The following is a 72,089-nucleotide window of genomic DNA, read 5'->3' as shown; positions in this document are numbered from 1 at the left end:
GTCCCCTCTCCAATTGGAGACGTACAAATGATGTCCTCAGTTAGTAAATTGACACTCTAGTAAAGAGGTTATTTTTTAGTGACAAAAGACTAAAATAGGTAACTTTACTTTTACATTCAGGAGATTGTATTTGCTTCCTTTAATCTGAAATACTTTTAGAGGGGTGAAGCATTTAGGAACTTCTTAAGGAAGGGAAAAAGAACAAATTTTGGCTTTATCAAGCCACTTATTAGCTTCGAAGTTAGTTTCAATTCTTAGTATGAATACTCACCTTACTGCGAATTTCTCCCCTGTGTGTTAGAGTGGAATAAGAATGGGCAAGCAAAAACATATCGTCCACGCCCAGTCCCAGAGCCAAAAATGGTAACACCTAAAAGGAATAAAAAGATAACAACGTGTCTCAGAGATAAACTGCATCGTTTGTCCACTGCCAAAAGAGTGCTGCGTAATATTCCAGTTTACTAATTACTCCAAATTACGTTTACCTGCGTTGAAGCTGCATTAAAGGTTATGCCACATAAGGCACAGAATCCTAACCCAGCAGCGACCGACAGCGTGACGAGGAGAACTCCTGCGAGTCCCAGGGCACCATGGGAATGGATTGGGTCACACCAACGTTTCAGAGTGATGCATGCGTATATGAGCTGAGGAAAAATATAGACGATTTGAGTTAGCCCGTTTTTAAATAGTCTCACACGCCCGACACGTTTCCCCAAGTATATGCGCTCTTGCCGTCGTGTACCTTGTTTCCAACGCTGCTTGTCGGGAATGCAGCAGTTTAGTTTGAGGGACAGAGCTCTACTAGATCCTACTAGTATCTTAGTATACTGAATTTTATAACCACGAGTGTGTTGTAAAGCAAAGTAAGCTCGTGAGTCGTGAATTGCAAACAAAATTACCGTGACTATGAATAGAGGGCCTCGTTCTGTGACCGTGTTCTTTATCGAGTATGTCGAAATATTGTCGAATGGATAAAAAGAGTCCAATAGATATGTTCTCTTGGCTAGATGGCGCAGATACAGGAAATTGTGGGGACTCAGTGACATACGTTGCGATAAAAAAGATCGTAGTAACCTTCATCAGTACACATTATTTATCCGCGCGATTTGAGAGAAAAGATGATCGTAGTTCGATATCAAGAACTGCTCTGTACCACCCCGAGCTACGCAAATAAAGCAAAGGACAGACAAAAAAAGATTATTCAAACTGAGAACAGTTTGAAGATATTTACCATGAGCATGTATCCAATTGCAATTCTTGAGGCGCTCGTTTGAGAGAATTCTTTCAACAGGTCCGTGACGGAAGCTGAATCAAAAGCTAACATGCTAAACTCTTCTGTTTCTTGAACATCGTTATTGATTTCCTACAATGAAAGAAAACGTCGAATAGCGAATTAGGACTTTTACTCGTCGAAAGTTACTCGTAAGATTACTCATTAAATCTCTCCTATGACAGACAAGTATCTACCTCAAAAGAACGTTTTATAGAGGTTGTTCTTGCTTTTTTTTTCAGTAATTTTCTTTGGTTCTTTGTAGGGGGACATCTCTAAGACGAACGCGTTATTAAGTAAGCGCGTGGCGTCAACATGGGAGGATATTGGCCAATTTTTTGGCCTCTTTCTGAAGCTCATTTTTGTCTCGGTTCTTTAAAACGCAACCTTGACCGAACAGGCTTGTTCAGTAAAGGATCTCCGAAGACCAAAAATTCCAGCCTCGTTCCCAGGCCTCTCTAGCTTTTCCCAATGTCTCGAGCCAGCAACCAATGATCGGTTCATCGTGCTTACTCGGGTAGCCAATCGAAACACAGGATTTCCTTCATCTTGCCCGCTCGCAGAGCCAAACAAATTATAAGGATTAGAGCGCCGGTGCCCATTTACGCGGTGAACTTCCTTGGATAGCGGTGACTAGTGGTGACTGTAATCCCCATGAATTGCTACTGACACTTAAAAAATGTATATACCTCTGTAAACTTTCTTTGCCACGCTTCCAGAACTTCGTTTGCAGAATCCTCAGTCCAGTCTACAGTTAAATATTCAGAACTGTCAGCCCATCGCTTATGTAGGTCTTGCTTCCCTGCTAATACCAGAATTGTCTGCAACGCTTTCGCACTGAAATAAAAAAGAAAGCCCGATTCAGGCATACTCAGCAATAATTGCAATGTACTCGTACTTGGAAACGCTTTCTTATGGGATTACTCTCTCATACGCACAGCGAAATCATCAACTTACAACATATTCGAGAAAAACGATGGGGCTGTTGTCTCGTTGCAGTTTTAAAATTATTTTTTCTCTTGCGTGTGAACAAATGCTGTCTATAAAAATCTAAACTAACGTAATCTGTTAACCTGAGAAACATCTAGGAGCTCTAGGACTGGAATTTTGAGGAGAGAAAGCCTGTGTGGCAGCCGCAGAGAAGAGCATAGGCAAGCGGGGGGGGGGGGGGGGGGGGGGAGTGTCCCTCCCTTTTTCGCTACCTCTCGATCCCCCACACCTTTGGACTCCTGTGAGAGGGGGAAAACCGGAGACTGAGCTCTCGGAACAAGAAGGACGACAAACAACAAACCTAGTCAACGTGTTATTGTCTTTTTCTGTTCCACCAACCACCAGTTCTTCAGCCCATTGCATAAATTCTGTTGCAAAGCCTTTACATCCTCCAGTCAATTCTTTGGTAACATTCGGTGGCTTCAAAAATAAAAGGTCATTTTCTTGGCTACGTGCGGTTAACAAACAAAAACGATAAACTATTTATTTTATTTTATTTTATTTTATTAGCTTTGCCCTGAAGAATAAAAAAAACACTGAAGATATGCAAACACTAGTAATAAGAACGTAACAATACACTAATAGTAACTTAAATATTTGGGCAGGGACGCCGCAACAGCTAAAGCCAATTACAGCGGACCCAAAAAAAAAAGATATAAAAGTAGCAATTTAAATCACATGCAGCAGCTAATTTCTTGGTCTAAAAACCTGGCTGTGTTACATTTCAAGCAAATACTCCACGTAATACTCCAAGCAAAACTCCACGTAAGGTTAAACATGCGCATTTGTTGAACAGCGTTATGGTATATTTAGTTAAGGGCGAGTATTCCTTTTCCTAAGTGTAACTACAAACACTCTTTAAAGCTTCCTATCTCTCTTTTTTCAACGCTCCCCCTTCTTCAAGTTAACGGAGATTTCAGCTCTTTAAGGTGTATATCACGAACAGTCCCCTAGTCCTAACCCACCCTCACCTAAACGCAAGCAACTCTCCCAGACAAGAAGCATATGGAACTTGCAAATAAATGTGCCTACGAAACACGATTGTAAGATTCTGAATTTGTTTCAGTTGTTAACTGCAAACGTAACGACGAGTACACTACAGACTGTTGTTCTTCAGTTAAACGAAAGCTTGAAAGAAAAAGTCGCGCCACCGTCAATCTCGTTGCCAGGGATTTTCCTTTACAAATGTTCAAAAAAGACCCGAGAAACGAGTTTTTGTCGCCGTTTATTACTCTTAAAAAATCCTTCTACACCCCTAAAAGGTTTAGAATTAAAGAAGTCCCCAATGATGTTATAGAGGGTTCATTGTATACGCCACTTGAGAAACGGCTGAGAAGGAGACTGGAGCCGAAATGTGCCCCACAATTGTTCCTGGGATCTTTACTGGGCATGCGCAGGTCAATGCGCAGGTCAGTTATTGTTCATTATTTTCCCGGTCCCCAGTAACAATCCCAGAAGTCTTTGCGAAAGTTGACTCGGCCCAGGTTACTCCTCGTTGCTAAAGTGGCGAATTTCGGATTAAATACACAAACCAGAATTTGCCGATGCACTCTAGTCTAGGCAGGCGTTTAATTTTTTACCTTTCCTGATTTTGTCGGGGAGTTAGGAGCGGTGCTTGGGCAGCCTTTCTCCGTGGGGTCCAGGCACGGCCTGTCTTGATATCCGTTCACTATACCAGCCTGTTAAAAATGCAAAGGAATATAGTAAGCAGACCTGCAGCGATCTCAGAGTGTATTTCAAAGTAGAAGTGTATTTCAGCGTGACCTGAAGTAGGATGGAGGAGTACTAAAATCGCAGAAAACATTAGTGGATAATGCCAACACTACCAACGTTGAATGTATTGTGGACCCGAAGGTTTTATTCCATGGTTTATTAATTTACAGCTATTTTCGCATAACAGCATTTTGATAAATGAGCATGCGCTGAAACGTGAACATGTCCCTTTAATGATGTCTGTGTTTTGTTCAAACACTCTAATTTTTGCTCTGGAATGCTGGAAATGCATTCTAAGAGGCCCAGATTTCAAACTCCGGCTTTTTCCAGAAACTCGTGCCTTTGCCGCGAGTTTTTTCCTTCTCCACCTACTCCAAAGTTTTTGCTACCTTCACAACAACTTCTTGAAAACCCTGTTAGCCAGCTATCAACGAAGACCTCAATGAAGGCTCTCTACAAAGTGGACACCTGTTTTAGACAGACACCCAGAGTTGGTCCCTTCCCTTTGTTATTGACTATCTAAAAGGTGGACATTTTTCCAAGACAGACACCTAGAGTTGGTCCCTGCCCTTCTTCAATGATCAATCGAGGCAGAAACCACAGAGCGAATAAAACAGACAATTAATACCGCATACACTCTCTCGATCTGGAACGCACGGAGACATTCAAATGAGTTCTTAAGAGCTCCTAAGTGCTTCGTGAGTAAATAAATTACAATGTTTACAAATCCCTCGGTACGCGAACTACACTTATGTGACCACCATCTCCTTTTGAATCCACGAACTGGGTGATCACCTTACAAGGTGATTAGGTAAGATATTGGAACCAGTTAGTAACAAACCACAAAACCTTAGATTTTGTTTTTCCGCTGGGTACTTCCTAGAATAATGACATGAACAGTGACTAAATATAGTAAAAATACTACTACCACTTTCGTTTTTCAGTGACGGAATTTTTTAATCACTCAACCCATTTTGCTTAGTTTCGTTGTTTGTATCACATACCTTCAGGAACATCTCTGCAATTTCGTCTATGCCTTGAATGTCCCCCAATAACGGCAAAAGACCAAGAAGCTGTTTGGGATGGCTTACAGTCCATTCTAACAGACCAGCGACACTCCTAAAATGTTTAATCAAACATTTTGAGAGAGTTGGCCTGTAAATACAGCTGTCTCCCTTCGCCCCTCGCAGACCCTTGCGATGAGGAGCACATGGACAGGAGAGATGGCTGAATTCGCAGTCTATGAGTGAGTGAGTGCAAGAGGGAATGTGTATTTCGATAACGTACGAGATTTTGAAGGCTAACAAACCAGTGGCGGATCCAGACCCTGTGATAACGGGAGGGCGGCCTCAAAAAACAGTTTTTGGGCCCTTCGGGCCTCATTTTGATCTAAAAATGAGGGGGGCCCCGGGACCCCCGGGCCCCTCCCCTGAATCGTCCACTGCAAACAGGGGGCTTGACTAAAGAATAGAAAGACTCGGACACGATTGGTAACCTTTAAATGCACTTTTCAGTTTTCCAATGTGGAAAGTGTGTATTATGTTTGTGAAGTTTCCAGGATTTTAAATTCTTTTGAGGACGATTTGTGAAATGTAACAGAGGATGCAAGATTAACCCTTAAAAAACACCTAAAACGAGAAAAAATCGAAGATACTTAAAAGTCCACACAATTGCTTTTTGAAACGTCAAACATCGTCCAAAGGGCTACCTTGAGCTACCATGAGCAAGATGAAAGTACATCGTAACAATAAAAAAATGTGTAAAACGTTAAAAACGAAGACAAATCCCGACAGGTTTCGTACTTAATTTCATCCGGTAAAGACCCTCTGAGCTTTAGTAGTTTGGCTCCATCCCAAAAACAATCGAGTGGAGAAATTATTAAACATGGTACGATGGATGAAACAACCTGCAGAAAAAAAGGAGAAGTTTGATTAATTTATCTGGGAATTTGATAAAAGTCTGTCGCCCACCTGTTACGTTTACCGTAGAACCTCGATAACTCGAATTCCCCGCTAACTCCAACTGTTTTTCGTTAATTTCCCATCAGAGTTTAAGTTACCAGGGTTCTACTGTAGCTTTATCATATACTGAGACCGTTTTCGAATCCAAAAACCCTTACCTTTAAACCGAGGCCAAGTGCAAAACTTTCTAATGATAAGTCAATGGCTTTGCCCTTAGCCTCGCTTTGAAGCAGCGAATCCTCGGTGGTCTAGTGGTTTGGGCATGAGACTACAGATTTAGCACTCCGGAATCGAATCCTGCTCGTGACTAGAAAATTTTTTTTTCCTTTAAAATTGAAGAGACTTGCACTTTGACGACATTTGTTGAGCAGAAACTAAGTCTCTGAGTCAAGAAACTTAGAAATTTCATGTAAGTGTAAGTGAAAAGGGAGAGGGCGGTTTGAGGTATGGAAACATGTGCTTACCACTCATGACAAGTCACTACCAAGAAGTTAAACTAGCTATGTGAAACGGGTACCATTTGTCAATAGAAGGAATGGTATATAAAAGGGTAAGGGGTTGAACCTCAGGACAGAACCTCTCCGTATAAACTTTGTCAAGGGGTCGTTACATTTGCTTAATTCCACTTACCCCATCTACTAACGAATTATTGAAAGACGGAACTTCCGGGACGTAACACAAGTCTGAATGAGTCCAGGTTCTGGGATAGAAAGAAAGGTGATTAACAATTATTGATTGAAGTTGAGTACCACGGAAAGAACTGTTATTCATTCAAAATAATTCTCCGTTTCTGATCGGCTCAAATCCCCCGGCTAATTCTTCTTGACCGGACTTTGTAGACGTTTGCGAATATCCGGTAAAATGACGTCAATAGTAGAGGATATCGCCAGAAGAAAGGGACGGCATCCGAGAAGGTCTGGGGACGAGATTGCGTCAGCTCAGTTGTTTAGGTAAAGCTGGAGAAAATGGCGAATAATTTCTGCATCGGATAAATGAAGACCGGTTCAACTGAACATCGACCAAGGTAAGCATGTATCAATGTATGAATAGTAATTTATATTTTGCATGAATAATAAAACAATTACTGTATTCGGCCGAAAACACCCTCCTCAATGTGCATAGTTCTTCAGATTATACTCAGCCTCATCCATTAATTGCTAATTATGCAGATGGAGATGGATGTTTAATATGCGCTGAAAAAATTGCCTGTTTTCTCGACAGTTACAGAATATAATGGGATTTCAGGAGCCAATTACCTTTCTGCAAGCTCTCCCAGGGCTTCCGGGGGTGCGGGGGTGGATGAAGAAATAGGGAAAACTCCTTTTTAGTCCTGTAGAGCTTGCCCTCCTGAGGCAGTTATCATCCGTCGAGTTATATTTTTGTCGATCTCGCTAACTATGTTTTGCAGGCGGTAACTCGGCTACTTCGTATTCGCGAAACGTGTGAAAACTTCCAGTTTCTCCAGCTCTGCAATGCGAGAACAGCGGAGCCACCGAGCCGCTTCTTTGCCTGACGTCTGTGCGCCCCTTTAAAGTCGATAACATGACGATTGAGGTCAATCGTACATCAACAGTAGATTTTAAAAAAAGATATCTCCCAAATTTGGTCAGCGTTATCTGGTTATGAAGAATAAGCCAATTAAAAACTAAGAAATATTCTGAATGAATAATAATAAATATAATTTAAATAATATATTTATAGTACATTTCATCTCTATAATTTTCACAGGAATAAATGACGTAATTATAATTAATTATGGAATTCTTCAGGTACAAATGGGGTTATTAAAACACGTCATGTACGGCTGGTTATCTTACTTGTTGTACAGTGTAACCTTGACTTCAATAGCTTTCTGTACTTTTTCCAAGTGTTGCTGTAATAATCCTACAGACAAGATGTTCCCAAGTCCAGAATTAGATTTATGAATTAAGAGTTCGTTGGTGGTACCACTTCCTTCACCGACTACGTCTTTCGTGTATTGCAATTCCTTTTCCAGTCGTCCGTCAACTAAACGAAAGAAAACAAAAGAAAACAAAACAAGCATGAGTAACGCTCTTAACACTCCAAAACCATTTACGTAGGTCCTAGTCAAATAAAACAAATTTTTTTCGTGATTTTGTTTTCGTCCGTGGTTTTATTACTCGGGAACCGTGGGAATGGTTCTGTTGTTGTTGTCTCGTTGTTTGGAGAATTGGGACTATGATGCAAGCAAAATTGGGAGTGGTCCGCGGCCTTTCTGTGAGAACAGTTTAGTCTGCCGTGAGCAGAGAAGCCGATACGAAACTGAGAAACGCGTTACGCCTTTCGAAAGGCCCGTTTCTAGAAAGTCGCGATTACTTTTCGGGTCCGGAAAGCTGTTTTATGTTTGACGTGTTTGCATTCAAGATCAAAGCTTCAATAATTTTGGAAACGATACAATGAAACTTCAGTTGACTGGTTTCTCTGCTAGGAACTGTGCTAAATTTAAATTACCTTCGGGCCTGAAAAGCTACCGGGCCTCTGGAGAAACGTCAGAAACGGGCGTGCAAAACTTTTTGTAGTCAGGAGTGTCAAAATTGTGTATTACTAGTTTTGCCCCATCAATTAAAAATTTCGCGTGACGTGCTCCCTTTATCTAAATTATATTTATTAGCTTTTGAAATTAGCAAAAATGTACCGAAACTGTGCATGGCTATAATCCGGCCTCACAGCCAACAAGCCCCCAACGCCCCACACCCCCTCCCCCCCCCCCCCCCCCCCCCAACCCCTGACGCCTTCAGCATCATCGCCGACGCTTGGGCTATTCTGCGTGCAGGCTGCAAACGTTTCGCTCCCTTATATTACTTGAGTGTTTTGCAAGTTTTAAGAACAATAACTTTGTAAAGGCAGATTGAGATAAAAGCCAAATTACTTTGGACTGGAAAACACTTACTTCTTCCGACCTATATAATGATCTATAATATTGGGTCTCTAATCGTAAGTTAACAACATGTATACAAACTCAAACGTAATTAAATGCTCCTTCCTCTTTCTTTACACCGACAATTTTGATGTTTTTAAAAAACACTCTCACATTAGAGCCAATTTTTCTACCCATGTTGCGTAATCAATGTTTTTTGCAAGACGAATCAATCTAATGAAAAAAAAATGAAGCGTAAGTGACGTGATTGTATTACATGATTCGGAACAATTACGTCACGGGATTTGCTTATCCATTCCTCCTCTGCTGAAGGTGCCACTTTCCATGTAATTAGAAACAAAAAGGAATTTCTGAAATGAAAGACAATATTTTCTCTATTGGAGTTTTATACCAGCTGCCTCATGCTACATATAGTCTGATGTCAGATCACGCCACACCGAATGTTTCATTTGTATGCATGATTATCACTTCCGGTGCGCACAAAACATCCACTGGCTGATATTTACATCAATACTTTTGAAATGGATCGTTTCTTTTCATCTTGCCGTGAAATTGTTTGGTGAATAAATGAGAAAAGTGTGAATAAATAAATTTTTATATATTTAAAAAAGTTCAGTTTTCCCTATTAAAGATTGACCGATCCGTCTGTTTGAACCTCAGTAGTAGCGTAGTAGTCAGCCTGTGTAGTAGTATCGTGACCTTCGCCGGTTTGGACAAATGGAAATGTATTTGATCTGTTACAGATTGAATCTAAAGCAACTCTTTCGCCATTTCAGTAGTTATTAAACAAGAAAGTTTCCTCCATCACTCAGATTTCCTAAATCAACAGTTAAACCACTTAAACTTGAAAATCGGCAAACCAAATTTTCCTAGTGGCAGGTTGAGCTCATGAGGGTAAGCTATGCACATGTGCATCTGTACTGTCAGATCAACAATATCATCACGTACTCATCCACTAGATCTCTTTACGTAAAGGAAAAGGAGTATTATATTTTTATTCTACCTCAAAGGTTTGCAGCCAAAGCTACAAATATTCAAACCAAAGTTTTATAAATCTCATCTTTCGACTCCCGGCGAACAACCTACTCCGACCGTGCCTGAAACTGCTGTAAGGCGGCAACATAGACATAGTTCGTCAAATCACTCACCTTCTACCCACAATTTCTCCACATCTGTCTCGATTTTTGCTTTTATGAGACCAACAGAAAATCCTATAAGAATAAAAAAGCCGACGGCGAGAACTGCCCAAGAGTGGCGCTGTGAGAAACATCCCAGTTTAAAAAATAACGCTTGTAGTTTCGTACGAAGCTTCAGCGCGATCTGACTACCCATTCCATACGTTTAAAGCCAGCGATGAGATGGCACATTGAGAAATAACTGTGTTAACTCCTATAACAAGATATACAAACTTAACCCTTACGTATGAACTTTCGTGCACGTAAACATTCTCACGTTGAAACACCCAAGCCCGCTTGAAACACTACATAGATCCGAGGCTGACCGGAAATGTTATTTTCATGTAAATGAAGCACGTACCTGTTTTGATGTTAAAAATAATAGTTCGGTCTGTTTACGATAGTCACTAACAAACAAACAAAGAGCGCGGTTAACTTATCTTTTGTTCGGCGAATATAGATTTACAAAGGGTAATGAATTTGCACTTTTTTTTCCGAAAGTTAGCAGTTAGTTTAGCACCTTCTTTTTTGATAAAAAAATGTATGAAAAGCGGCTGCTCCTTGATAAAAATATTTTACACAGCGTCAACAAAGCAAGCTAACGTTTCCGTAAGCGGACGACGAAAAGCGTTTCCCTCCCCTCCCCTCCTCCCATCCCTGATTTCTTTGCTCCTTGTTCATGTTACCATCCGCGTCCCGCGCGTTTCTCCGCTTGATTAGCAATGACTTCCTCGCGGGATAAGGGCGTGCTGTCTAGGACCACGAGAAGGGTATAAAAGTCCCAATTATCCCCTGGAACACGGTCTATTACCCCTTTAAGCCCTAAGAGTGATCAGCATCAAATTTCTCTTTGTAATATCAATGCTTTGTAAAGCAGAGTGGTCATGAGAATTGACAAGATGTATTTGCTTGATATTTCATCAACTTCTCCCTATTACGTCTATAGGAAATGAATACGGGTAACAAATGAGAATTCAAATGTTGATCTTATATCAAGTCAAATATATATAGTCAAGTGCAGATAAGAGAGAAAATGTCTTTCGAAAGACGCAAATTTCTCTTTTTTCTTTTCTTGAACACGTCCAGAGACTAAGGCCCGTTTCAAACGTCGCTATTGCCGTGCCGAAGTCAGTTGATCGAAATAAATTCGACCTTAGCACGGCAAGACTGTTCACAGTCCTCTATTTTTCCGTAAGATCGCCGAGATCGAGCGCTATGTGTTACTATAATCCCGACGCCCGCCCCCTCGGTACATTTGAAAATCAAGATACCCGTGACGGTAAGACGCGGTATATCTAAACGACCTCACGAAAAAATAGGGAACCGTGAACAGTCTATAGCACGGCAGGAGCTGGGTGTCCGGGCCGGGGTCAGGGTGTCGGTGTCTGTCTGTTTTTTTAAAGAATGCTGTTTTAGGGTTAGGGTTAGGGTTGACACTAACCCTACCCCTAACCCTAAATAACCCTAACCTAACCCTAACCCTAAAACTGCATTCTTTTAAAAAAAAAAAGATAGACCGCAATCGCGGCTCCGACCCCGCGTTTTACTGACACCCGCAGGAGCTCGACGTCTGAAACCAAGTCGTGCTCGTGTCGTGCTGCAGTCGAGCTATAGCAGTAGGACGACGTTTGAAGCAGGCCTAAGAAAGCCATTGGCTATTATGGAAAATGGAGAGATATACCCCCATCCCGATAAGCTTGCCCCAACTCTCCTAAGTTGCCTAGTGATAGGAATAGGAAACTTACAACTCAAAGCAAACGAGGAATGAAATCAAGCCTCAACAACTGGCCAAAGTTATTGACATAACTTTATTCATTAAATATCCGATATTTTGTTTATCAGTGATAATAATTTAATATCTGTTCGTTGGTCTGCCTCTTATTCAACAACTTTGCAGACCATACGACTAAACGACGAACGGGTGATATTTTTGTACCTGGTTAATCGGGAGTATTATCAATCAACTTATTGTCTGCGGTTTGATATGGGTTATTAAATAAATAAGTTACGGACCACAGCCTTTTTATACCTCAGTCGCACCTCCATAAACTTCTACCCAAGCAGAAGTCGTCTGAAGTGTCATACGTCTCCCCCTAACCCGTGGGGGGCGCCCCCCCTCCGTGCTAGGGGATGGAGACGTATGACATTCCAGACTGAAAAACGAAAGGGACAATTTGCCTTTCAAAAGATTCTATTTACCGTGATTTACTGACTATTTTTGTCCGTTGGGAGTTTGATAACTAGCCGCTAAATACAGTGAGTGGCTGTTCAATGGAAGTTCGACTGTATACGGTACAAAAGTTGGCCACCCAACTATATGAAGAAGTCTCCTTTTTGAAACAAAAGTTCTAATAGAAACAAAATTCTGCTTTTCAATTTCCGAAATTCTAAAGGAAAGCTATTGGCGTTTAAAATTATTTAAAAAAGGCTTAACTCATGTAACGAAAAAAGGAGGGTTAGAACCGGATTCCAATTACCTTTAATCTTGCGAGGTATTTATATATCTGAATTTTTTAATGAACTATTAATTATTTCTTACGCTTCCTCAATAAAAAGACAGTAATCCAACAGCTAAACGCCTTAAAGTCGGTTTAGGAAACTGCCACGACTCGTTTTTTTTCAACTCAGTTTACGGCGTTTAGACATTGGATAAAACACGCTCCTACTCGTGTTTGATATACAACATAACCCGCATATAAATCGCATATCTGCAAATGCCTAGAATCACAAAATGTTGACGAAAAAATGGGGCAGTTTCAACTGAGTGTCACTAAACAAAAACCGATTTAAAATTCAACAATCACAGAAGTCAACCTCATTGAACCATTTGATCAGAATCAAGGAAGGTATGAACCCTTACAAAGAGGAGACGAGTTGCTCGCAGAAGTGGTTAATATTCGCCTCTGCCCGCTGACGCCACAGATTTGCAATGTTGCCAACTCAGAGATTTTAGGCGGGAGAAATTCTCATGGTTATTTGTTACGAGACCTCGAAGCAACAACGATGATAACGCGCGTTGCAGCATGACTGTCATCGACACTCTAGCTAAAACCGCCCTCAGTGCAATTATAAAATGAAACACCTTAAGAAACGACTTAAGAAAATAACCAGTTGACAATAAGCTGACTAACACTCCCTTAACTCGCTTGTGGACCTTTCGGTGGCTCCACAAACGTGAACAACCACTACCAAACAATTGGACAACGACAACGGACAGGGTGCTAAATTCCTATTGAAAGGCAGCGAATGCAGAAAGGCGACAAATTACACTTCCTTCAACAAAATGACGACCCAAAGTGATAGAAATACCTACTTTTACTGTCATTTTACACTAGGATATGCATCTAAACCTTCTCAAAATATTCTGTACAGTAAAAAGGAACAAACGTTTGGGATGAGATACATAATTGTAAGGATGGAAGTGAATAAGAGTTCATCAAAGTTGAATTCGTCAAATCAGTGCATGAAATTTGTGATTAAAATTGCCATCCGTAATAGTACTTTTCATTTCTTGATCAGCGCTTGCTGTCTTTCTTTTATGTCCCTTGGGCAAAAAGTTGTAGACTTCGTTACCTCTGGTATAAAGAATGCAGTGTTACTTTTTTCTTCGTGATTCTCTAAGATAACAGCAAAAATGTCGCTTTCACTGTTAAGAGTCGACAACTCGTTACGTAGTTGCAACGTTTGAACGAGTCCCCTCCACTACGCAGCCGTCTTCGTCTCGTCACGCAACGCGACACGAAAATGGCTGCGTAGAATACTTCTGAGTTTGTTAAATACATCCTCAAGTGTGACCATTCGAATGATTTTTTTTGTTTGCTTATTTTGTGTTTTGGTAAAACTAATGGGGGTGAAACCGTAACCACAATAAATCATTCATTCAAGAAATCGTCCAACGCTTGGGGCGGGGGTGGGGGAGGGGAATCTGTAATTTGAAAACAACCAAGGAAATGGCTGACCCCGCCTACAGCTTGTGCAATTTGGAGAGAACTTTGCAAAACCTCCATATTAAAATGGAGAAATGCACTTGCGTTCTAATCTTTTTTGTTGTTGTTGTTGTTGTTGTTTTTGTTTTTAACAAAAATACAGGTCGCCATTTATGTTGAGGAAGTATGTATTATCGCTGCCTACCTCGCTACTTTCTCTCTATAAATATAAACGAAACCCATAAACGATATGATAGATTATTCTTGATTACCTGGGATACTGACGTGGACCAAGCCAGCTTGTAGATACAGATAATTACACCTTTGAACTTTGTACACCAATATAAATAATGTGAATATTCGTCGTTTAAAATCTAAATTGTAACTGGGCTCTTATTGAGTGTTCCTGTGATCTAAACCCTTTTTCCGGTAATATACACTTTGCAATGTTCTAGTAAAATCCAGTTTTACTGTTCCTTGCTGTTCTGCACTAAACTGAAACGGAGAAAATTGAATTTTATGTAATCGACTCTAGCTAAACGTTTCTCCGATTGGGTACACTTATCTTAAGAGTTTCCACTATACACGAGAAGTATTACACTCTCGACTGGAATCGCGCGTGTACTATCCCCCACGCACGTAATGTGTTCCACGCGTGTTCATCCACGAAGGGAATGCCTGTGCGAAGTTTACTCAAAAAGCCATAGTCCATGAAGCTTTGGCGACTGACAGTAAACGACCTTAATTTTTACCGATCAACTACCTCTTCAAGTCGGCGCCATAATCTTCTAAACTGGTGATGTGCATCTCCTCTTCATCAATTTCTTCCTCGCTGTGAAATGGCCGACCAGCTTGAGCCCCCGCGCGAAAGTTCGGATGCGAGGATCTCTCCGATGTATGTTCGGTATGGACTTCGACTGTAACCGTGGCCCGAGTGGTCACCCGCGTAACTGTCGAACTAGACGAGTCAGAATCCACAGGGGGGGTACACCTGTTTGGATTAGACCGCTTGTTTCCTCTACTGTTACTTCCATGGTGACCCTTTTTACGACGAGGACGTCTACCCCCGGATCCAGAAGATTTCTCTTCCTGCCTTGCGATGCTTTCCACAATGCAAATTTCCGAGTCCGTTGGAGGTGTTCTTTGCCTGCAGCTTGAACCTGGTAGAAATTCTCTATTAGATCCCGCCGAGGAAGCCGTTCTTGGTGGCGCTAATTCTTCAACCTTTGGTTAAAAAAAGGGAAAAGAAATAAACAGTTACATCTTTTCATCAAGCTTTATGGCGAAGCCAAAAAAAAAACACACACACACACATGAAACGCCATACAGTTAAAGAATCATGTTCTGGACAGCTTTTAACAAAATTGTCACTTAGGTTTAACTACAGACCAACAGAGGTTAATCCTATCCAGCAACAAAAAGGAAAAACACTTGTGCCACAAAAAATACCCTCAAATCCGGCCAAATTCAAGAACGGTCCTAAAATCTGGATGCCATGATTCCAAACCTCTGAATTTTGAATTCAACTGTCCTTAACTTGTGCCATTTCTCGACAATTATTATTCTGAACAAGCATTGCTAACAGTTTCAATTGAAGACACTGCTTGACGGTTGTTAGCTGAAGAGGCAGCATAACGAATACTTTGTTGTAGTTAAGAAAACTACATCACAGGGGTATGTCACTTGTTGAAAATTCTGCTTTGCTTCTTTATCGATCGAAATAGCACAAGCTGACATACGGCATGCGGCACACGCCGGAAAGAAAAATTCGCCCACAGTCAAGTGCCCCACACGTGAAACCTGCTGAAAAAAAAAAAAATAAAATAAAACTTACCTCGGGACCTGGGCCAGCGAGGGACAACAAAACAGGCAGAAACACCAAGCCATTTATTGTTCCAATAACAATCAGTGCAGCCAGGAGATGAAAAAAGTACCTATCGGAAGAAATGAAGTGGTATTTTTTGAGAAAGCTCGAGTTTCTACGAAAATTTAAACCGAGTAAGATTCGGAAGTCTTCGTATTTTTATGAAACATAGGCAGAAACAAAGTGAAGGATTGTGGGATAGAAAGCCTGGCTACAAAGTTTGCGCCAAACTTAAAAAACAATCGTAGAGATGAAAGAGTTCATATGTTTCGGCGTTTATAACATCTAACTTTCCGTTGTTCTCAACTTTACCTGACGATAAAATCAAAGTCTGATCCTGCAAGCATAATGACACCCAGTAGCGTTGAGACAGCGCCATCTACGACTGGCGAAAACACGTGTTCGACCGCTCGCTGCATACGCTGATTCCTATCTCCTCTGCTGGTTAAAAATTGCTGCAAGCAAAGCAAAGCAAAGCAAATACAGGTAAGCTTTCGTGACAAAAAAGCGAGAAAAGATGACTGGGATAAATTTTAGAACTCCCGGCCACTTATTTGCAACGCGTTGCGTGACAACAGTGCTTTATTGTGTTATGCCTCGATCTTTCAGTTTTAAGCGTTCTCAGAAGTGGCCGAGTAATCTGAAATTTTCTCCCACTATGAAAATCCGTGTATTTCGTCTGTAACGAAACCTAGCAACGAAGACGACAATTTATAATTTAAAAACGCCATTTTGGTTTTAAATACGAGGCCTGCTCTAGGCCGAGTGGTTCTATGGGCGATAACTGCAAATCGTGGGTTCATTACCATGACTATACATTCATATGCCCTTCTTCAAATTTATTAACCCACGAATTAGAGCCATCTGAGGTTTGAAAAACCCGCCTCTTGTTCTTCAAAAACAAGTTATCACGATACTGCTCGAATCTGATTTTGTTTTCAAACTTTCACTTGGATACTAATAAACAAAATGTACATTCTGATTTCTTCATGGTTTAATTTTATTCTTCGTTTAAATTTTATTTCCTTCATTTCAAACTCATTATCATAATTTACCACACTTAAAGACAGGGGGAAATAATATCAAAATCAAAGATAGCATTAAACCTAAACCCATATGATAGAAAACCTATTGCAGTGTACCATAACCAAAATGATACATACCATGCACATGTGAACAGTAAACTCCACCCCAACACCAACGGAAAGAATGAGTGTAACTGCTGGTACGGCACTGAGCTTGATGCCAGCCAAACCCATGAAGCCATACACCTCTACTGTAATCATGGCTAAAACTATGACCTATAAACAAAACAAGACAGGTCAAAAAACTTATGGGGATGCCAGAAGGCACCGCGGGTATGTGATCAGAGTGTCTACCTGCAAGCCAATGGTTCGTGTCTCACTTTAACCACTGGCTAAATATGTTCCTTGGTACACTAGAGTTTCAACCTCACACCCACAATTGTAAATGCTGGATTGCCTCCTGTTAGTTGGGGTCAATCATGCAATACTTGTTTCCATAATTTCTTTGAATTAAGTGTCTGTAAACTACCGTATTGGACTTTGAGAGAGGCGTTTATTTGAGGTGGGCGCTTATTTGAAGCTGGGCACTTGTCAAATTTTCACCATTCTCAGCAAGTTTAGTATGTTTATTTTGTGACAAAACAATAAATGGTAATAACAAAAAGCGAAAATGTAAAAAAGCAAGGTTTCTGTAAAATACTCGAACAAAAACTCAGTCTTCAGGAGGGTCTCTTATTGTCTCTTATTGAGTTTGTGTGGGAGGGAGTGGAGTGGGGGTGGGCACTTATTAACTTTTTCTGCCTTTAGGATGGGCACTTATTGGAGGTGGGCGCTTATTCGAATAAATGCGGTGTATGTACATGTAGCTAGAGTGGCTAAGAGCATTTGCACTGTAAAAAAAACGGCATTTACATTTTGTTTGATTACTGTACATGACATGACAACACAATTTCGTCTCTAGCCCCTCTCAAACTTGCCAACTGGGGAGTGTAGATGTACAACATGTACCCATATAGCCTATGACTGAACCCGCTTCCCTCAACCCCTGGTGTAATTTCAAACCTTAACCCTTTGAGCCCCAAGATCAACATACAAATTCTCCAGACTGATCTCCATGCATTTCTTTTAAGAGTAGTTAAGAGAATTTGGTTTAACATCAAAGAATTCTCCCTTTGGCAATCAATTAGTAATTCTCATAACCTTTACTCTTGATGATCTGCTGATGTTGTTAGGAGAAAATTAATGTTGGTCACTCATAGGACCTAAGAGTTAAACCCTGCAAGACCACTACTCTCAGTCTGTAAATGTACTGATCTTTTCAAATACCTGTGTGATCTACATTGTCACATCAGAAAAATGATCATAAACTTACAATGAACATTGCTGCCCAAAAATTGCACAAAATAACGGCCATCACAACAAAGCTTGTAGCCAGAACAATGGAAACAGCAACCATAAGTCGGTGTCCCAGCCAAATATACTGTTCCCAGAAAGTAAATGGGACTCCACTGGGATAATTAGGCAAGCCCTTGTCAGAGAACTCATCTGAAATGGCACGGACACTCTGCAAAAAGGAAAAGGAGTTTTATTGATTTAAGGGGCCATTTCCTGCTAATTGCTACCTTATTAAAGTGCAAAAACGTGTATTTGCATCAACTGAATTCTAAAGGTAATATTTAACTCTACTATTTAAAACTATGTTTAGGCTTTGAAACTAGTCTGAAATGTCACACATCTTCACCCCCTAACCCATGGGGGACTCCCTCGCACCCTTCGGGTTAGGGGTGGAGGCATATGACATTTCAGACTATAATGAAACATAATGGTCTACTCTTATTATTTAAGACTACATGAAACTGCCTCCAGTTCTATGTTACTATGAATGGCATGGATAGACTGATATGCTTCACTAGATCATAAGCGACAAAGTTAAGCGGAGCCAGAAGAAAAGAGAAACATTCTGATTCTTCCGTCGCTGGTTCCGCCATACTTATAACTCTGCTTATGACTTTAAAAAAACTGATTTTCACTTCAAGCCATAAGTGCTCTTATGACTTTGTTCTAAGACAAATTGAAGGAAACCAGTGGTTGAAACCTGTGAAATCCAGGGTGCCCAGCATGTGAGTTTTAGGGAAAAGCTAAGGTCTCTAAGTCACCCAAGAGCAAAAGTAAACTGGGAGAGGACCACCGGGCACTGCATGAGCACATCCTGGGCAACTGATGGATGATAACATCACAGCAAAGAACTCACTCCCCTTAAGTGAACCCTGTGCAGTGCATGTAGTATTAACCTTACCTTTATAATGTCAATGAAATCGTTTGTGTTCCTGATGTTAATCAGATTAAATGGAATGAATGAAAAGTTGATTGGTGGCGCTGGTGGCTCAACTGTCAAGAAAATCACAACGAAATAACATCATTTAGAACCTTATCACAGAGCCAACATGTGGAGCTTCCAGAACTGTTAACCCTTTGAGCCCCAATATCCACATACAAATTCTCCAAACTGATCTCCATACATTTCCTTTAAGAATTAGTTGAGAGAATTTGATAAAAGATCGAAGCATTTTCTCTTTGGTGATCATTTTATTAAGTCTCATAACCATTTCTCTTGACAATCTATGGATATCCTTAGGAGAAAATTGATGTTGATCGCTATTGGGACTTAAAGGGTGAAATAATTTTCAACAGGAGACTTTTTAAAACTATCTTAACTTGTGTCTTTTCCACCACATGAGTACAAGAAAATTTTAAAAGTCTTAATAGTCCAGTTTCGAATTAAAAATTACCACTGAATACAAACATTAACGACATATTCATACAGGGTTAGCCTTGACGTAAAGTAAAATATTAAAAAATTCTGGCAAGTAAGTGTTTGAAATTTGAATATACACAATAGACAGTAATAAACAGGTCTTTTTCTCGTTGGAATTTGCAAATATGTTACTTCAGATGGAGGCTAAGGCTGTAAAAAATGCGTCTTCACTTCTTTAATTCAGCGGTCATAGCATACTTGAAAATGGAATATTCATCTTTGCTCCTAAAATATTCTTGTTGTTAACACAATTTGCATCACAATTTGCCTCAGTTTTAACACACCAATCAGAGTCATGATCTTATACATAACTGATACGTTTCTTGCAAAAAAGGGCCAACGTAAGTTTTCTGAAACGATTTGAATAAGAATAGAGCTAATACATTTATTTGGAACACTGGCTTGTTGGTATTAAGTTTTGCTGATTTTTCTTTCATTTTGGAGGAAAGCTTTTTCAAGAAAGCTATGTAATTTACCTCGCATAGCTCTGTATGCTTGGTCGCTTCTTCTGTTGCTCCAGTGTCCTCCAGTTGTTGGTACAGGCCTGATATTTGCCTATGACAAGAGTTGAGAAATATCAGTTCATTTGAATCTATGTGCTTTTAGGTGCTTTCCTAAAACTATGTTGGAAACACGACTGAAAATGAAATTCAGTGTACAAAAAAGTGATCTGTATCAAATTTCTCCATGTAACAATATTGGTTAATTAATACATTAGAGAAATTAAGGGGAAAATGGTTTCTGGTTACACAAACCAAACAAAGAAGACCACCATCAACAATCATCTTTATTTCAAAGAGAAATTTAGGAGATGTGGAAACCAACAAAGTTATCTTCACCCAGTACATCAAGTCTCAGACTCTAAAATGACTGTACTGAAACAATTTTTGCAGTGGGTATGAAAGCTAATATCAGGATAAATGTAAACACTAGTTACCTGTGAGAAGGTATACCCCAAGTAGTCCATACTGCACCACACCATCAGGTACTTGTAAAAAGTTTCTCGGCGAATAATTCCATCCTCATTGACTAACCTTACACTACGGACCTGTTGGGGAAGGTTAAGACCCATTAACTTCACAACAAGTCCATTTTGACATTAAAAATAACTTAAATAATAAGCGTGCTCTGAGTCGCTAAGAAGCGTATACATAGAGGATATTACACGGTGGGGCGAAGATATGAATTTTATTTGCGAGTGGCAAAACAATATTTTATGAATGAGCGCAGCGAGTGAGTAAAATATTGTTTTTGCCACAAGTAAAACACTCGTGTCTAAATAATAAAAGTCCCTAACTTCTTCTCAACTTCATTGTGGGTACGAATATTAAACTGTCCTAAATTCTCCCAACACCTTCTAGTGTTAATATCAGGTGCATGCAAACTAGGAAAACGTTAATTTTCTATTGGTTAACTCTAAAATTTTTCTTATTTTTATCCCCTTCTGCGTTGATGCTGTAAATTAACCTAAATGATATAGTCTCAGCGCATTTTAACTTTTGAGTCTGTGGACAAAATCCTGTGAAGTGACCATTCAAATGAAAGCTCTTTAGCAGTACTTTTACAGGTTACTATTTGTTTTGTATGTTATTGTAACTTTGGAGTATGTGGAAAAAATTGTTTGGTCTGAACCATTCAAATGAAACCTCTTTGCTAGTCCTTTCACGTGGTACTATTTTTTTTATCAGCATTTTACAAAATGAAATTAATAACGGAATGAAAGTACTCACAATTGAGCGGTTGACTGACTCTTTTTCACCGGTCTGGGCCAACAATTTGAATGCAATTACACCATCATCCGAAGCATTTGCCTGCCAGCCAGAATAATTTATTCTCCCTTCACTCCAGTCTCTGTCAAATGCTTTTTGAAGGCCTGAGAAAAGCAAGGAGATGCTGAGTCAGAACTTCCATTGTCTTGCTATTCAAAAGTACGAGTAAATTTACTACTTTTAAACCATTTACCCCTGAGCCACCCAAAACCACCTGTCTGCTTCCACATCCCTAGTACTGCTTGTGACACAACAGTCAAGAACAGCTTTGTCATATAAATTGTGCACAGGGGATTAGATATTTCAACCCATGATAAATAGAGGATATTAGATGGCCGCGCAGAGATACGAAATTTCTCGTTTTGAGTGTTGAAAAATATTTCACTCATTCGCTGCGCTCACTCGTAAAATATTTTTTCAACACGAGAAGAGAAATTTCGTATCTCCAAGTGGCCATGTAATGTTCTATTTATTATATAAACACCAATGAAATACCAAACCATTTCACTTTGGTAGTTTTTTGGTGTGAAAAGCATGATTTATTATGTAGCTATAGCAACGGTGATATTTTCTCATGTGAAGATAACATGTTATTTTCACATGTGAAGATATCAAGTTTTCACGCAAAAGCTCACCTGGTATTTCATTGGTGTTAATATAATAATTATGGTTATTACACTATGAGATCTGGGCACTTCAGTTCAATCTGACATCACCTTGTAACCTCAGAAGGGTGATTAAAAATATCATCTAACGACGTACCTTCAAGCCATTCCCTAAAGTAGATCAACCAGAAGTGTGGCAAGTCACCTGCTGGTGTCTTGATTATGTTTGGAATCTGCAAGGGGAATTTTATAGGTCATTTCTTAATTACAATTACAAGTATTTAGGTCACTATAATTTAATAGACACGATGGGTCATTTTACTATTATGACCAGAATCCTTTTCGTTTTTCTCTTCATATTTATATTTTCTTAATCCCAGTGTGGTTTAAATAACAAAAGCCCTAATTTGCACAAAAACGCAAAACAATGAAGGATTCTGGTCTTAGTAGTAAAATGACGTCACTGTGCAAATGACCCATTGATGGCAACCACAGGAGCCCGCAATCCTAATCTCTATTTCACATGTACAGCTTGTACAAAGAAAACTGACTTACAAGAAAACTGACTTATCTATAAGTTGTGCATGCGATGCACAATTTTGCAATATTCACAAAACTGTATATTATTTTATCTTTTGGTAACTTACCTTTCTAAAAGCATCATGAAATTGGTACAAGAGTTCCTGACCATTAGCATAATCAAAATCTTCTTTGGTTACAGCAGCCAAGTGGTAAAATGAGAAAAACTTGAATTGGGCTTCAACGAATCTGTGTTCTGGGCTTTCTCGTGGCACAACATCGGTAAGATCAAGGCCCTTTTCAACTCTCATGCTTCCATACACACCAGCAGCAAAGAGACAGGCAAACACAAACAAAACAAAGATCTAAAAGGAAATGTAAAGACAGATTGTATAATTCTGTGAAATTCTGTGTTCTTGCAATGTAATGTAATGTAGCGGATTAGAGGACAACAAGACACGCCCTCTTTACATGTTAACAGTAGAAATCAGCATACAAGGGCACCACTCGCAGATGCTATAAGTCCATTTATAAACTGTAACCCTCCAATAGCCCATGATATGTGATTTAATGATACTTAAACGAGGCGAACGTTTCCAATTGGCCATGTTCTTTTCAGCTGAAATACGTAAGTACATTATGTATGTGGACTGGTACGAGTAATATGGCACAGTTGTGGCCTGGTACGAGCAACATAGCGGCTTGACTTGTGTTTACATGTATGTTTCTTGTTTAGCGGTAGTTATCAGAAGAAAATGGAGTTTTGATATGATCAGTGCAGTCATGGGCAATACCTTTCTTTTCCTACTTCCTGGATCAGATAGCTATTTATCTTCAAAAAGTATCTCGTGAAAAAAAAAAAAAAAAAAAGACTTCACTCTTACACGCACTGTTGCCTTCTGGTATGGGGAGCAGAAGTAGTGCAATTTTTGAGCATAAAAACGTCCTTACAATACATTTTTTATTTGTGTTTAAAATTTTATTTGAAGAAAAGGGAGGGGGAATTTTTGGCCACCACAATTTGCCCTCAGGCGACCAAAAATTTATCCTTGATCGCCAGTTCATGCCCATATTAAAAAGTTAATTTCGGACACTGTAAATAGCTAGAGTTGTTTTTCAAGAAGTTTTCATGGGAAGCTTTTAACAATCAACCCAACAAAAGTGTTAACAGACACAATAGCCGTACAATTGTCTGTATATTTTCAGCACATTACAGAAGTACAATTTCCTCTTGAATTATATTAATTTTATACTGAGAATGAATTGATACCTTAACTGGCATTTTCTGCAGCCAGGGGCCATAATGGTCCCTTGCAAAGGCAGTAAGTGAGAGAAATTCCAGCTTCTGCCACCAACCGCTGAATGCTCCTTGAGTATCACACCAACTGACAGATGTAGAAGCTCTTTCCATGGATTCAACTCCTGATGAAGATCTCGAGTGTGAACTTGATGTTCTCGAAGGTTCTGGCACAGAAGAACACTCCGCCGTGGCCACAGAGGTTTCTCCATTTGACACAGCATTTGCTGACACCTGGAACTGAACATTTCTCGGTGCACTGGCCCATGCCTTAGTCTCCTCCCTGCTCCTAAAAAGCACAGCATTGTCATTGATGACACTGTCCTTTGAATAATTTTTGGCAAAATACCGGGCATTTTCATTGACAACACTATCCTTTGATGTGCTTCTTGCAGCATTTCTCTTGCTTCTTTGTTCTGATGAAGCGGCAGGATCCATGCAACTGCATCTATCAATCACACTCTTATCTGGATGAACTTTGAATGCTCTGTTATAGCCTTGGAAAGGCGGTCTTGAAGCAGACTCTTTGCTACTTTTTTGTTCTGCAGCCACTGATCCAGCCACCTGCACTTGCACAACATTTGCTGATGCCCCAGCTTTACCTCTGCCTACGCCAACACCATTACCACCGCAAACATTACTGGTGGCTGACAGTTCAATGTCCTCTGATTCGGACACCTGTTTACCTTTCCTACCATGCCATCTCCTGTGCTGCCGCTGTGAGACTGGTTGGCCACCCACCTCTGCAAGAGCAGAGGCTTGGACAGTCACAACATTAGGTAAATGTATTGTCTGCGACGCTGTTGCTTGGATGCTCCCAGGAAGAATAACAGTGCTGCTGACTCCCTGTACAATAGCTGAGGAGTCCGACAAGGAGTTTGATGAGTTATGATAGCGATGAAGCACAAGACTGCTATCAACTGATGTGCTTGGTGTTATAGATATCCTCTGGGGGTCCGTCCTACAAGGATGACAGTAAAGAGAAGGAAAATTAATGATGTTATGACCCCAATAAAAAAAGATGATAGCCTCAAAGAAATAAACACTATCACAATTTTATGAGGGGATAATTCAACTAATCAATTATCCACTTCATAACCTCTGCATCATTATCATGCAGAAGTCTTGAAGTAACACAATTGCAACCCCAACAACCCCTCACACTACTGTTGTAAGATGTACTTACTCTGAATAAGATGGACACCTTTAAGACTGGTACTTAGTGTCCCTCTTAGAGAGATGACTGTCTAATAGAAAGTCAAATAAAGGGAGTAAAGAAAGGTAGGGACCAACCCTAGGTGTCTGTTTAACAGAGGTGTCCATCTCATGGAGGTGTCTTAGGGAGATGTCTGTCTGAGAGAGAGTGAAACTAAGAGAGTAAAGAAAGACAGGGACCAACTCTATGTGTCGGTTTCATGGAAGTGTCTGTCTTATAGAGGTGTCTTAGAGAGATGTCCATCTTATAGAGAGTGAAAAAAAGGGAGTCAAGAAAGGCAGGGACCACTTCTAGTTGTCCATTTTACAGAGGTGTCCATCTTATAGAGATGTTTGTTAAGCCAAAGTCAACTGTGTATACCTCTGACAAAAGCAAAATAGATCGTATCTGCCACTTTTCCTTCTTTTAATATCAGCAGCAATCATTGCAGGGAAGATAACAATCACAGCAAAGAAATTGAACACAACAACAATGGCAGCCTGTAGAAAAATAACACAACATGGTTAACAGAACCATTTGCAAAATAGTGCCGTGCGTCAATTAGGTTCCCCCTTTAAATGGGTGCTTCCCGCCCTCCCTCCCCCCTTCAAACTCACCAACAGAGATGAGCATGGGGTGTGGGGGAAGTGTGTGTAAGGCTGGTGGAGTCCAAGACTGCAGCTGAGTGTAATGCATAACCTTGACAACCTTGAGAGTGGCATCCATCAAAGTACTGTATTAAGACATATTAAGACATATTGTTCCCACTTGCACCCTCTTAAATATTTATCAGTCACTTATTACACCTTATCTAACTTATGGTCTTATCTCTTGGGGCAACGCGTGTAAAACTTTCCTTGACCAAATTCTTGTCCTTCAAAAACGCACACTGCGTTTAATATATTTTGCTGAAACAAACGACCACGCAATACCTTTTTTTGTCAATGCAAAAATTCTACCTTTACAGTCTCTATATTATGAATCCGTTTGTAGTCTTATGTATGATGTTAATAAAAACACTACTCCGGTTAATATTTCAAAACTCTTCTCTCGAATTTCTAGTGTTCATACTTACAACACACGTGCCTCAACCTCTGAACATTTTTATACTAATGAATCTCGACTCAATGTCAAACGAAATGCTTTTTCGCGTGTTGGTGTCAAAATTTGGAATGGGATACCTCAAATTCTTAAACAAAGACCGAAAAAAGCTTTTAAAAGATCACTAAAAGAAATGCTACTTGATTTCCTTGAAACTGAAGACTCCTATATTGATGTGGATACGATCATCGTGAAAATGAAAAAGTAATTCTCTTGTCCTTTATTTTCATTTTATTTTATTTTTAAAATTTCACTTTAATTATTGTCCTTGCATTTAAGTAGAACGTATCTATTTAATGTAAAATGTATATACTTATATAACGCCTAATTTCTTTGTATTTGTCTAGTTTGTTGTAAATTATGTAGCCTGGCCTGCCTCGAATAGCCTCGCTAACTGCAGGCCAGTCCCAATGTATCTTTTGCTATATTTTCAAATTTAAATAAAGTTGAAGTCTAAGTTGAAGTTACTGTAACATTACTAGCCAGTGGAACGTAACATAATTACCTAATAATTACCAAAGGGGGGAACGGTCCGGAGAAAATAAGCATCAGCCACAACAGGCAACCACACACAAACATAATGGCTTGACCTAAAGAGAAAGGCTGTAACACCCCCACTATGTGTTTAGGATGCCCCCACATATCTAATCTGATAGCCTGCTCGCCAGCCATGTATTGAGTTTAACTAAGCCTAAATTTCAATTCAGCTACATTACTCGCAAAGCAATAAAACTAGCAACTCCACACCAATCAGTATCACATTTGGCATCCTGACGCCGGTACTCACCTGCAATGAAAAGGACCTCAATGCTGGAATGGGAATCAGGGCCGCCATGAAAAAGGCAAACATATTGTTGAATGATGTTAAGAACACACTGACACCTGTGCTAGCGAGACAATATTCCACTGGCTCCTGGGATAAAAAGAAATAATGTGGTCATGACCTGACATCAATAATTCTACTGACTATATCCAGTAAAGTTTTTGTAGGGAAAACTAGCAGGCCACTCACCGCTGTTAGCCTTTTAGAGTGTAGCTTAGGAAAAGCTAGCAGGCTTTTTTATTAGCCAAGCTGACTTTTTTAGTCAATTGCTCCATCAAAATTACCCCTTTTTCAGTTTTCCAGCGTTATCTGGGCTGGTGGTAAGCCGTTTTCAGCCAGTGATACTAGCGAGCAGCCCGCTCTAAGAGACATCCCTGGCCTTTACTGAGACTAACTAACAAATTGGGCAAACTTGGGTCTGAAGCAGTACCTTTTTTGATCAGGTGCTCTGTGAGGTAGCTATCATGGGTTTAAAGGGCTGCTATATTGTGTCCACTTAACGCTTACTAATCCTTGTGAGGCTTGTGTAAAAGCAGCCACAATTTAAGTTTGGATTGATTGACCCTCTCCAGCTGATGCAGGTTGTTGAAGGAATGGATTGCACGTATCAATAGATAAAACACGATCCAGTGCATAACAACTGGGGAAACCAGTACTACTGCATTATCCACTGGACAGAGATTTATTAATTTCGAACAACTGGGGCCTAGTCAGTGCATCATAGTCCACATAACTATTCCACTGGTTTCATCAGTGGTACTTTGTTGAGTGGTTTTATTTATAGGGTTGACATTGGTACATTGTTCACTCCCTTTAAAAGCACCTGTTACCAATCTCATTCTATTAATGATGACTTCAAAAGGACCTGGATCTATTTTTAGGAAATAGACCTATTCGGCTAGCTCAATGTTTTACCCAATTCAAACCCTTTAGGAATAAAACGTTTTGTTTCAGAAATTTCCATATCATTTAAATATGAATGCCATAATACAATACACAAAGAATCTTCACCCCGGGAGATTTGAATTGGCTACAACAGTGAGATAGCCGAATGGGTCTATTAACAAAAGTTTAATAAATAATAACTTACATTGGTTTTATCCTTTGAGGTGGAATAAGTGTGCGCAAGCAGGAACATGTCATCAACACCTAAGCCCAGGGCAAGAAATGGCAGGATCTGCACAGAAAAAAAGTTTTCAAAGGTATTTCATAATTTTGGTCAGTAAATGGACACATGTCACTACTACATTGTAATCCTCACAAGATTATGCAAAATACCATGCCAAGATCACCACAGCTTGCTTGACTATTAGTTAATAGGTTAATTTGTATTATTTGGTAGTAGGCAAAGTGGTCAGTAATAAGAGTGATGGAGCTATTTCTGTTATGATCAACATGCTCCTCATCATCATCATTGTCATTATCATCATCATCGTCATCATCACTGCCATCATCATCACCATTGTTATCATTATCATCATTACCATCATCACCATCATCATTGTCATCTTCATCACCATTGTCATCATCATTATTGTCATTATCATCATCAACATCATCATCATTGTCATCATCTTCATCATCATCATCGTCATCGTCATCGTCATCAACGTCATCAACGTCATCGTCCTCATCACCATCATCATCATCGTCATCATCACCACCATCATAATCATGCTATCATCTTAGCCTTTGTTTTGCCATAACAGATGTAGTTGTGCACATTTTTGATAGCTATGTTGTGAACATTTTTTATATAATTTATGTTAATTTATTGATGTCTGCGTAATATTGTAGTCACGTGATCTTTATTGCACCATCAAGTAACCCGAGACGCGGGAATATTTTTTGTCAGTAAGCATTTTTCGATTTCGACTATTAAACATGATCAGTTGTGTTTACTAAATGGCGCCCAACGTGGGGCAGATTTTCGATCGCAATGCCTCCCAAAAAGGGTAAACCGAAGTCAAAAACACACGAGATATCAAGTACATCGAGTATGCAAGCGAATACATCGAATTTGGAACGACTGCGAGTTATACGTGAAGGACACCGACGATATGTATCGAAACTGGATCAAGAATTCACCGAAATGTTGCAAAGCGAAGACAAGGATTACGAACGGCTCAATGTTATGAGACAACTCTTGGATGGAAAACAAGAGTCGCTTAGCGAAATGGACCAAGAGATATTATCTTTATGCGAAGTTACAACGATTGATAAAGAAATCGAAGAGTCAGAAGAATTTACTGCCTCAATTATACGTCTAAAATGCAAAATCGAGAATGCGAGCAAGGTGAACATGCCAACCCAGCAACACGTGGGATCTCCTCAAACGACATCACAGCCAGTGAATCAAAATGCAGTCCGTGCAAGATTACCGAAGTTGTACCTGCCGAAGTTTAGAGGAGATGTGACCAAGTGGAATACCTTCTGGGATTCATTTCAATTGGCGGTTCATCGTAACGAAGGGATTTCCAACATCGATAAGTTCAACTACCTCAATTCTGTCCTTGAAGGGGCTGCCGCTCGAGCTATTCAGGGTCTTACCTTAACCGAAGCGAACTACAACGCAGCAGTCAAATTATTACAAGAACGTTTCGGGCGTCCCCAACAAATTATCAGCGCACATATGGATCAGCTCCTCAAGGTTTCGCCGTGTTCTAATGATCGCCCAGCCAGTCTTCGATACGTCTACGATCAAATTTGTGTTCATTCCCGCGGTTTGGCATCGCTCGGCGTAACTTCAGATCAATACGGAAGTCTTTTAATTCCTGTTATTATGTCAAAGTTGCCATCTGAGATTCGATTGCAGATAGCCAGGAACTCTAAGGATTCTGTATGGAAAATGGAGGAGTTGCTAAACGTGATAAAGGTTGAAGTCGAAGCGCGGGAAGCAAGCGAGATGACCATGGCGAAAACAAGCGAAGGCGGGAAAGTTCAACCACCCGGCCGTGATTCAAAGTTTCGAAATCAAACGCCAACCGCGAATTCACTCGTCTCTCAGCAAAGTGGGAACTTCAAAATCAAATGTGCCTATTGTCAAAACGAGCATTACTCTGCATCATGTGGTGTGGTAGAAGATACCGCTCAACGAAGAAGTATTTTGGAAAGGGATAAACGATGCTTCAATTGTTTGCGTTTTGATCACTGTGCGAAAGACTGCACGAATCCAAAAAAATGCCGACACTGCCAGCAGCGGCATCATCAGTCGATTTGTTCAATGCTTGACCAAGGGAAACCGAAACCAAAAGAAGTTTCAGCCGAAGAGACAACGACAACAACAACAGTGAGCAACAAGGCAAAGGGAACTGTGCTCTTACAAACAGCGAAAGCCATGGCTGTCAATGTTGTCAGTTCTAAAGCCGCACCAGTTAGAATACTTTTGGATACCGGAAGTCAACGCACCTACATCACAACCAGATTGAAATCGAGGCTTAATCTGACCCCTGTCAAGTCAGAAACATTGCATCTTAACACCTTTGGAGACGAAAGATATACGAAGCAACAATGTGATGTTGTGAACTTGCGGTTGCAAGGATCTCAAGGAGAAATCAAGATATCTGCACTATGTTTCCCGAAGATTTGCTCGGCGGTGTCAGCTAAAGTTAACATCGACAATCACGTACATCTGCAAGGTCTCGAGCTTGCTGACATGAGCATTGCTGAAACAGGTCAACAGGACATAGATGTGCTAATTGGATCTGATTATTATTTCGATATTGTGTCTGGGGATGTCATTCGTGGCTGCAGTGGTCCCGTAGCAGTTAGCAGCATGTTCGGATGGGTCTTGTCTGGTCCCACAGGTGCTGAAGAATCAAGAGAGAAGTTTGCAACTACAAATCTCATCATAGAGAGGCCGGAATTGATGACCTTGAGCCCATTTGACATCAGTCATAGTGAGAATGATGAGTTATGTAATGCCTTGCAAAAATTCTGGGACATTGAGTCATTAGGAGTACGAGAGAAGCCACCCGTGTCACAGTCAGATAGTGGAGAGTTCCTGGAGAGTATTCATTTCAATGAGAATGAAGGAAGATACGAAGTTGGTCTGCCTTGGAAGGAAGGCCTTGTTCCTGCTTCAAACGAGTACGAATTGTGTGTTACAAGATTGAGACAGCTTCACTCGCGACTGAAGAAAAACAAGGAACTATTGAGAGATTATGACAATGTGATCAAGGATCAAGTCAAATCCGGGATAATCGAAGCCGTACCAGAACACAACTACAACCAAGCTCCAATGCATTTCTTACCTCATCATGGCGTAATTCGGTCGAACCGGGAAACTACAAAATTGAGAGTTGTATTTGATGGTTCAGCCAAATCTGACAAGTCAACTGCTTCAATTAACGAGTGTTTAGAGAAAGGACCGAACTTAGTGCCACACCTATTTGATATTGTGGTTAAGTTTCGAGGGTATCCAATTGCTGTAGTAGCTGACATCGAAAAGGCCTTCCATCAGATACAGATCAACCCAGAAGACAGAAGTATGCTGAGGTTTCTATGGTTCGATGACATTGAGAAAGATCGTCCGCAAATCAAGCAATACCAGTTTCGAAGGCTTGTGTTTGGCTTAACTCCAAGTCCAGCTATCCTGGCAAGTACCATAAAACTCCATCTGTCCAAGTACAAAGAAAAGGAACCAGAAGTAACATCTTTGTTAAGTTCCAGCTTCTATGTTGATGATCTGGCAGGAGGAGTGTTTCGCGAGAATGAAACTGTGAACTTGTACGACAAAGCACAGGAAATCATGAAAGATGGAGGATTCTCACTGCGTAAGTGGAATTCTAACTGTCAGTCCTTCCGCGAAAAAATCAAGCAGGATGAAGAAAGAAGAGGACCGTCAGTTTGGGAATCCCCTCCCAAAGAAAGTGAAAGTACACAAAATCTCAAGAAAGAAGAGTCATCGAGTGCCAAAGATGATAAACTGGAAACAGAGCAATTGGTGAAGATTCTCGGGATTTACTGGGATGTCATTCGAGATGAATTTCGCTATGACCTCTCTGAGTTGATTGAGTACGCAGAAGCCCTTCCAGCTACCAAACGATGTGTTTTGAAACTGTCAGCCAAAATCTTTGATCCGATTGGACTGTTAACTCCATTTACAATAAGCATGAAAGTCCTTTTTCAAGATTTATGTGTTGAGAGGGTCAATTGGGATGAAAACTTGAAAGGAGAAGCTTTAGCGAAGTGGAAAACGTTCATTAATGACCTGAATGCTCTGAAGAACATTCGAGTTCCCCGATGTTATGCCAATTACTCACCAGCGCAGTCAGCAGTATGCTCCTATCAGATCCATGGCTTTTCAGATGCCTCGAAAAGAGCCTATGCAGCTGTTGTGTACCTGAGAACCGCATTCAGCAATGGTGAAATCCAAGTCAACATCATGACATCCAAGACGAGAGTAGCGCCAAGTAAACGTCAGTCAATTCCCAGGTTGGAACTGCTAGGAGCTGCATTGCTAGCCCAACTAGTTCACTCAACGCAGCAAACGTTACAATCCGTTCTTCCAATCGAAGGAACATTTTTGTGGACCGATTCATTCACCACGCTGTGTTGGATAAAAAATGCCAAAGCATGGAAACCTTACATACAACACCGGGTCAGCAGGATACAAGAACTAACTAACGAAGCCAACTGGAATTTCTGTCCCGGGGAGTTGAACCCCGCTGATCTACCATCACGAGGATGTGGAGGAGAGCAATTAGCACAAAACCAGACATGGTGGAATGGGCCCAAGTTTCTGAAGTTAGTGAGAGAACATTGGCCTGAGTCGCCCCAAACAAGTGCTTTGTCTGATGACGAAGAAGCCCTTCAAGAAGTTCTAAAAAGCCCTGTGAGTGTCACGCACTCTCTGGTCACGACAGAGTCAGAAGACCATTCAATCAATCTCAGTCAAGTCATTGACATTGAACGATACTGCAGTGTAACACGATTATTCCGCGTGACAGCCTACCTATTACGGTTCATAGGTAATGCGAAGAACAGTGTATCAAACCGTGAAACTCACAAGTTACCAGAACATTCGTCAAAAAGGGAACTTAATGCTCAAGAGTTAAATCAAGCTGAAATGCTGTGGATCAAGACCGTACAGAAAGCCTCATTTGCCAAAGAACTCGAATTTCTTCAAAGCAAAAGGGGAACATTTCCACCCGTCTATGTCACGCAATTCAACTTGTTCCTTGACAACCAACAAATCATCAGATGCAAGGGGAGAGTAAACAATGCACCGCTCTCTGAAGAAAGCAAGAATCCAATCTTACTTCCGTCTAAACACCCACTAACTAGTCTCATCATCCAGGATGTGCACTCCAAGATTAAACACAGTGGTATCAAGGACACCTTAACCACTATTCGAGGACGATTCTGGGTACCAAGAGGTCGAGAAGTTGTGAAGAAAATTGTAAGAAAATGTACCATCTGTAGAAGAGTAGAAGGAGCTCCATACAGACCACCACCGACTCCAGATTTACCATTGGAACGAGTGTCTCTAGACCCGCCGTTTTCCCACACAGGATTAGACTTCATAGGTCCTTTGTACATACGTGATGGAAGGTCTTCAAAAGAAACGGGCTCCGACAAGGTGTACATTTGTTTATTCACTTGCGCGTCCACGAGAGCGATTCATTTGGAACTGACGCCTTCTCTGAGCGTTGATTCATTTCTGTTGGCCTTTCGTAGGTTCGTTAGTCGCTGGGGATTACCAGTCACCCTTCTGTCTGACAATGCCAAAACCTTCAGATCCGCATCCAAAGATATAAGGAAGATCATACAATCAGACGAAGTTACGCGATACTTAACTGACAATCGCATCACATGGAACTTTATCGTTGAGCGAGCTCCTTGGTGGGGGGGTTTTTGGGAACGGATGGTTAAAGTTGTGAAGCAACCATTGAAGAAAACAGTGGGACGCTCTACGTTAAACTATGATGAGCTACAAACCACAATGGTGGAGATCGAAGCAATCGTAAATGCACGACCGTTAACATATGTCTATGATGATGAAGAGTCAGTTTCCACTCCACTTACGCCATCTCATCTAATTACTGGTAGACGAATTACTAGTGCACCAAGTAACCAGCATTTCGAAGTTGTTAGTGTTAATCAGACCTTGACAAAGAGAGCTAAGCATCACCAACGATTACTGCGTCAGTTCACCAAGAGATGGCAGCACGAGTATCTTTTGAGTCTACGAGAGCGCTCTAATGAGAGATGTAAGAAGCAAAACAAGGAGAGCCCAATCTCAGTAGGTGACATTGTGATCGTGAAGTCTGATCTGACGAAAAGAACATTTTGGAAACTGGCAAAGGTTCAAGAACTGTTACCGGGTAGAGATGGTCAGATTCGATCAGCAAAGGTCAAGGTTGCTGGCAAAGGGGATCGAAAGCCACAAGTGTTACGTAGAGTGATACAGGACTTGATTCCTGTTGAAGTTTCTGAGTGAACATTGAACTGAACTGTACATGAGATGAATTCGAAATTATGTCTTTTCAAACAGTGAACTTTGTAGACGACGAAGCTCTTTTGACATTTATTGAATAGTGGACATTCAAGATTTATGCTGTTGAGTCAAGGCGTTTTATCACGAAGTCGTGATGCAACCCTGGGGAGTGTTGTGAACATTTTTTATATAATTTATGTTAATTTATTGATGTCTGCGTAATATTGTAGTCACGTGATCTTTATTGCACCATCAAGTAACCCGAGACGCGGGAATATTTTTTGTCAGTAAGCATTTTTCGATTTCGACTATTAAACATGATCAGTTGTGTTTACTAAAAGCTATTATTGAACCCATTGAAAAGCAACTGATTTGGTAGTGAGCTCAGACACATTCAAAGTTGAATATAAATAAGTGAAACCACCACTGGGTTTACAGAGTAGGTGGGGTTAATTCAAAGCAAATTCATTTATTTCAAGACTCACCTGGGTAGAGGCAGCATTGAATTTGATTCCAATGAATGAACAAAATCCCAGGCCCGAAGCTACAGCAACAGTGACAAGAAGAACGCCACCAAACCCTAATGCCCCGTGGGAATCCACACCATCACTCCAGCATTTAAGGGTCAGGAATGCATAAATAAGCTGCAACAAAAAAATACAGCTCTGAGGAGTACTCTTCTCCCTTGTTTTCTCTTTGATTCTTTCAAACTAGTTGAGGGAGTTTGACCTTGATCAATAAACTTATTGCCAATTTTTAAAATAATTCATTGACAAAGTTTGCTGCAAAAACTACACATAACCAAGACGATGGGAAGGTACACATGAGATCTTTGCTCGACACAAATTTCCAGTTCTTGCGTCATTTAATATTCTTGTTCCTTTCAAGCAAACACAGTTGTACATTGTTGATACTTCAGAAAAAAAGAATGTTTGTGCTACCCACATGAAACTATAAACTAAAACAGAATCGACACAAAAAACTTCCACGCGAAGCTGAAAAATTTTGTGGCTGACTGAACTGTACAAACTGAAGTCACATACTTCCAAGACAAAGACAATATATTATCATAATTATAAACAGCAGGAAATGACATGACACCAAGAATGCTCTTATCTGCTTACACTTTTATGCCTTACCATGAGTACATAACCAATGGCCACTTTAGTTTTACTTGTCTGGGAGAAGTCTTTCAACAGATCATTGAATGATGTTGAAGAGAAAGCAAGCACTGTGGAGTCCTCCTTGCTTTGATCAACATTGTTAATGGTCTGCAATTAAGTGTTTGAAAATAACAAAAAATAAATCAATGACAAACAAAATTTGAATTTTAGCATACATAAAGTCAAACCTCTAGACAAACACAAAAAGTCATAACATTTGCCTGCCGCTGTACAGAGCCATTATGGGTGTATAACATAAAATAAGGAAATCTTCAATGTTTGCTACATGTCTAGAGAGATTTAAGCAAAGATTGTTCAGTGCACTGAGATTAACTTTAGCTCCAGATTGACCCATCTAATTGTGTGATAAATTGTGCTAATGGATATCACTGACTGTAACTGTAAGTTGATTTCAGAGAGACAAATTTGGTTTTGGATATAATTTGGTCGAGTTTTCCATCCAAACAACCATTATTCCTCTGTTCAAGGGTAAATGAATGCAAGGAAAGGGTGATGGGGGACTTATAAAAGAAGTAAAATAATCGCTATTCATCTTACGTACCTTTGTAAATTCCCGCTTCCAAGATTCTAGAACTTGTGATGCTGCTTCTTCTGACCATTCAAAATGCGCGACTTTAGCTTGTGCTTGCCAATGAGCAAAAAGCTGTTGTTTCCCCATTAACATTATAATACTTTGATATGCCGCAGCACTAGAAAGGCAGCAAAAATTTGATGTTAGAAATGTGTGGAGGTAGGCTTGGATAAATTCTGCCGCAGAATTTCTAGCAAAATAAGCAATTTTTGAGGTGAGCATTCTGCCGGCAGAATAAGGCATTTTCAAGCAGAATTTGAGCAGAATAAGGGAAAATCAGTGGCACTAATGATATGCATAACAGTTGTAACAAAATTTAAAACTAAATAAAAACAAATGATTATTTAATAGCAACAACGCACTCACATTAAAAGTAAGATGAATTACAATTTCACTGCGCATAATGAATATCCAATTCATTTTTAGGGGTTAAGACCAGGCTTTCTCATATATTTGCGAAAATAAATACAGCCTGAAGGGCCAAAAACTCTTCTGGATACCGAGCAGAATTCAAGCAGAATAAGGGTGTCCAAGCAGAATTTTGAGCAGAATAAGCGATTTTTACGGACACTGCCACCAGGCAGAATAAGCCATTTTACAAGTACAATTTACCCAAGCCTATGTGGAGGTCAGTCTGGAGAAATTGGATGAGCTTACTGGGGCTTAAAAGGATAAAATTAACCCATGCCAATAACAATCTGAAACCAATGAAGTGATGACAAATGACTTGGAAGCCATGCCCTATGGTTCTTCTCCCCTCCCCCCGCCTCATTTCCCAAAAAAACTTCTCAGTGAATGGCTTAAAAATGAGATGACAAGGAGCGATAGAGCAATACATAACTCTACTTTTCCACCCCTCAAAGTTAAACATACCTTCTTATAATACCAGTTTTGTTCTTAACAATGCCTCCAACAATGAGCTCTTCTGGCCATTCCAAAAACTTTGTGGCAAATCCTTGACAGCCACCAGTTAGCTCAACACCTATATCTGGTTTCTGACACAAATACAAAAAGAAATAACAATAATGATGCTACAAATAATTACATGCCACCCCTATTTACCCCAAGATAATCACTGCTAACCGAGGGAAGGTAAAAATTCACTAAGAAATCCCAAATTTTTAAAATCCTGAGAAATAAAAATAGCACATGCAAAAATTCTACCAAAGAGGTTTCATTATTTTTCAGAAATGTTAGTGTCATAGGATTTCACCCACAAATTCAAAAGTTAAGATCACAAATCATTTCACCATAAATCTGTCGAAGAGTTTTAAGACTTATCTCTAAAAGCCTCACAAAATAATTGTCATCAAACTTCTTAAACGTAATAAACAACTTGGATAGGTAAAACAACAAAATAAATACCACAGACATAGTGTCTTGATCTGTAAACCAATTCTCCTTAGTAGTACATAAGAAATAACAGAGGAGAGTTCAGAGAACATACATGTTGATGTTAAAGGATTCAGTGGCCACACTTTAATAAAGGAGCCCGTCCCCTCTTACAGAAAGGGTATAAATTGCCTTGCCCATAAAATTTTGGTGGCAGCATTAAGAGATGTTAAGATGCAGATTATGGCTAAATATGTTGAAGCAGTACCTTCTTGGTTTTATAGTTTGGTGCTGTCTTGGGACATTCTGGATCATATGGATCGAAACAAGGTTTCTTCACGTAGCCACTTGTGATGCCAGCCTACATAGAGGAGGTAAGAGTATTCAGAATGTTAGTCACAAACCTCTCTGATGGTGGATTTAGAAGGTGCAACTTTGTTGTACACAGTGTGCCTATGCTACACAACACAAGTTATGGCACCTTAATCACGACTTTAACAATCAAAAGCCAGTTGTAAGTTTTATTCACTAGATACAACTTGTGTTGTAGGTTTAGTGTGATTACATTGCATCTGACAAAAACGACCATTGAAGTTTCCTTTTATGCATATACCTCTATAGTACACACATCTTTCTAAAGCACTTACAGTTCTCTGGGTCCAAAAAGGATTTTATAAGCCTTCATCAATAAAAAATGTACTAAACCATAGTCCTGAGGAGGTTGGAACAAATACACTGCAGTGTACATGTAGGTATGCAGTCAACTCTCACAGTGATATATGGAACAGACCCCCTAACTGGTCCCATTCTTGCCAGCAAATAACTCCCTTTAACTAAATTTCTGCTTGGGTGTTACATGTGGATGGTTGGACTGTATCCTTTTTATGTACAGTGAATTTACAGATATATTAAATAAACTGTATATATTAACACACTACTTAGGGACCTATGGGGTCAGTTTTCTTCCTGTCATCTTTTAGGCGTCGACTGGAAGTAAGTAAGTAATTTACAGATTTTGTAAAAAAAAATATGTAGTGTACAGTGGAACCCCACTACAACGAACTGACACAGTACCAAAAAAAATTGTTCGTTATAGCGGGGTCTTCGTCATAGCAAAGACCCTGTTTTAACAAATCATCTGGTTAACAACAAAAATATTCATTATAGTGGGGTAATCAAATATATAACAATTACCAAAAATTCAATAGTGAACGTAAAAAACGTTATTGCTATTCATCCGATACTGTAAACCGTAAGTGTTAAGCACTGACAATCAAGACATCAAATTCAAAAACACTTTCAATTAAAGCAAGCTGAGATTTCTACTCGAATCCATCGGTTTTACTGACTGTTGCGAGCAACCGCACAAAATATCCGTTACAGTGGGGGTCATTGTGTGTTGGGACCATCAAAATCCATTCGTAATGGGAGGGACTTCGTTATAGCAATTATACTAATTCTTCCGAGCTTTCCGATGTTTTTCGTTATAACAGCATCTTTGTTATAGCGGGGCTCATTAAGCAGGGTTTCACTTTACCAGGCAAAATGAGTTACTCTTTCTCACACCCACCTCTTTAAGCAGTCCTGATATTTCTGCTAAATTAAAATGTAGTTGGTATTCTGGAAAGGACTGCATTAGTTTTACAAGCTCTTCTGGGTTAATAGTGGTCCATTTCAGAGATCCAAGGGCCCTGTAGAACAAGCGTTTGGATCTTGCTTCACAAAAACCTTACTCCTTTGGCTTACTATCACATATTATGCAATGTGCTCAACACTCAGGGCTGTCAAAAAGTTTTCAAAAAGCAGGCTGATAATGAATACTAGGAGGCTCTGGAACTCGAGCCAAAGGCGCACGTTCTTGAGGGCCAAGGCATCTAGGCACATTTAAAAAATTAGAGCCTCAGAAATGGCGTTTCCAGTCGTTTTCTAGAGGTGTTTCCTACTGCGGATGCGATGTTGTTTCGTCAAAATGCACGCAAGACTGGGAACAATGTCGTCCAAATTTCTCTATGGTTCAAACATTTCACAGGTCTAAACCTGTTAGAATATGCGTTCAAAACGTCGTTCAAAACTGGGAAACAGATTCCTTGCAATTTTATTTGATGGTGCTTATTTTTTTGTTGCAGTTATGGTAGAAGGAGATGAAAGTAGCCCGCTGCCAGGGATGGCTAACTAGCCGGCTAACCGGTCCTTATTGACAGCCCTGAACACTACTTTTCAGTTTTGTATGTTTATTGTAAAGAATGTTCAATTGGATTCACTTTGCAGCATAACTGTTCAGTTATAGATCACAGATACAGGGATGTGGGCATGTGCCACTGCAAGGGGTGGAGTTTCAAGCTATTTTGTTTCTGATAGTGTGTAGAAATGCAGTGCCGGATCCAGACCTCGAGATAAAGGTGGGGGGGGGGGGGGGGTCCCCTCGATTCGCCACTGGAAGTGTTAGGGTTTTCAAGTAGAATAGGATATTATATTCAATGGAATTTGAGCAATGGTATGAAGATAAGAGTTTCTATTTTTTCCATACCTACAACTGGCGGCAAAATTGTTGACACCCTGTCCTTTAATGGGGTACATGTAACTTTAGAGAACAAAACAATCCACATCTGTCTCCTCCCCCCATCCATTCCAAGTTTGGGGTGTTTGTTGTTGTCTTCAGGTAGCTCGAACAGCGGCACATGATTGCATGGAGGGGATGGAGGAGGGAAAGCTTTATTTTCTCATTTTTAAAAAGTGTCTCAACTAATTTTGTTGCCGATTGTAGCTTAGGATAAGGGTTGGAAGGGTATCCTCAGGATCCGGGATTTGGCCAAAATACAGTGCAGGAAAGGATTTGACTGATACTTGGGAAGCTGGATTTACCAAAGCCTTGGCACGGGATTTGGTATTGGGAAAGAAAACGGTACTTGGGGTAGAGATTACAGAAGTTCAGGATGCGCGATTGTCCTGAAAAAGGAGCAAGAATGCGGGATCAGGGACACCCCTGCCAGACCCTGTAGGATACGGTAGCAAAATTGCTTGTATTCCATAAAAAAGGTACAAGGTGAAGCTGCAAACGAGCTAAAGGCCCAAACGGCTGGAGCTTATCCCAGTTTCATTAGAATGAAGCGCCCAGGAGAATTGCTACTCCTCCCTGGACAGGATGCTAGTCCATCGCAGGGTTACCCCCTAGCAGCTAGTATGTCGCCAGTACCCATTTATACACCTGGGTGACGAGAGACAAAGAGGAGTAAAGTTTCTTGTCTAAGGAAACAACGCCACAGGCGAGGCTTGAACCCTGGACCTCCAGATCCATTAGAGATGTTAACCTCTCAGCCACACATGCCTCCACTATTCCATAATAATCTATGTAAAAGTATAACTTACTCTAGATTCACTGGTTCCTTTGGCCCAAGTGGTTTGGCACCCTCCCAGAAGCAATCCAGTGGTGTTATGATAACACATGGCAAAAGTTGGGGAAGGAGCTGTTGAACAAAGACGATGAAGAAAAGGACTTCATGCAAAGAGTGTTCACCGTATCAAACTGTTAGTAGCCTAAAATAGCTAAGCCTGAATCAACTTACTACAAGTAAAGAAGTGCATGGGAAAAGGCCCCAGATAACTCTTGATATTACTTCGAATTTATCCTTTAATTCATAAGCAAAGCAGTTTTAAGGGGCTTTGTTCTTTATTCATCTGAAATAGAGAGTAACATAAAAAGACTGGAGAATAATGAAAAATGCATAGGGTGTCCATTTCAGGGGGCGTCTTTCAACTGGGACAGTTGACAATACTATAAAAGTAGAGGAAGCCAAGCAAGACATTTATTCAAGAGAACAAGCAATTGTCATCAATCAATTAACAGCTCCCTAAAATGGACACCGAGAGTTTGTCTACACTATTCTTCAGTCTTTTTATTTTACGTTTGTGTGATTTTCTGTTTGGTAATGTGAATGTATTTTTACAGAGACAAAATTGAAGATTTACAGTTGAGATGATTTTGTTGTTTTTTTCAAGAATGAGAGTGTGCATGACCGGACAACATGACTGGCAAGTGAAGGTTTCAGCCGATCAAGTCCCCATTCTGGCCAGACATTGTCTGTTGACTGGCGGTTATTTTGAGCCCTGAATAACCCACACTAACCTTTGTTGAATACTGGCGTGTCCAGACATTTTATTTTATTTTGTTACTACTGACCCGGTCCACATGATGATAATAATAATAAATTTATTTTAGTGTCAATGTATTTAGCTTAACAGTTAGCTAATTGGAGACACTTTCCTAAGTACTGGCACACTAATCTATTACAAGATTTGTAAATTAATGATCTTACCTAAAACCTAAAACTATATACAAAGGTACATGACTCAGAATTTACACAGGTCACAGCAGTTACTATCATTATCTATACGGCTTGAAAGGTCCACACCATGTATATGTTTATTGAATGCTTTGAAGCTTGTAAGTTTCTTAGCTCACCATTGACCTTTAATCAAATAAAAGGTCCTTGGTAGCGCAGCAAATGCCTCCCATAGACCACTGTATCAGTTTTTTTGGTGTTGGTGTGTACTTTTGATCCTGAATAACTCAGATACACACCTTGGTGCCATATCGTATTTTATTATTCATTCAAAATATTTCGCTGATTATGATTGGCTAAAAGCACACGCATAATTCACCAAAACCAGTTACTGATGACCAAATTTGGAAGAATTTTGTGTTTAACAAGGAAATGACGTCAAAAATGCAGTGTTCTTGCAGGTTAAGGCACCGTTAACCAAGATGACCTGGGAAAGAGGTTGAGTTGTTTTGGTTGTGAAAACAAAAAATGGCGGACATTTCACTCGTTTCAAGAGTAAGAACTAGGCGAAATTATAGCTAAAAATATGGCAAGAACAGCAAGAACACAACTCGAAGGGCGACATCTGCTATTTGGAGAATATTTGCGGAGCTTAACAACCTTAAACGTGCACTATCAAAGGTGAACTTAACATCGATGGAGGTAAGCATGTTTTAGCTTTGTTTTTAAACTAGGAATTATTTTGAATGAATAATAAAACAATTATTGAATTCGGCTTTCGTATCATATGAAGAATTATGGAGATCTCGGAGGGTGTTATCCACCGAGCTCGGCCTATGGCCTCGACGGATAACACCCTCCTCGATCTCCATAATTCTTCATAAGATACTCAGCCTCATTTATTAATTATTAATTAATAACAATGATGCATGATAACTTACATAATTCCATAAACGGTTGTTCATAGGAGGAAGGCTCAAAGTGTAGCATATATCCTTCAATGTCCAAGTTCTGTAAATTAATTTCATCAGTATAATCAACACAAGGCAGGGCAGAGAAAAATCCGGGTCTGATTGCCCAGGGCCAGTAAATTTTGATTTTGGGCAATTAAAAATAGAAGTTTGGTGGCCCAGTGAGTAAGTGAAATTAGCTTCAGCAGTCCTGTGAGTCTGTCAGAAAGTGCCAACTGGGAACTATTCTAGACAGAAACTATTTTAAATTCACTTCAAGATGAGTGACACAATACGTTGAAAGCATGAATTAATTCAAAATCCAAATGTTAGCATTACTTCTGTAGGAAATGTATAGGGACAACAAATGAGAATTTAAATTTTCATAGAACGATTTACAGGGTTAAAACACTGTGATGTACTTACTGGTCAAATAATTCCACAGTAACATTTGTGGCTCTTGTCACAGCATCCAAGTGTTGCCTCATTGCTTTCACAGAAAGAATATTGGTCCCCTCCTCATTTGGGGTCTGTATAAGGAGCTCATTTGTTCCACCATATCCCTCTCCAAGAGATTTCTTTGTGTACTTTAACTCCTCCTCGAGTCTGCCACCCACTACGATAACAAACAGGAATGGTTAAAGGAGCTGTGTCACGAAATTCATTCAAATCAGTAAATTACAAAATGCCCGTTAAATTGAGAGAAACAAAAATAACCGCTTAAAACTTTAAAGGCAGGTTAAAAAAAAATAACAGAAACAACAGATGCCAAGGATGGGTGAAACTGAGGAAGATTGAAATGGATTGAAATTAGGGTTTTTGAAAACTGTTCAGCCCAACAGTTTTTCAAATTTGATCCCTGCTGCTTGCAACGTAAAAAATAATGCTCAGGAGACATATTTGTTTGTCTCGGATCTCTGATTTTATCATTTACCTGTAATTTCGTTGCTTACTTTAAGTTTCATAGCGATTGAGGGCGAGTAATTGGCAAAACTAAACAAAATGAAATGGACTGCCGTGACATAGCCCCTTTAACCTCATTATTTACAAAGGTGCAGAAATGTAGCAGGCTGTATGGCAAAATGGTCACTACATCAGACTAGACTTGAGGTTGGGGGTTGTTTAGGCTGAGAAAACAGCCAACATTTTTTGATGTCTGAAGAACAACTGCAGGAATTCCATACTGACACTTTTTTCCTTTACATTTTATTTTACGAATCTACCTAATTATTATTCACAACACACCTCAAATTGCTTTTGCTAGTTGCGAGGCCCTCTTATGGAGGTTACATATGTCCCTAGTCTCAATTTCAAAACCTGCCATTTCGCCTATTAACGCATTAAGTCTCAATAGTGACCAACAGCAATTTTCTCCTAACAATGTCCATACATTGTCAAGAGATAAGATTGTGAGAATATAAAAAATGATCACAAAAGAGAAAATGCCTTGATGTTTTATTAAATTCTCTCAACTAATTCTTAAAGGAAATGTATGGAGATCAGTTTAGAGAATTTGTATGTGGATACTGGGGCTTAAAGGGTTGAGGAGGATGCCATGTCGTTGATGGTATTTTACTATTGTATTTGCACTCTTCTCTGTCGCTTTCAAAATTTCAACCCATTTTTGTCGTTTGTTGCCATTTCTGCTGCCCTATGTCGCTGTTTCAAGGTCATGTTGCTTGTCAGAATTTTACTCTTACATGCAGGGCCTCATTTGCAGGTTGTGTATTATTATTTTATTTCTGTAACAAAGAGTTTGAAATACATAAAGTTGTTGTTTGATGACATGTCACTACCCAGATCTGAGCTATTTTCTCAGGCTATGGCTAGCGCAGAGGTTGTTGCATTGTGCCATGTTGTCACCACTTCATGTAACTGGGCATGTGTGTTTCCAGGTAGTTCTAAGCTGCTGATTTTGCCATCTCTTGTTTACTTCCAGTCAGTTGGGTTTTTTTTAATCATGTTATGTTTTAGGGGTTTCAGTAAAACCTGAGGTACAGTAGGCAGTAGTGACTTCAGTAGAGTAATTGACTACATCAACAGGGTTTGATAGAGCCGCTCCTCAAATTCAGAGAAATTGGTCACTGACTTTTCTGAAAAAATGAGCTGATGCTTTTTGCCAAGTGTCAGTACCTACTCAAAGAACTACATTTTTCAAAAAATTTTGCTTGGTGAAATAGTGGAGTGCCCAAAACCTTGCAAGGGAAGCTAAGTGCATCCACTTCCAAAACAAAGCATTTACATGTACACATGTAAACAACACAGCCAAAAACTGGATGCAAGGGAAATGTAACTGTCCCATAATGAAACAGGAACATGACAGCAATTTTGTTAATCTATATTTTTTTTACTTTGAGACAGGAAATTCCACGCTTCTTAAAACCTGACTTAACATCATTAACGGGATTCTAGCAGAAAATTCAACACCAAGCTTACGATAAAGGGACACATGATTCAAATCATTCCAGTTGTTTAGGAATTCTATATCTGCTGTTTATTCACTTGCAATATAAAGCTAAAGTGTTGCTCCTCAGCTAAAGAAGTGGCGTCTATTAACATCTGAGCTTCACTTAAGGAGATTAATTGACAAGCATTTTTCAGCACTAAAGGCTAAATTAGAATCATGACCTGTTGGATGCAAAAGATGGAAATTGTAATCACATGCATCTGCTTTAAAGTTGGCTCCAATCCAATGCACGAATAATAAAATTGAAATAATTTCAAAAACAGAGAGCTAAATCCAAGCAACTTTCACACCCCATATGGACTAGATGGAAGCCATAAACATGTTTGCTTATCTGTAAGCATTTTGAGAAGATGAAAAGTAAAAATGGGTACTAGATGCCAAAAATGCTGCATTAGTGTCAAATTAGCAACCACCTTAACCTTGCACAGCTTAAATATGACCATACATAAAAATATATACAAAAAACAGGAAATCAACACACAACTAACTTATGAGATTATTTAAATGAGGTCATGTAAATCTAATTAATACAATGTAGGGGCTTATATTTCTAGTTGTTTTACTGAAAAAGAAAAGGAAATAACTTTTGGTGACCTTAATTTTCTCCATGGAGCATTTTTTTCCAATCAAATCTTTCTTAGCCCATGGAAAAAGTTCATTTTGAAACCTGTCATACACAAAGTAAAATTAAGAACTTATCTTTTATTACACACAGCCTAATTCAGGGAATGACATTATCTTTTACTTCCAGGTGGCCCACTCCATTTCTTTTTCTTTTTTTCAATAGAAAAAGGTTTACTGTGTTATTTTATTTAAGAGCTCAACTCCCCAGAATTAGAAATATTGTATTTTATTGTGATAATAAAGCCTACCTGGCATCATACATTACACACATTTAATCGCTTACAACATAAACTAAAGGGACACTACAAAGGACCATACTTAACTTGACATTCAAAATGATTGCCAGTGACAGTTTTTTTTTTTTTCATGAAAGACAGTTGTATCTTAGAAAAATGTGCTCTTTGTCTACAACAAATAAAGAAGTTTACAGTCACACCAGGTCAAGCGTACCCCCCAAGATTCCATTAATGAATCAATTATTGGAAAAACAAATCTGTTAGTTGTTGCCACAACAAATATCAAGTTTAAATCTGCATTCCTACATGCAGAATGAGCAGTGAATTTTTGGTGAACACTTTTCAGCAAGCAGTCAGTTTAAAAAAATCTTTGAACGGTCAAAATTGCTTTAAAGACATCAAATTCAAGAAAAACTGAGCTCTCAAAAATTCATTCCGCGTGTAAATTCACTGCTCATTACGCATTAGTGGATTCTAGGGGCAGGCGGAGGTAGGCTTGACTTTGTCAAAGATTTGTTTTCAACTAATTTTTCCTCCAAAAATGTTTTGAGGTTACATGGAGCGCTGGCCTACCTGCTGGCCAAAAGGTATCTCAGTAAGTCGGCTGACCTGCTATTTTATATTAACATAAAAATTTTAAGAGGAAATAAGGTAAGAGCCAAGTGGGCCTGCCTGGCTAACCATGCTGGCTTGCCTTATATAAATGGGTCCTGAGGATGCATTCCTTTGGGGCAATGAGGATCAGGGTTTATGATCAACGATCACCTGGACCTTAAGGCATCAAAGATACCGATGAGTCCTTCACTGGTCCCTTTGATTCATCATAACCATTAATATTGGATCATAAATCTTGATCCATATCCACCCAAAGGAATGCACCCTATATCCCTTTAAGTGCCAATATCAACATACAAATTCTCCAAACTGATCTCCATACATTTCCTTTAAGAATCAGTTAAGAGAATTTAATAACAGATTAGGGTATTTTCTCATAACTGTATCTCTTGACAATTACTGGATATTGTTAGGAGAAAATTGATATTGGTCCCTGTGGGGACTTAAAGGAATATATCACAAATACTAGTCTCAACACCAAAGGTGTTCATCTTGGTTTCTGCAAAAATTAACTGTGGTAGCTTTTGGTGTCAATGTAAACTGGGGGGGAGGGGCAGGTACTTCCTTATAAGAGGCTAATGTGGATGTGCCGCTGGATGGGGTCGCATTTTCACAACTGGATTGACTGTAACGGGGTCTCTTTTTCAACAGAGTTACTAGAATGGTGTTCCACATTTTTCAGATTTTTGGGGGTAAGATAGTGCTTCATATTTAATTTATGGTTAGCAGAAGTAGCAGAATGTTTGTACTGCAGATGAAAAGTAAAGTGATGTTCACTCAATCTAAAAAAATGGGTCAATTCATAAAAATAGAAAGTGACTAAGTTGGGATCGCGAAAAATTACATATTTGTCTTAAAGCGACTAAGATGGGGTCTATAATTGGCCACAGAATAGACTATAATGGGGTAGGGGCTCTGAGAGGCCAGCGGCACATACCCAGCAAAAATTAACCCAAGCAACCACCCCACCCTCCCAACAATGTGATAACTTGTTTACAAGCGCCTGGAAAAGAGCTGTCCAGGAAAAAAGGACCAACTCTTGCTTTTTCATTTTAGGTAGCTGTCCATCTTACAGGAACAGTTGATAAAAAATGCTTAAAACTGTCATCAGCCACTTCACTACAAGGCAGTTTTAACTCCTTAAAAATCACCACATATCTAGCTTATTGATCACGTCAGCTAGAGCTCTCTGTCTAGGACCATAGAACAAAAAATTTGCGTCTTAAGTGCTCAGCATACCTTCAATCCAAAGATTTTCCGCATTTGTTTCCAGTGTTGCTCTCGTCAAACCAAACGCGCAAATGATCAGAGGAATAAACCCAACCAAAATCACTGGGGCGCAGTGGCTCTGAGTGAACCGGCCAAATTTTCTGAACACGGTTTGAAGTTTAGAACGGACTACCAAAGCCTTTCTGTTGCCCCTGGCATGTCCCTGAAAACAACGCGATATATTAATAAACTTTCTGCGTAAAAGCAAAAATATTTTCTCGGCCTTCCTGCTTCTACGTGATTATTTTTTATTTTTTAAGATTAAAGAGATAAGCTAGCGCGTACGTTTAAGTTAAACTAACTCCAAGAGTAAATATCGTTTACGAAACTTGTAAACATCAATAAGTTAACATTTTAGTTGGAGCTTCTAATATTTTTGTGCTACTTTTCGGCAGTATTTATCTTGCAAGAGAGAAAAGCACGTGCTTATAAAGACCACCCAACTCTGGCAGGCTTGCCAGAGAGACTTAACAAGCATAACAACCACAAATTTAGTAAGGGCGAGGCGAATCTAGCTCACAGAATGGTGAAATCTTTTGCGTGGTGCTAGCTTACAAAATCCAATTTAAACCTCTTTAAGGAACAAACAAGAACCGACAAACTGATAGGTATTTGAGAGTATTGTAATAACCGAAACTCGCAACAGATTTTCAACCAGCTATTTGTCGCCCGATCGGTTTATTCAGAGCAAATCAATCCGGAATACGATCTTTTGTTGTTCGACGTCAAAAAAGTCAACAAAAAAGCCAAGCCGACACAGAAGTGAAATTATTTCGGCGCCTATCTAATATTACAAAACAGATCTTCAAAGCCTTCGTCTAAAATCGTTATATGGAAGATGAAGGAAGTAGAAGAAGGAAATCGCTATGAGCCTCAGTTTTGTCTGGCCCTCGAAGACACTTGGTGGCCTTTCTATTATCGGAAAGAGAAAAACCCGACTGCAAACCACAATAGAAGCGCATTACGTCCAAAATAAACCTCTCTGAGGTGTTAAGTTAAAATCTTCTGATGGTAAATTGTTTTCGACCGTACCAGCGTCCGCAACGACATTTCTGTTAAGTCGCATTAAAACACCAAGGTCAAAATGCCGTAGGACAAGCTTGCGACCTCCCTCATAGCGCTTCGTTTATCGGGACGGAAAACACTACCCCTACCCAGCGATTTTTTGCGAAATTTGGCGACGCAGATTTTGAAAGTTGAGCAATTTTCAACTTTAGAGGGTATCTGCGGATACTGAAGGCTTTCGGCAGCCATAGAAGTATAGGAAAATCTCCTAGATTTTCAGCTTGACGCGAAATCTATACGAAGTAATGTAAACAATACTGTTGATCAACAGAATATTTTAACAATAAAATTAGGATTCGGACACAAGATAGAGAAGAACTGCCCCGCATAATAACACTGGATTACTAATGTTCGCTCACCTGGTCGATTTCTCGAAGTGCATCTTTGGCCCAAGTTGAATTTGGCGACGAAAAAGCATTCATAATGAAGATAGCCCGACGACCACGCGGGCTTCTAACTTTGGTTTATCTTAGCTTAGCGATTGTTTCTCAAAGCACGCTCGCTCGAGTCTTCGAGGCACGCCAAAGAGCATTGAAATTCCACCTTAAACGTTACCACGATTGCAATGAAACCAACAACAGCCCGAAATATGCAGTTCTCAAGCCATAATCCACGTTAATAGTCATTCACTTTGCTCGCAGTGAACATTCCCTCAGTTAGTGAAAGCCGATCTCCGTTGTCAATTCCAGCATGAAAACTAATCCCGCGCAGCTACCCTTGTTCAACGTCACCCTAGCACGTCTCTGATTGGCTGGGAGCGTCTATCGTTCCGAGAGTGGCCTTCCATTAGGCACCTATGGACCACACACGCGGCCAAAAGAACAATATTACAGCTATCTTTTATCTTTTGGACGTCAAAGACTAACATCCGCGAGACTAAAAGCTTTATGACAGAAAACTAATCCAAAGGTGACTCTCCGAAGTAAACGCCGCAAAAATTGAGAAATCCCGTAACTTGTACAAGTGGAAAGATTAGTTGAAAAGATCGTTTTTACTGACCAGGGCATGCGTTGCAATTGTTCTCATACCACGAAATTTTTTTGCACGCGGTGCGGTCTTTATTTTGGTTAGCACGTTTTTGCTAGGCTAAAGTTTGCTGGAGATTTCCTCGACTATTTTGAGATCAGCCATGAATAAACAACGACAAGAAATGAGTAAAAATCCCAAATGTAATAAATATCCGTCGGTTTTTCGGCCCATGTCGCAAGTCACGTGATATCTGCAATTATAATTTTTGCACTCAGAGCATGGCTATTTCCGCCCGCCATCAATTAATGTCAGTTATTTTTTGTTGAGTCAGTTGACAGTCAGATAATCGTTTCGGGATGGTGTTGTATTGTGCCTAAACACCCTTTATGCTGCTAGCCGCATGAGAGCTTGCAATTTTTGCATTCAGGGTTTTAGCAGGCCATTAAAGCCAATTTCCGCCCTGAAAAACGCCTCCATTGTTGGCCACGGAGCGCCAGCTTTCCTCGGAACAAGTTTTGTTTTTTACAGCTGTGGTGATTACACCGCGTTATCAATAAAGTCTTTGATTAGGTCAACGCGAAAACTAGTCATTTTAGAACTCGGCCACTCCAATAACATTCACAGACTCGGTGGCGTCGTGCTTGCTTCCATTTGCACACCGTTGAAATTTTGCAGAAGTTGCTTGTTTTTTGTGTTAATATTTTGATTGGAGTGCGGCCTGTGGATTGTAAATAAAAAATCACCGAGAAGACCTACAGAATTGTTCCTTTAAACTCGATATTTGTGATTTGTACGTGAGGTGAGATACGTATAAAGTAGACCGACACACCAGAACAAACAATACCCTTTTGCTGGGGTGCACTTCATTTAACAACCTGAGAGTCTCCTATTGTACCTCAAGGATCGGATTATTTAAGTACATAACAAAAGCACGCGCCGAATGGCAAAATTAACGGCTGACACGTGTCGATTCTGTGCAAGTTAAGATTCCTTTCTTCTAAGGTGTACTCCTACAGTGAGTAAATCATGGAGCAAAGAGAAATAATATATGAAGAAATGATTTTTTTTCTTATTTCATGGTCTCAAAAGAGAACTTTAGCCCCGGCGAAAAGTTCCAGTTTCAAACCAAAAGGACAAAATGCAATTAATAGAAGAAATTTTTTAGCTTTGTTTTGGATTTCCTTTCTCTCTTCGCTTTGAGGATCAGTTCGCTCTGCTTTCTTCAATTACGTCTTTTTTTCACTGAATGATTCAAATCTCCTTTCCACTTTTTAGGGGGCCGCTAAACTCATTGGTTTACAGTTTGGTTTTGCTGTTTTAATCTTTTTTTAGTCTTTTCAGTAACAGAAAGGATTTTTCATATTACTTAGGCCTGGTTCAGACGCCGTACTTTTCATGTGCCGAACCTAACTGAATAAGTTCGCCTTTGGAGCGACACTGGCGCGACATCTGATTCAGACGGCGTACCGTGTGTCGAACCTAAGTTAAGTTCCACAGACTGTCGAACTTAACGCTTTTGCCGCACCAAACTAAAACTGCCGCACCAAATTGATTCAGACGCCGCTCTTTAATCTTTTGCCGTACTTACTTCATAAGTTAGGTTCGGCACATGAGTAGAGCGGCGTCTGAACCGGGCCTTAGAAACCAAAGTTCACGTTCTTCTTCAGCCTTTTTCAACACGATCTCTCAAAATCCTGACACTGTATGGCTTATTTTAACCCGTCAGTCTACCTTCCTACAAAGATCAATGTCAAGGAGGGGATGGAGTGTTACAGTTTGTGACATAGAAAGTAATGAAGAGAGTGATGCTGGGAACGAAAATGCAAATTTTGGGGTGTGGCACGGCATTGCCATGAATACCGCAGAGATAAGGTTATGTAAATGTGCGTGTTGCTGATCAGTGACCTTTTTTTTTCCTTTTTACTCCATACGTCACGTCTATCACACAAGCAGTCGCAGGACCAAACCAGTTTTACCATTTGAACAAACACGATTGCACTTTTAAGAATTAAAGGAAATGATACTTCATATGTTTAATTTTCGATCACAGTACAGACTTTCCAGCGCGGAGGTGAACACACCGGACCGCACTAGAAGCTTGCGACTTTGGCGGGCTTGCTCTGTTGGAAAAGGGTCTCGTTTTTTTCGCTCATCGTGACTCCTGGCAGGAGATCTCACCACATACAGGAACGCAGACTTTTTTTTCCTTCGGCATAGAATGCAATCTCATCTCGGCACGCGCAGCCTAGATATTGTTGAAAGGTTCAGGAAGAATTAATCCTCTCGTGACAGAATGAAATGATAATAAACTGGTTTTAATTCTGTTTGGTTTGACGGCGGCTTTCTTGATGGGTGACTTAAATTTTCAAGCTCAGTCGTAAATTTTTCCTGGTTACGTGCATGCTTTCATGTTCACGCATTTTACGCAAGCATAAACTTTCTAAACTGTATTTCACTGAAGACAAAATTTTGTTTTTTGACTATGATTTTGGCCGGGGATTTTGGGCATATGACCATCCGTACAGACACTTGACAACCCTATATTGCAATGACATAAGCTCCTATAGTTTCTGTTAGGTCTCCTCGCCACTTCTTTTTTTTCTTCTTTTCCTATATTTTTTGTAATTATTGTGTGGCAAATAAAATAAAATAAAATAAAAAAGATTCTTTTAAGCAGGCTCTTTCGACCTGGGAGTACCCATCTGAGGACGATATTTTGCGGGACCTTGTCTGAGCTAGACAACACCAGAAAAGTGCTTTCAAACTGCCATTGGTCTTTTACAAGTTGTTCAATGTTTCATAACAGTTAAACTTCCGTGTGCGCGCGACCACGTATCGAAACACCAAAATTCGGTTTCACTACAGTTGAAGCTCTGGTATGCGACTACTTCCAGTGATCGTGATTGACCACTAGCCTGTATACAGCCGCCCCCCCCCCCCCCCCCCCTCAGAAAAAATCGGGGAGAGAGCAGACGTTTCTATCCCCGATTTTGACCAATATATATGCTTTCTTTCTGAAAAGCTAAATCTTGTCTTTGCAAAAATCACATGCCAAAAACAATAGTCCAGTTTTGTTATTTAACATTACCCTTACCGTAAATGATCGATTAAGCGCCGCTACTCGAATAAACGCCGCTATCAAATAAGCGCCCTACCTTTACCGAAAATAATTTAATAAGCGCCGCTCTTGATTACGCGTCGCGGCGCAATAAACGCCCCACCTTTGTTACTGCGCTTGATATAAAGGGATATCAAAACCATCTCTTTTGAGAGATAAGATCTCGACCCACTCGTGAGTTCTAAAGTTGGAAACTCCTGAAACCGGGTTCATATAACAGTTCCAGGTGTACATATTTTATATTAAATTGTGCATAGCTAGTACGCCAATCATTCAATTCTCTCTATAATTCCCTCAGTGTTTTACCTGTAGTTGAAATAAGCGCCGAACCTATGACGGGGAAAATGAATTAAATAACCGCCGCGACGCTTAATCGATCATTAAGGTAGCCACTAAATATGCTTCATGTCGTCTGTTGCGACGGTTAAAAACGGATCAAAATGAAAACGATGACCGAAAATATCGCAGGGGCGTGTATTATAACAAGGACTTTACTGAATAACTCAAATACAGTCGAACCTCGCGGTACGGAGACCTCTCTAATACGGACAGTTTCCAATGTGATCCCGATAAAATTCTCATATATTTTTTCTTTAAAAAAAACCTCTATAATACGGACTCAGTCTCTCTAATACGGACAACGGACACCAAATCTCGGCCCCAGAGAGTAAATTCATATAAACTTAACCTCTTTATCACGGACACTGCAGTGATCACATGATCCCGAATCCCAATCAGGTGAATCTGCACAGGGTGAATTCCGTCTGGCTGATTAGCTATTCAAGTTGCTTTCAAAAGCTCAGCCACTGTATATCAAATAACGAGACGCGATAGGTGTACAGAGGAACATAACCGACTTTTTAAGGCTTGAGTAACTACAGATAGCATAAAGATCTCTTCTATTGCATTTTGTACTCTATTTATTGTTTAATGCACTTGGAAAATAGTGAAAGACGCTTCTAGAATTGTGCTTTACTTTACAACTTTTACCTGCAGCATTGCGCTGTAGCTCGTTTCGTTTTAAAACAGTGATTTGTCTACGACTGGACTTATTTTGTAGCTGAGATGTATCATGTTGTTGTATGCTACTGAAAGACAGTGTCTTAGTACTGTGAATTAAAATGCAGTTTAAATACGAGTGTGAACCTGGTTTTAGCTACTGAACATTCAAAACTGTAAGTAGAGTTATAAAGTGACGTAATCATAGTGACCTCTTTTATACGGACACCTCGAGCTCTCTAATACGAACACTTCGCTCTGTCCTTTCGGTGTCCGTATTAGAGAGGTTCGACTGTAGTTTTCATTCTGTCTGTAACATGCGCAAAGAGTTGAACTTACATCACAACCTGCAATTCTATCGTTTTCAAACGCTTTAGTGTGGGCAGTCAAAAACGCATCAAAACGGTAGTGTGGACGCGAATCGATCGATGCGCTCTCGATGACACCGAAAACGCATACTTTTGAAAAAGCGTTAGTGTTGAGACAGGCCCTAAATCACCTACCATGGAAGTAGTATGCTTTGCAGTTTGACTCATCAAGGAAATATAGTATCCTGCGAACAATCTCTAATTCACGGGTGTCTCAGTGTTCCACGTAAATTTGAACAAAAGGAACGTCGTGTCAAATGAAGTCACTATGGTGACGCCATATTTGCCGTATCGGAATAAAACATTGTCTTTTATGCCAAAACTGTTTCGCCGTATACCATGAAGTTCTCGTCAGTTCGCAATCACATTTCGGCTGACTTGTATATCCGTTTAATTACCATAAATGAGAAGCCTAACTTAACTTATAAACATGCCAGATTAATATTCAAAACCTGGTCAAAAGGTGCTTTAAAAACAAATATCGCATCAATTTTCGAGAAAAAAGAGGGCACCTGATCGCATTTACCAAATCAAAACGAGACACTTAATTTAATAACGCATCTTAAAGATAGAAAAGCGCACTTGAAAACGCAAAAATCCCATTTTCTAAATCAGAAAACTTGATTTACAAAATCAACTAGCAAATAACATTACTGAAATAGGCGTTTGAAAAGATTAAAATTAGTAACCAAAAAATAACGAAATAACAAGATCAAGTTGTTCTAATTCCTTAGGAACACCTTACATTATGTTTATAGCACGTGGATTACGACGTTTACATACAGGGCTTAGTTATTGGCAGTTCTCGTTCGCTCAGCTAAGCTTAATGGGAGACCCTAAAAAGGTATTTCTATTTGTCAATTCTAGAAGTTATTCGTGTTTGTTTAAGCTGTATATTTCGGCGGCGACAAAATCTGTGGCAAAAGCCGTATTCCATGGAATTTCCGCTTAACGCAAAATCTATTGTTCTAGCGAGCTTAATACTGGGGTTAGCGGTTGGACCTGCACGTTCCAAGTTCAACTTCTTTATCGGACTTTTTCCGCTTATTTCGCACCCAAATCGACATTTTTCCCCCACCACAAAAGAATTTGCTCCCGATAATTCCGAATGAGTTGTGACGTTCACCAATTAAAAGAAGACACTAGCACTGCATTTTACGCTAGGCTCAACTATCATATTTTTAGGAGTCGGCCAAGACTTTCTGCACGAATATACTGTATATCCACACTGAGGTCAAGCGTATGTTTGCTTTTATCTAGTAGGATTTTATTTAGTATGATGCGGAAACAAAGGCAAAGATGTATTGATTTATACCACTTTTTCTTTATTTTTCTGAAAAAAGGAGCTTTAATGCATTAAAAATGCTTTGCGTCGAGCTACGTTTTATTGATAAATGGCGACAAGGGTGCATTCAGTACTCAAACATATACAATTTTTTAGCGAACTTTTTAAAGGGTACACAAAATCAGGGGCGGCGTATTGGTGGAGAATGTTCCAAAGCTTAAACCGGCGGTGAAACGTACAAACTTAGCTTTGAAGTACTATGCTCAGCTTTCGCAAATTTTCAAGTAAACAGTCTTTAGTATTTGCGTGTATTTTTCCTTTTTCTAAAGTTGAGACAGTAATCCTAACCTTTGTCGACCTAAATAGAAAAGATTGCTTTAACTCGATCAAAAATGCATAGTTTGAATTCATGCCATGTCGGGGAATCAGCTCTGTTTCACCAAACCATTTTCTATAGGTCGACAACAAAATATTTTAGGATGATGTCCCGGCCTAAAGGCAAGCAAATTAAATAGATAACAACAACAAGGAAACATAGAACAGAAAATCGATAGAGAAGTTAAGTTTGCGTGATAAATACACGAGAAATGAAAACGTGGAGACAATCGAGCAATCTACCATAATGAAACTTTTCTTTAGACTCTATGTGGAATGGCGTCTTAAGGTGACGCAACATATTTTGCTTCAAGTATTTTCTACTTAAGACATTTTTGGTGCTTCCAAATAAAACTATATCTACTTTTAGTCAAAAATGCTTCCGCCATAGAGGATCATGGAAAGACCCCACAGTTATCACGAATTCCAAACTACTTTATTTGGTATTTTATCGTATGTCGCTATAGCATTGAATCAACACGTCTAGAACCAAAATACTCGACATATCTTCCGCTATAGTTCTGCACATTTTCATTTCTATTATACGGTGTCGACTGAGTACTGGTAACTCTAAACCGCGGAATCTGTACAGTAATGAAACACGAAAGTACCCCACCCCCTCCCCCTACCCTCCGCTGCATTTGTCTCAGATATAAGCTCAAGGTCATTTTTAATACAGCAGACGGCACAGCTGACAAAGGATTCGTGCGCAACAAAGTGTTTTTAAAACTTCTCGTTCTTGCGTCCTTAATTCCTTCTTTCGAAATCATTTTAAGGAAAAGGATAGTCATTTCAAATACCGGAAACAAAACACCTTTAAATACAACAAAAACCTTAGCCTCGCGCCTTGTTTTTCCCTGTATTTACACTGTTATATTTGTAATAGTACACTGCGTCTCGTGTTTTTTGTATAAGTTCATACATTTTTAGATTACCCTAATTTCTCCTTATGCATTTGACTCATTATAATTGTTGGATGTATAAAGGCTTAGAAAGCAAAAGATCATTGCACAATTTTTGCCGAAATTCCCAAAATTTTGATCATATCCAGGCCACCATTTCCGTCAAGTTTTCTTCAGTTTCACACGTATATTTCTATACTGGAAGAAATTATCACATTGATAAAATCGAGAGGATATCAAATTCTCATGTGTCCAGTATATCTTAGTTAAGATAGAACTATAACTTTTCTTTTAACGATTGTATTAAACCACATGCAATTCAATTCGAACTTGATAGCTGTATTAAAGAATTCTTTGTACGTTTGAAATTTTCTTGTCAGCAGCTTGAATGATTTATAGTCTCATGAATTTAGATTACTTCCGCCCGGAACCTTTTTTCGCACTAGGCAATTATATAATTCTTGTTTATGAGAACGAAATTATAAGAAGGACGCTCTTAAAACAGTACTGTCGTGCCCCGGTCTGGTACTCCCCCCGGGGTACTCCCTTATATGGCCTACACGGGGATGTGCCCCCACGGGGTACTCCCCGATAAAAGTGACGGGGGTGCTCGTCGGAACATTTTGAGAACATCCCTAAAAGGTCCCAGAAACTTGTTTTATGGGCGTGTCCCAAATTCATTTTCACCCTACCCCTAAGAGGTACCAATTCAACAACAACAAATTATATAAATGGCACTGCAAATTTTAACAGTAACAATTTAACAATAACAATTTAACAATTCTGGCAGCAGTCATTTTAGATTTTAGCGCCCTAAGTGGTACCAATCCACAAATTTAATCTTTTAAAAGATACAACGAGCACCCCCGTCACTTTTATAGGGGTTCCCACCCCGGGGATGTGCCGGTGGACAGGGTGTGGCTCTTCACCTCTCTGTTCTAAACAGGGTATATAATTTCGGGTTAGTCTGTCCAAAACACTGTATATAATTTCCTGTGAGTCTGTCAACAGGGTATTGCCTGCACGATTGATTTGATTTGCCAGATGAAATTTGTTTTTACTCTAAGTATACAAAAGCAATGACTATATCGTGAATTTACTGTACTGAAATTGCCACTAAATGGCTGTAAAACAAGACGGCCTGTATTTTGTCCTTTTTCCTAAACAGGGTATCAAACTTGAGAGTGTTGTCCTAAACAAGGTATTTTAGGAATTTTTTTGTCCTGAACAGGGTCAGCGTTTCAAGACCTCAGCGGCTCACCTACAACTAAGTATTGGTCAAGTACCCCCCCCCCCCCCCCGGGGGTTCATACGGTCCAGGTTATCATACTACATGGTGGTGAATAGAACTCTTAAAAGCATAGCCACAAACAAGTAGATATAGGCGCAGACAAAGTTTATCCCTTAGTATGAAAGAAGATCATCGCAGTTATACACGTAACTTTTGCAGTTGCGAAAAGAAAGCTTGGAAAATGTTTCTCAGGCTTTCTTTTCGCAACTGCAAAAATTAAGCCTTAAGAGTGATCAGCATCAAATTTCTCCTTTTAATATCAATTTTTTGCAAACAGAGTGGTCATGAGAATTACGGACATGATCACACAAGATGAATTTGCTTGATATTTTATCAACTTCTCCCCACTACTTCTGTAGGAAAGGAATAGTGGCAACAAATGAGTATTCAAATTTTGATCTTGGGGTTTAAAAGTTTGGGATCATACCGATCATCAAACTTGTGATGTTTCAAGCCTTAAAAGTTTTGGTGTCTTCCCAGCAGGCGGTAAACAAATAGTCATTTTTTTTATCTTATCGGATCTGATCAGACATGCAAGCATAGAGAACTATTGCCAAAAAAAAATTCAAAAAAGTTACTTTTAGTATTTGGTGAGCCTGAATAAGACGTTTCACTTGTACGTTTTGTTTTTCCGGTTGAGTCCATGTGATGTCTTCGAGGCAAATTGCTTTTATGTGATACCAAGAGCCAATTATGGCTCTTGGTGATACTCTGTTTGGCGGCACATACCCTTTTAGACCAAATAAGGAAGTGCAATCCTTCTTTCGGGCAATTTAACCTTTTTACAATGCCAGCTGGTGTAGGAACCTAAATTTAGAAGTTAACAAATAGAGAGGAAGGAAAAATTTGGTATTAAAGACTAACATTTCAAGAAGGTCACCTGATGGGGAGGCTAAAAATTAGAAGTTAGCAGATCATGAATGAAAGACAGCTTAAGACGACTGTCTGTAAAATATCTGTTCGGAGAGCCAGATGTTGCCTAGAATTTTCTATTACAAAAGGACGGCTAAAAATTTTAAGATGACCGTTCCATTCAGGTAGTAAAATTTCGAAGCGTATCTAATAAATTTCCTACGACTTTCTAAAGTTTTATTATTCACATTTCACTCCTCAGGTTAGGTTATTTTTCGTAGAAAAAAAGGAAACCTAAAATTTTCTATTCAAAAATGTAACGGAGAGGGATCAGTAAATTTCTCACTTTCGTACGTTTAATTACATCTAAAAATTGTCGCGAAAATAATTTTAAAGCCCTTGTAATTATGAAAAGACTCAAGTTGCCCCAGGATGACCGAACAGATAAAATGTAAAAGTACTCTGGCCAGCCTAGAGAGTGAAAGAAACCGTCGTTGAATGCTCCTGATAAGAGGAAAGACGTTTGGAAGGCAACTTTTTGATACAAACAGCTGCCGCAAGTCAGATAGCAGAGATGATTTGCGAAGAAGTTTCTGTATCGAAAGATGGCTTAACTGTTCACAGTCCCCTATGGAGCGCTTACTGGTGCGGGCGGCCATCTTGGTTTCATATATATATGCCTAGGTGATTAGTGTCTCTATAAGAGACATCAACGCCAACACGCTATTCCTCTTCCCCATACAAACTTTATGAAAGATAGTTTCATTTACTCTGAAGCAATAGTTATCTTACCGAAATAAACTTATTTCGAGTTTTCAACCAGGTTTCTACTGCTAGCGCTCTTCTTGAAGCTGAGGATAAGTGGGCGTGCAACGTAAATCAGGGAAATGTAAGCGCAGTGGTATTTTTAGATCTTAAGAAAGCCTTTGATACTGTCAATCACAATAGTCTCTTCTCAAAGTTGAAATTCTACTGTATTGACGGTATTTCACATAGCTGGTTTAGATCTTACTTAGATTGACGAAACAACGATGTCTTATTAATGGTTCAATCTCCGATTGTCGACCAACAACTTGCGGCGTTCCCCAAGGTACTACACTGGGTCCGCTCCTATTCTTGACATCTATAATTAATCTACCTAATTGTTTACTGAATTCTTATTCACGAATGTACGCTGATGACACGCATCTAACCTTTGCTGCTAATACAGTTTCCAGTATTGACAAAAAAGACCTCTCTAGGTTTAAAACAATAGGCTTCCTGCAAACAAGCCCATTCGCAATGCATCTAAAACTGAGTCTATTTTTATTGGATCAAGACAAAGACTAAGCAAGTTTGATTGGCCTTTCTTCCATATCTCACAATGTTTTAGTAGACAATTTAGGTCATTCAACAATTTTATTGGCTCATTAAATTTTTGGTTCCAATTGAGGATAAAGTTATTTAAAAACGCTGGTCACGCCGCAAAATTAGTCAAATTACACACAAATGCTTAGAAATCTTACTTTTGTTGTACAATTTGCATATTTTAGCATCACTCCAAAAAACGTTTTTGTTTTTTCGAGCAACTTTTGAGCAACTTTCATTACAAAACGCAACTTTTGATTATTTTTTTGAGCAATTTTTTGAGAAATTACAGGAAACTTTTAAAAAATCTCAAGCAACATGTGGAAAGCCCTAACAGTGTAACAGGAAGAACAGGGGAAACACGGGAAACAAAGGAACATGGAACAAGAGGAACAGGGTGAACAAGGGAACAGGAGGAACAGGGGAACAAGGGAAACAAGGGGGAACAGTGGAACAGGGGTGACAGGGGAAATGAGGGGAACAGGGGAACAAGGGAAACAGGGGGAAAGGGGGACAGGGGGACAGGGGGAACAAGGGAAACATGGGAAACATGGGAACAAGGGAACGGGGGAACGGGGGAACAGGGGGAACAAGGGGGAACAGGGGAACAGGGGGAAAGGGGGATAGGGAACAAGGGGGAACAGGGGAACATGAGGAACAAGGGGGAACAGGAGAACAAGGGGAACAAGGGGAACATGGGGAACAGGAAAGAGGGGGAACAAGGGGAACAGGGAGAACAAGGGGTAACAGGGGAACAGAGGGAACAGGGGGAACAAGGGAAACAGGGGGGAAAGGGAAACAAGGGGAACAGGAGGGACAGGGGAATAGGGGAACGTGGGGAACAGGGGGGACAGGGGAACACCAAAGAACGCCAAAGAAAGACCAAAGTTTGGCTTATGCGTTGCGCGAAAAACAAAAAAAAGGCTGCTTAATGACATCGCATTAGCAGAAAAATTATGCCTGAGGTTTTGGAAAGTTTTTTTTAGCCATTCCTATGTTAAATGGCCGAAAAGCGGTTCAAAAATGAAGATTTGCTCAAAATGCGGTTCTTTTCCCTTATAAATGGCTGACGGCGAGGGGTTAAGGGTTCCGAGCAAAACTCCCGACATTTGTAACAGCCAAGGTTTCATTTAGAGTTGCAAGAGAAGGAATATTGAAACAGGTAACACCATGCCCAAGATGAACTCCCAAAATTTCCGACGAGCATCCCCAACTTTTTCATATGGAGGTTTTCCCCTGGGGTACAAACGTAAGTACAGTGCAAATATATAGACGAATCTTCAAATCGTATACACGGGCTTCGAGAAGGTTTCCCTTGTTGTAACATTTTCAACAGTCGAACCTCCACTTTTTGGGCCTGAACTGTTTAACGATTTTCCATTGTTTTAACCCCTTGTGAGCGACCACTTGCCGCATTCTCTATCTATGTTCGCTGTCTGCACTATGCTACTTGGAATATACGAAGAACTTTAGTCGTTGCTTGGAAATACTCATGGCTTAACTTAGAAATTGTATGCAATAAATTATCTTGCATGAAGTAGATGTGCCCGGGACTTCTTCTAGGAAGAGCTCCCTGTGCCGTTCGATTCTTGTAAGCGACCTCCTCCCGTAAGCGACCACTAAGTCTTTACATTTTGGGTGGTCGCTTACGGGAGGTTCGACTGTATAAAAAAAAGGTGAATCGCAGCAAAGGCAAGGGAAATTTGCAGACAATTTGGGGGAGCACCACGCAATTAAATTAAGAGATAATTTTAAGCCTCAATGATAAAGTTTCTGACAAAAACTATCAATGGTAATCTCCATTCCCGGCAAATGCAACTTTCATGCTATCTGCGTTTTCGCACGGGTTTATTTTTACGCTCCCTTCAAATCGAAAAAGAGACCTCCATAGACTGTGGGTGCATTTTTTTGGGAAAATCCAAATCCGTATTTCCGAATCCAAAAACGGATTTTCCGTTTTTTGGGGCAAATTCATAAACGGATCATGAATCTATAAAATACACACTCAGGGTGGATTCTTCGGATCAAATCCAAATCCAGAATTTTGAGATTCACAATCTAAGCGCTTTTTGGGGAAAGGATTTGAAAAGAGTACTTTTGACAAGCGGTTTTTCCAAAAAAAAAAAAATGGTACGTAACAGATGTCTTACATGTATGACATTCTAAATGAACCTATGTTGGTGTAGCCTGCGAAGCGCAGACGCATTTCCGGTCGTCGCTTCTCTCCCTCCGGAGGGAGAGAAGCGACGACCGGAAATGCGTCTGCGCTTCGCAGGCTAATGTTGGTGGCACGCCTTGTTAATTTTGAGTTACATATCATTCCATGTTGGTCATCTATTCAAATTATTGGTAGACTGTTTTTAAACCCTTACTTGTCATGTTTTTTGTACGTATGTAATGCCAGCTTACGCCGGTTTATTTTCCAAGTAATTAAAAAAAACAATTCCTCTTCTTCGGTTTTAAATTCTTATAATTTTACTATGCTAAGGAGTGTGTTCTATTGGAGAAACGTTTGAGTTTCAAACCCAAACCGAACGAAAAACATTTCGCATACATTCATTCATAGCTTATGTTGCTTTTTCTTCTCGTCTTCGCCATGAGGAGTGTTGTTTTTTTCCCACGAATCTTCCGTTTTATCTGGCAGTGAAGAATCCGTATGATCTGAGATCACAAATCCGTTTTTGGATTCTCCCAAAAAAACGCACCCTGTGTTGGGGTTATATTTACATGACGCAATGACCTGATGACGTCATGTTACGTCATGGCGCCACATGCATGGCCGTCATCTTTAATCGAATTGCAATCAGAGAAAGTTGTGCCAAAATGCATCGACTGGAAAATCAAGACGAAACGAGCGCTTTTAAAACTGCAAGAACAGGAATAGTATGTAAAAAAGCAAACAATTACGATAATCTCCATGGGAGTTATTTTTGAAATTTTCAACATTGTACTTCTATCGTGTTTTATGCAGCTTAGCAGGCGGCGTGGTAGTATAAGCAATCACATATATTATAAGATTATCTGTTTACCGGATCGAAACACGTAACCATCTGTTGGAACATTCATTTCAAAAACAAAATGGCATGAAAACTGACATAAACGAAGATACGTCGCTCCAAACAACTTTCGTCCCAAGTGATAAACTTTAATAAATACGTCCAAATACAGCACGTTTTTACCCCCTCTGAATAGGCTTAAAATTTAGAAGCATGTTGCCTGTCAGTTTAAGAAATTAAAGAGCGATTAATTTCACGCCGGTAGTCCAATCGTCACGTATCCGGTATGCGATTTTGTTTTGGAAATCGTAGTGCGACCCACATGAAACGTACTTGATTCAAACGAAGAACACACTGTAGAGTTTCACTTAATTATGTCCCCTTTCAGTTTTGATAACCTAAAACTTGTAACACGAAAAAAAATGTTTGAACGATTTCATTTGAAAGTTCTGGTTGTTTTCTTTTGTTTCTTTCTTTCTTTTTTTTTTTCATATCTTTGTGGGGCTACCAAAAATAGCTAAAAATCGGCACAGGCCAAACTACTGGACAAGGTCATGTGCAGCGAGTCGTACGACCTTCAGTTTGGCCATCCCCATAAAACGTTTCGTTCGCACCGTCTTCCCTTTCGCAAAGGTAGGTCGGCCGGAAGGAAAAAAATAGAAAAGAAAACTAAACAAGGAAGGTCGAATCAAGGTAAAGACGATTTAGAAAGTAGGATGATGCTTATTGGATTGTTTTTCTTACTTTTTCGCCGAGAAGATGGGTCGATCGAGCGTGGGAAACAGTTTATAGGGATGGCATTAAAGGCGCTGTGTCACGAAATTCATCAAATTTTAAATAGTGGCAGTTTCCACTAAACTGAGTGAAACATAAATATAACAGCTCAAAACAATATAAATAGAACAGCAAATACAAATTTAAGACGGCACGGATGGACCGAAACCTGATCAAGATTGAAGCGGATTGAAAATTGTGGTTTTGGAAAACTTGTTAGCCTAAGAGTTTTTCTAAGTTTTGTTGTCTGTAACGTTTGATTTAATGCTTGAAAGACACATTTCAAATGACACACAGTGAAGCTTTTATTTTATAATTTGCCAGTCATTTGGTCGCTAACAGTAAGTTCCACTCCCAATAATGTCGTATGATTTGCAATATTAGCAAAATGAACTAGAAGAAATCCGTGACATCGCCCCTCGATCACTGCTAGTATCATTTGCAGTCAGCGAAAATCTGAATTTAAACTACCCTTAATGTTGTGTTGGTTCTGTTTGCCTCTGCATGAGGTTTTCACCTAGTTTACTAGTCTGTAGTTGTATAATAATATAGTATATCTTTATTGCGCCTTACTCTCCAAAGGGAGGCATCGTTCTAGTTACAATAAAGGTTTTTTTTTCAACTACAACAAATTTAAAAAGAAAGAAAGAAATATGAACGAAAACAACAAAATTATACGGCATATACTATTTCGATAATAATTATACTATAATTTCATTACCTAATCAATTGGATTTTTGACTCAGGAACTGTTTTCGTTTTTTAAACATTAGATGGGCATATTTGGCTATAATATGTGAAGTTTTGTCATTGTCCAATCTGAGTAAATGTAACGTTCTATCATGATCTGTTAATGAAGGTTGCATCATTTTCAGAAATATGAAAATAAAGTTGCTGTCTAAGGCTTTCGTATTCAGTACAATCGATTAAGAAATGTTTCTCGTCTTCTATGCAGTTTCTTTTGCAAACTAAACAAAGCCTTTCCTCTACTGGTATAGAAGCTCCTTTATTTTCATATTTCCCTGTTTGTATACGTAAAGTATGAACTCCCAATCGCAGTTTAGTCATACTGATTCTATGAGCTGGATTTCTAACTATCTTTAGGTATTCTTCCAAGCGATAATCTTTTTTAATTTCCTTGTTTGTATATTTTTGTCTAGAGCTATCCGAAATGTCGTTTTGAGCTTTTAACCAATCTTGAGAAAATTTTTTCTGCAGCTGTTGTTTAATGCTAGAACGAGTGCTCTTAACACATTGCTGGTTTTTTATTACCTCGTTTTTGTAGCGCATTTGTATTGTTTCGTCACTATTTGCGTAAATAAAAGCTTCATTTAAGAGAGGGTTGTCTGATTTTTGTCTAGTCTTTGCCAGTAACATTAAAGGGAAGCCTTTATGTCTAAAGATAGAGGGTATCGGCCAAGTTCGGCTCTACAGGCCTTGTTTTCTGTGTTAGTGAAACGTACCGACGTAACGATCGACCTCTGGTGAAACACGTCAACAGAATTGAGATCTTTACGCTTTTTCATCTAGGTACTGAATAATTCTCCATGATGACTCCACGAGTCATAATGCAGTCATCCCGGGGCCGGGATAGTCATGCAGCTCTCACGATAGGGGCGTGATCGAGCTAGACACAAGAATCGAGCAAAGATCGAGATTTCGAAAAGGTTCTCGCGCGATTGCCCTCTCCTGTCCGGCTAACGAGCTTCTTCTCGACTGACTGACTGACTAGGAAACTACCTGTGGTTTATTATGCTCTAGTGCCAAGTGAAGTGTGGGACCATAAAAGCAACGTTGAACTCAGTACTTTCCCATGGTTCTGTACAAGGTTAGAGCTAACTTTGAATTTGTCGATAAAATTCAAAAGCGCGATAATTCAAATGAAAACTACTGGGCAGTATGCTGTACAGGGTGGTTCTTTGATTCTGTGGATAAAATCCTTAAGAGCGCGATCATCCACAGAAACTGCTGAGCAGTTCTCTCTTGTGAGAATGCATGTTGTACAAGGTGTTTCTAACTTTTGAGTCTTTGGGTGAAATCCTAAAGATGAAAGCTCGTCTACTAAGCAGTCCTTTCCTGTAGGTCTGTCAACATCATGCTGTGAAAGGTGGATCTCACTTTTGACTCTGAGCTAAAAAAATTCTGAATTGTGAGCAGTAAAATGAAAGCAACTCGGCAGTACTTTCTTTTACTGTTATTTAGTTTATTAAGCTGTACAAAATGATACTAACTGAGTAGTAACCATTCAAGCCAGTATACCAGGTGGTCTCCCGACGTCGAAGTCCAAACAAGCGGGCCCGGGAAATCTGGGGCGCAGAATTTAAGCATCACCTGATGATCGCTAAAACCCAATGTTTGTTTGAACCCTGAAAATGGCTTGGTCCATACTTATTCCTATTTGTAAACGCTTTAACGCTCTACCCTGTAAATAGTCTAAGGCTGCTTTTTTATCGCTTATTCGTTGGAGGCCGCTTTATCCGTGGTAGGGATAAAGCTATCCACTTTCCGTTCGAACAACCGGAAACACTTCCAATTTTTTTGCCTGTGAAATACCTTTTTTATAACAGCTTATTTTGTGGTTGCATTCTGATTCAGCCACAAAGAAGCTTTAAGGTGTCTGCCATTGAGTCTGCGAACGAAATTCTGTGGCTTGAAATCTCTCTCACATCACCAATAGCACTCGTTTTTCGGGGACAAAGTTGCTGATACAAAATTAATTTTGAAACCTTTTGTAACCTCTTTTAATCTTCACATTGAAGAGAAGAATAATAATAAAGTAATCCATAGTTAGGAGGTTTTCTGTTTCCTTTTTAAGTGATAATGCGTGAAAATATTACATCAACAATCCTAGATAGGTAAGCATGCTTGGATGGGAGAGCACGCCGAACATTTCGTGGCCTCAACCGCAAAAAAAAAGCGGTCTACAAGACAACGCCGCAGATTGCCTACATTGATCGATTCGTTTAATGAGGCCTTCATCTTTAGGTCAAGATAGAAAGCTTCTTACATTCTCGCTTAGTTATTATCTCGGATATCTGGCCCATTTTTTCTTCAACTAATTGTGTGATGAAAGAGAAGTCGGTAAACTCCAAGATGGAGTCCTCGCTAAAATACCTCACGCGCTATCACCATGGACCAAAACTATCAGCTACTTTTCAAGGATATAAAATTCCGGTAGCTACCCTCGTTTTTCGTGTCGAGTTAAAGAAAGGAAATGTAAGAAAAGGAAAGCATGTTAACAAATGACCGGATATGTGTTGATGAATGTCTGTGAGGTCAGATTCGTAAACTGATAAGGCGTAGTGCGCGCAAAGTAAATCATCTCACATGTTGTTTTAGATTTTCCTCAAAGAGTAAAAATTTCCTTACCCCTCTAAAATATTATCACATATCTTTAAACAGAGATAAGGAGATCATGCCGTTCTAGAAGTAAAGCGAAATTACGTTGTATCGGGAGTCTTTTCGATCAACAGTGGCAAATAAGTCCTTGAAACTCAACACGCTGCATGACTGGTTTTCTTATCAAACGGCGAGTCATCCTCATCTCTGTTCTTTTATCTGATGTTAAATTACCTCGATCTGTCCTTGTGGCTGCCCGCGTTTGTCTGCCGTCGATCTGACGTTAAATTTGATTCGAAGCATGAAGAAATCTGCTAAAATCGCTGCGCTTAGGGCGAGCGCGTGTCGTGACAGTTTATAGGGTGCGAAATATATTAAGACGGCTGTTTCTCTCGCCAACTAATTGAGGATATCAAATTTAAAAACTGTGGGTCCTTGAGAAGCCAGTTATTGCTAATGTCACTCTACAAGTGAGTAAGATCCTTTTTCCGGGTCAGAGTTCAAGGACATTATGAAAATATATTGCTGCAAGATATTTGGTTGTTTTCCTTTGTCAGCTGGCTTTCTTGTTTGTTTTGAAAAGAAAAAATGGTGTTTGAAAACCTGACTCCTCAGCATATCAGTCCGGCGACGGCGAAACCAGGATAAAATAACAAAAAGTGTCTTGGCTTGAGTATTTGCCCTGTCAACTTGCCCATTTCTAAAGTAACAAAATATATTATATATTGTCACATATTTTTACACTATTTGATGATAGTTTGGCTCTTTTCACTGATTTTCACCATGAGTTCCCTCTGAGTTCCAAGGGACTTGTGGGGAGGGGGCGGAGGGGTGGTATAATTTGTCGCTGGAGGTCCCCCTCTTCAGCATGTCTTGCACTAAGCTGGGACCAAAGGTCCAGAATCGTTCATTTCGCTCGCCTTGTTTAAGACAATAGATCTCATGATTGGTCATGAATGACCCTGATTCATTTAGTTTCGCATATGCAATTAAGCATTTTTTGAACAACGATCATGGAAGCAGATTTTTTGCCAGAAATAAATGTTGGTACCACTCGTCTCCATCCTTCACCCTTACAGGTGACACCCCGGAGTTGGAAAGTGTGCTTCAGTCCTGAAATTGGTATTCTTCACACTTACAGTGAGTCACTCTCTTAGAGGCCATCTCTTCTTTAAGACATCCTATTCAAGATACTAAAATAGTGAAATTGTATACCCTGTTTAAGACTCATACTGGACACGAGCCCATGACCCATCTGGCCTGTACTGGCCTGTGAAAACCATACTCTGTTCGGCGGCACATACTCGAATAAGCCAAATTAGGGAGTGCCTACCCCAGACTCTAACCATTTAGGGTAAAGGTGAAGGTGTACTCCCCCCCCAACTTAGCACCCAGTTTCCCTCCTCTTTTGGGGGTCATGCTGCCGACGACGGCTGGCGTTTGTGATAAATAAACAACCAAATGAGGCAATCCGGATGAGATTTAACCTCTACTGAACGAAGTCAATTATAGATTTCAAGTCGTTCTTAACTTACTCCTAATTCCCTGGATTAAATTAAGTGACTGCGGTGTTGCTATTCAGGTTGATGTTATTAAGCATGGTTTTATTTTACTTTTTAAATCGTTTAGAAAGTACCTTTCAGCCCAAGTTACTCTGTATAGAAAACAGCGGAAAAGTATAACACGTCTTTCAGCTTTGGGTAAATTCAAGAGCCAATTAAAGGACATGTAAGAATATGTGGGTCTTTTGGATAGTATCTACAATCTTGGACAATATTTCCTTGCTAACAGAGGTCTCTCACGACGAGGCAAAAATGAGAGAAAGGAGAGAGACCTCTGCTAGCAGGGAAGGACAATATACATGGGAAATTTATTTCCCCCTTCCCCCAAAATCAAACAGGCGAAACTGGCGCGTTTTGGCGTTCGCGCGGCTTCATCCTTGATTTAGAGGGATGGGGATTTGCTGTTCCATTTCACGCTGTCCAAGATTATAGTTTTAAGCCCCGGGGGATATTCCTGGGAATTTTTGGTGGGGGTGTGCCGCCCTGTTCTCCAAATCCTGGCCCTGTTTCAGACCAAAAAATGCAATTTTCCACACCCGTTTTCAAACCAGACCTCTAAAATCCATACCCATTTTCAGACCTGGCCTTTAGGCAGAAATTAAGTTAACATTACTTAGATTAGAGAGCAAAGAGAAAAATTCTTCAAAGGTATTTCGAATTCTCACATTTCTCTTTTTGTCTTACTCATTTGGAATTGAAACGATAAATACGTTCATACACTCCCGTAGTTCCCTCAAAAACCATACCCTATTCCAGACCAAAATGGGCAAAGTGTATACCCGTTTTCAGACCAAAACGGCGCAAAAACCCTATCCAATAGGGCGGCACCAGCTTATATAAGAGAGTAGCCCCCGGGTTTTAAGAACAGTCCGATCTTCCCTTGCCAACACCCCTGACTTTTGATACGGACACTCCGCGGACATCTCTCTATTACGAGTAGGTACGCGGGGCATGCAATAGCCTGCGTAGCATGGCGGTTTTGTCGAGCCGGGCGCAGGAGCGGCGAAGCCGCGAAATTCGCGCGCGAAGTGCACGAGAACGAGCGGCAAAGCTGCGAGAAAAATAAAACTCCTCCTCGCGGTTTCTCAGCCCTCGCTCGCCTTTGTTACTTAGCACGCCCAACCAAAACCGCCATTTTACGCAGGCTAGGCATGCAGTGATGATCCCCGAGATCAAAACTAGGTTCTATACACTTCCATACCTCCATGATACCAGGGCAGCAAACGACCTTTCTTCTTTCTGTAAAACAACTTTTCGAAAGATCGATAAAGCAAATATTGCCTTTAAAGTTAAAGAAAGGCTACAACTTTCTCGATAACACGCACTCCGTTCGTCTAAGATATTCAGAGTTTTTCTGCAACTGGCCTAGACCTACGATCAACTTTCGGAGGTTGTGTTTGTCACATTTGTTACCAAGATAATGCGATTATTTTTTACTACACAAATTGAAAGATTGTTTCTGATTAGCTGGGAAAACAATAGGGATTGTCACATAACAATACCCCTATCCCTGAAAACAATGGAAGTGCAGATTTAAGGAGGCCTATGAAATAAGAGGTTTAGAACGGTGCAGGTCTACTGGAAATTTCGGAATAAAGAAAAAAAAAGTCGCCTAGAATCTTCCAACGAAACCACGCCGGATTACTCCATGTCCTCGAACTTTCGACCGAACCTATTAGGACAGCTAACAGGTTTCGGAAGAGACGAAAAAGCCACCCAAAACTTTTGAGACGTCTAAAGTTGCTTTATTGCATCCGGACAGATAAATAGTCTTACGGGTAGCTCCAAGGTAACCAAACCGGCCTCTGAAGCATAGAGAAAACCATTTGAGACACTTCTGACATAAAGGTAACATTCCGTCGTTGGGTACCCCTGTAATACGGACACCTCTAAGAAAAACGGACACTTGGCTCTGTGATTTGCGCGGGAGAGGGGGGAGGGGGTACTGCCATATATGGGCTGTATATGATATATGAGGTAAGGGCCGCTGTTTATTATACGGTTTTCAGACTCTTTTCAAGCAGTTTACTCTGGGATAGGGTATATGAATCAGAGAGTTTGGGTCTAGAAAAAAAAAACGTCTGTGCTAGTGATCTCAGTATAGTATGGTAGTTTCTGGAAAACAGCTACTCTAGGATAGGGCGGGTTTGGGGAGTTTAGTCTAGTATAGGGTAGCAAAATTCAACTGAACTAGCTCTGGTGTAGGCTAACGGTTTCAGGGACCCAGCGGCACATCTCCACCCAAAAATTTCTAAAGTGCCCTCCTCCCCCTCCCCTTGGGTACAGACACCTCTGAGAAACACGGGAACTTGGCTCTGTGCCTTTGGTGTCTGTATTAAGAAGGTTAATTTGATTGTACAGACTACATTTCCCGCCGACTGATCCTGCGTACTTTCGTTGCACGCCTATCTTCCAAAAGGGAATGGAAAATATTTGCCGAATTTAAAATTGGTCTCTCTAGGGAGTGAAATTAAACCCGGGTTTTAGTTAGGCCAAGGATTAACGAAAAATAGACTGTCAAATAAGCCGAAAAATGCCGCGCTTTTTATTAGCTAGAACGCAAAGCTGTCAAAATAAACTGTTATCTGATCTTTCCTGTCCTGAGAAATTTCTAGAATTTGGTGAAATTCTAACTGGTAAGTGTCCAATACAGAGGAATAAGGGAAACAACAAGCAGCTAACAGTAAAAAGATCCCCAAATTCCAGTACCTCCTTTGTGACCTCTTTTTCCTCTCTTCATTCATTGTTTGATGACAGCTCGGCATGAGGATTTTCCTGATTTTATTTTTTTTCATTTGCCACTCAATAATATAAAAAGTGGAGGGGAAACTTAACAGAAACTATAAGAGCCTTACGAGAGGTTAGGCCTCCTCGAACTACGGACGATAGCTGTTTTCATCAAATGAAGAAAAACTTGGAAAAAATTTAAGG

The 72,089-nt window shown here is 39.9% G+C and overlaps 2 protein-coding genes across 3 annotated transcripts in view; both read right to left on the bottom strand.

Moving 5' to 3' along the window:
* Positions 1-10,314, bottom strand: part of LOC140954059 (protein patched homolog 1-like) — a 21,631-nt gene extending 11,317 nt beyond the window's left edge. The window contains 11 exon segments of the mRNA XM_073403462.1: positions 272-370; positions 486-644; positions 1,232-1,363; positions 1,960-2,107; positions 2,562-2,680; positions 3,841-3,939; positions 4,978-5,092; positions 5,776-5,879; positions 6,565-6,634; positions 7,752-7,941; positions 9,982-10,314. Of these exon segments, the coding sequence (XP_073259563.1) occupies positions 272-370; positions 486-644; positions 1,232-1,363; positions 1,960-2,107; positions 2,562-2,680; positions 3,841-3,939; positions 4,978-5,092; positions 5,776-5,879; positions 6,565-6,634; positions 7,752-7,941; positions 9,982-10,165 (1,419 nt within the window). The 5' untranslated portion in view covers positions 10,166-10,314.
* A 1,483-nt stretch (positions 10,315-11,797) lies between these two features.
* Positions 11,798-67,962, bottom strand: LOC140922037 (protein patched homolog 1-like). Of its 2 annotated transcripts, none has more exons than XM_073372066.1 (26): positions 67,831-67,962; positions 47,887-48,079; positions 43,132-43,321; positions 42,697-42,766; positions 40,842-40,939; positions 39,046-39,166; positions 37,744-37,836; positions 37,017-37,138; positions 36,114-36,261; positions 35,528-35,659; positions 34,874-35,032; positions 28,038-28,124; positions 26,912-27,037; positions 25,405-25,523; positions 23,802-24,789; positions 22,660-22,896; positions 22,170-22,245; positions 21,369-21,511; positions 20,576-20,686; positions 20,115-20,193; positions 19,120-19,211; positions 18,196-18,387; positions 16,962-17,099; positions 16,111-16,253; positions 15,769-15,868; positions 11,798-15,158 (listed from the first exon to the last, which is right to left on the bottom strand). In XM_073372066.1, the coding sequence occupies exons 1-26, from the start codon at positions 67,897-67,899 to the stop codon at positions 14,694-14,696; spliced, it is 4,491 nt and encodes a 1,496-aa protein (XP_073228167.1). In that variant the 5' UTR covers positions 67,900-67,962; the 3' UTR covers positions 11,798-14,693. The 2 variants fall into 2 exon arrangements, with proteins under 2 accessions (XP_073228167.1, XP_073228168.1); XM_073372067.1 differs by lacking the exon at positions 67,831-67,962 and adding an exon at positions 49,341-49,798.
* Positions 67,963-72,089: the final 4,127 nt, after the last annotated feature.

Source organism: Porites lutea, chromosome 12, assembly GCF_958299795.1.
Source record: "Porites lutea chromosome 12, jaPorLute2.1, whole genome shotgun sequence".
In the NCBI taxonomy this organism is placed as follows: Eukaryota; Metazoa; Cnidaria; class Anthozoa; order Scleractinia; family Poritidae; genus Porites; species Porites lutea.
Note: the sequence above shows the minus strand (reverse complement) of the source record. Positions and strands in the feature narration are given on the sequence as shown.

Coding starts and splice junctions, on each gene's coding strand:
- LOC140922037 (XM_073372066.1), bottom strand. CDS start 67,899: ATGCTTCGAATCAAATTTAACGTCAGATCGACGGCAGACAAACGCGGG. Junction 16,254..16,961: donor TTACTGTTCACATGTGCATG/GTATGTATCATT, acceptor CTTTGCTTGCAG/CAATTTTTAACCAGCAGAGG. Junction 15,159..15,768: donor TCGCTGGCCCAGGTCCCGAG/GTAAGTTTTATT, acceptor TTTTAACCAAAG/GTTGAAGAATTAGCGCCACC.